At 42.5% G+C, this 72,089-nt stretch overlaps 1 long non-coding RNA gene across 1 annotated transcript; it reads right to left on the minus strand.

Moving 5' to 3' along the window:
• Positions 1-656: 656 nt before the first annotated feature.
• LOC133388484 (uncharacterized) lies at positions 657-55,208 on the minus strand. The gene is made up of 2 exons (XR_009763826.1): positions 55,125-55,208; positions 657-1,068 (listed from the first exon to the last, which is right to left on the minus strand). It is a non-coding gene; the product is annotated as an uncharacterized LOC133388484 (long non-coding RNA).
• Between the last annotated feature and the right edge of the window lie 16,881 nt (positions 55,209-72,089).

The raw sequence follows: 72,089 nt of genomic DNA on the forward strand, positions 1-72,089 counted from the left end.
AGCTGCAAGCAACTTTTGAAGGCAGTTATGCATAAAAAGTGGCCTAAAAGCCTATAAATAATAAATACATTGGCCTATTTGCCTTTGAATTGCTACTGAATATGCAAGATCCAAAAACTGTGCTTAGGTGACTCCATTTTTGAGGTTATTTGGGTTTTAGACATGGGAAAGTATAGCATGAGTATCTCCTCATGAATTTAATCAGGCTGTTCTGAAGGCACACACTCCCAGTTAGGGTATACTGAACATGTGGAGGATGATGCTATGCCTTCTGGTACCACCCCTGACACTCATATGCTTCCCACTCTCTCCTAATGTTCCACCCTCCAATGTCCTTATACTGAGCTGAATATCAGCAAGTGGGGTGGACAGCCCATGCATACATTTATATCAGGCTAATTCAGACTAAGGGTCAATCCACAACAGCTGATTTCATGCAATGTGTATGAAGATTCAAACAAAAAATTCTTTTTCAGTCTTCTCTCCTGGTTGCTGGGAACGCTACAAGATTTCTCTACAGGCAGAATTTGGGGATGTTTCTGTAGAAGCAACTGTAGAAAATAAATGGGCCAGAAACCTTCTGGAATACAGTGCGTTTTGATCTCTATTCCCAACTCATCTTCAATGCATTGCCTCACATGCCAGAGCCAGATGTCTTTTCTTTTGAAAATTAAATTTATTGATGTTTTTAAACAACAGAAACAAATGATTCATTCAGTGAAGTCTGCAATTGATGTCCGCATCAGTTTAAGGCAGCCACAGCAGAAGCCAGTGCCTGGACCTTTCTGGGAAAGGGCTGTGGCTCAGTGGTTGAATGTCCCAGGTTCAGTTCCTGGCATCTCCAGGTGGGGCTGGCAAAGACTCCTGGCCTAGATCCCTGGAGAGCTGTTGTCAGTCATTGCAGACAACACTGCGTTAGGTGGACCAATCATCTGACTCAGTATAAGGCAGAGTCTTATATTTCCCTTTGATTTATATTTCAGATCCTTTTTCCCACGTCTTTTTCTTTCTCCTACTGACTTCAAAGGGTTAAACCAGAAGCACCTGGGCTATAATATATTCCATCATCTAGAAAACAAAATCAATTTTGTTTTTGTTAATAGCACTGAAATATGCACTGAACTATTTTAATTAAAGCAGTCTATTACACACACCATTCAGCTCTTTCTTGCCTATTCCCTTAGGGCAATAGGCATGTACTGTGATAAAACATAATGAAAATAATTTATAGAGGAAACAATACAATAAATCAATCTAATGCCTAATGAACCTATATTACAAGAGTAGATACTTTCTCTTTTTAAAAAATAATGTTCAGTGCTTTTTATGATTGGAAAAATGCCCTACAACATTTAAAATATCACTGTTCACTATCTTATTATTGTATTATTACAATTCTGCAACTGAAGGCAGGAGAAAACTGCAGTTGAATCACAACCAAAAATCTCTTTGAGCCACGCATTGAGGTTAGGTTTGTCTCTAACCAGGCAATGGTTTTGTAGCAAGTACAGCCTCCAGCTGTTAGGTGCCCCAACTCTTGGCAACCATCAGCAGTGCAAAATGGGCAGAGGTAGCTGGGGGTAAAAAAAAACAGGGAAGGGAGAAGTAAGGCCAAAATAGAGCGGGGAAAAGGGATGTTGGGACTGTGAAGAACCCGAGGCCAGCCACACAGCTCAGAGTAGCTGATCCTAGCCAGGCACATCCCAGCCACCCTTGCCAGGTCTGATTTGAAGGCAAACGTTGACCTTACAAGGTAAATAGACTGCCACCACCCCTTTAACCTGTCTCTCACTTTGGGTTAAGGTGAAACCGAAAGTGCCAGAAACAGACCAGCCAGAGATTCCATCAGACATGAGCCAATCTGCACACACTGTCCTGGAGCCTCAGGCCAGAGTCCCAGTTACACAGTAGCTTATGGTTTCCTAGCCAATGTACTGCTTCAGAGCCAAAATTCCCTTTGCAGTGAACACACACTGAAGGAATATAAGGTAGATTTATTAAAATAAGAATAAGTGCAAACACATAGCAGCATATGAATTCCTTAAACCAAACAACCAGAAGATTAGGTATAATAACACTTACAGAGAGTTCAAGTCACAGGCTAAAATAACAAAGTCTGTCTAGCATAGCCTAATACTTACACACACAGGAAGACAGGCAAATTGACCCCATGGTTCCACATCTAACCAGAGATGTACACCTTGGATAGCATCAGGCAAAACTGGGCACTTAGCAAAAGCACCCAAATCCCTTTTATAGGAGAAAAACCCGGCAACAGCTAGAATTTAATTAGCCACTCAGAGGGCTTCCTGGTGATGGAATATGCCAGAGTTTTCACTCCCTAACGGACATGCAGTTTCTCAAATCAGTGGCCTGGAGGCACTAGCCTCACGACTGATAACACAGGTACTTTCATTCTACTCCCAATTAACTCTGTTCAGCCGTGAGAGCTTGCTATTTCACAGGGCTGAGCTTTAGCCCTTAATCCAAGCAAGATGTTTCCCTACAATGCATTGGCACAGAACCATTTTGTTCATACAAGCAGACATTCTTCCCAGGGTCATCCAGAGAGGCAGTAATAGCAGCGGAGACTGATGACTCCAATGTCAGTGGGGCAGTGAATCCACTCTGGGTTTTTGTCTGAGCTTTCAAGGAGCTGTCCAAGGTACTTTCAGCATACCAACATGCATATTAGAAGAAATTTGCACCAAAGTGCTGATGAGTTTTCAAACTAATGTGGAAAGGTAAAGAGTAGAATGAGAAACCAAAAGTGGAATATGAACCTAATCCCCTAGTGCAAGCTCACTTCCCAGTTTCTGCTGATTTGACTTTCAGAAGCAGCATATCATCTTCCAGAATCCTCATAGTCAACCTCATAGTATATTGTGATAGTCCAGGTGTTCCCAACACACTTTCAGTGGTTGCAAACCCTAAATTTTGGGAGGACCTCGGGCAAGATTTATTAATTTAAAATATTTATAAGCCAGCCTTCCTCCAAAGGAGCTCAAGGCAATGTTCAACAAACATATAGACATCATAACACAAGTAGTAAAAGCATAACACTAAAAAGAAATATTGATGACACATTAACGCACCAATTTAAATATTGCTGTCAAGGATTAACCATCCCATTATCAAACTACAAAAGCCTGGGTAAATAAAAACATCTTCAGTTTGCACATGAAGACTAACAAAAAGGGTGAGAGAGATACCTCTTGGGTGAGATAATTTCAGAATTGGGGCCTCACCATGGAGAAGTCCCTTGTATGCATCCCTTGCCCCCCCCCAATCCTAATGGGAACCATGAGAAGGACTGCCCTCTCTGGTCTGATCTTAAGGATTGTGTGGGCTGGCAATGGAGGAGGTACTCCTGCAGATATTTCAGCCCTGAGTTATTAAGGACTTTATAACTAATACTATTTACCATGACTACCTTGAATCAGACCTGTAGCACACAGGCAGTCAGCACAGAGTTTTTAGGATACATGATCCATCTGGCTGCTGCAGATCCAGACATGGAACATGCCCTCAGTAGATGCATCACCCTACCACTATCACATCTCCTCTCTCATTTTCCTTCTGGCGTCAATCTGCATTGCCACAGGGAGGGAAAGGGTAGGTGAATGAACAGACAATTCAGCTGTTTCTCCTTCTCCTCACTCCTGTTGCTTGCTTGCCTTGCCCACAGGGATAGATGGTGTGAGCAGGTAGCAACGGCAATGAAGAGGAGGAGAAGCAGGACTAGGAGCATCTGGAGGCTAGTAGTGGCTCCCAAATGCAGCATGAGCCTTGGCAAGTACTCAATGATGGCAGTCCTGCTTTTAGGCAACCTGGTTGCTCTTCTTAAATGAGCCTATGTTGATTCTGATAGTTGCTGGTAGCCACCAGTGGAGAATCCTGTTCTAGCCCTGTTTCAGAGCTCCTGCCCATTCATCCACAGAGAATCCCCCTCCAAGAAGGTGCTGTTGGGGGGAGAATCAAAAAGTGAGTGAGAAGTCGTTGTGCTGGAATTTCTGGAATAGAGTCTGGAAGAGAGTTCTTTATAGGTGGCTGTAGAAGTGTCAGAATAGACAGCTGCTACAGTCATCTGGAGGCTCCTCAACACATAGAGGCCCTTTCCTCTGTGTCCTGGGCCATGATTCAGTCACTGACTACGTGCAACTTGTAAGCTTTGTGGGAAGGTGGTGAATCATGTTTGTGTGTGGTATAATGCTCTACACACTGTGTACTAAATAAAAGTACACAGGGAGTGATCAATGCCTCCTTACAACAAGGCAGAGTTCCAGTGTGCCTAAACGAGGCAGTTGTAAGGCCTTTGTTGAAAAAGCCCTCCCTGGATCCCTCCATAACGGATAATTATCGGCCAGCGTCCAATATCACATTTCTGGGCAAGGTAATAGAGCATGTGGTGGCCTCCCAGCTCCAGGGATTCCTGGATGAAATGGAGTATCTAGATCCATTTCAGTCTAGTTTCAGGACTGGTTATGCAACGCAGACGGCTTTGGTCACCTTAGTGGACGACCTACGCAGAGAACTGGATAGGGGGAGTGTGTCACTGTTGGTTCTGCTGGACCTCTCAGCGGCTTTCGACACCATCGACCATGGTATCCTTCTGGGCCACCTTGCTGGGATGGGACTTGGGGGCACTATTTTACGGTGGCTCTGTTCCTTCCTGGAGGGACGAACCCAGAAAGTGGTGCTGGGGGATTCCTGTTTGACTCCTTGGCCGTTGGCCTCTGGGGTCCCTCAGGGCTCAGTTTTGTCCCCCATGCTATTTAACATCTACATGAAACCACTGGGAGAGGTTGTCCGGGGGTTCGGGTTCAGTGTCATCAGTGTGCTGGTGACACGCAACTCTACTTCTCCTTTCCACCTAACTCCAAGGAAGCTGTCTTGGTTTTAAACTGGTGTCTGTCATCAGTGGTGGACTGGATGAGGCCGAACAAATTGAAGCTTAATCCAGACAAGACAGAGGTGCTCCTGGTCAGTTGAAAGGCAAATCAGGGAATAGGGATTCAGCCTGTGCTGGATGGGGTTACACTCCCCCTGAAGACGCAGGTTCGCAGTTTGGGTGTGCTCCTGGACTCAGCTTTAAATTTGGAGGCCCAGGTTTCTGCGGTGCCAGGAGTGCTTTTGCACAATTAAGATTAGTGCGCCAACTGCGCCTGTTCCTTGAGCCATCTGATCTGGCCACGGTGACACATGCCTTAGTTACATCCCGTTTAGATTACTGTAATGCGCTCTACGTGGGGCTGCCTCTGAAGACTGTTCGGAAACTTCAGTTGGTGCAACGTGCTGCAGCCAGAATGTTAACTGGGGCTGGTTACAGGGACCATACGACTCCCCTGTTACAAAAGCTCCACTGGTTGCCACTCTGTTTGCGGACACAATTCAAAGTGCTGGTGATGACCTATAAAGTCCTATATGGCTTAGGTCCAGGCTATCTGTCAGACCGTATCTCCCTATATGAGCCTGCCCAGGCCCTGAGATCCTCAGGAGAGGCCCTTCTCTCAATACCTACATCCTCACAAGCACGACTAGTGGGGACGCGAGATAAGGCCTTTTCGGTGGCTGCCCCGAGGCTTTGGAACTCCCTTTGTAGGGAAGCAAGAATGGCCCCCTCCTTGCAGTCCTTCCATTGGCAAGCAAATACTTTTTTATTTCAACAAGCCTTTGGAACTGAAAGCTGTTAAGGACAGGTCTTGAAGGGTGCTGCATTGCTGTTGCCTAACTGTATTATCTTAAACTGAGTTTGAATTATTTTAACTGTATGTATGAATGGTTTTAATACTGTAAATTGTTTAATTTGATTTTAATCTAGACTTTTGTCTGTTTTTAATTATATGTGTGCTTTTATCTGGAAGCAGCCGTGAGTTCCAGTTTTGGGAAAAGGGCGGGGTAAAAATAATGATAATAAATAAATAAAAATAAATAAATAAACATAAAAAACAAGTTACATTAAAAATAGAGGGCAGAATTTCTTCCTTGTTCTTCCAAATGTTTTACAATGAACTTTATTTCACTCACTACTTCATAACTGGGAGAGAGTGTGTTTTTATTATAATGCTTGAGTGTGCGTTTTTTGCTCTATTATCCACATAGGTCTTAAAAGAGGATCACCAGAAATAAGAAATTCTTCTGAGAGGCTTTTGACAGTGATACAGTTAGGGCTATAAAAGAACACTTAAAATCTTTTCAGGTACCCTGCTGTCACTCCTCCAAATCCACGGGTTTATAATTTTGTCACAATTAATGTCCTGGGTCTGAAACTTGACAGACAGGTTACTAGCCTGGAAGGGCTTTTTGGTAACAGTTTCCTATGGTCTATCACACATTTTTTTAAAAAGTTACACAAAAGAGATTTTTGTGATTATGAAACATTTTATTTCAAACCACACAAACAGATCTTTACAAGGCTTCTGTGGCCTGCCAGAGTGCTGAGGTTGGGTGTATTTTGTGATGAATCAGGTTCTTTGTCTAATTAGGTCTGTGATACACAGAATCTGATTCAGAGTTCTCTGCATGCCTGCTGGCTATGATATGTAATAGAAAATCTACAGAAACATTGGATACATGAACTAATTTCCCCTCTTAATTGAGTAAACAATAGCTTTAAATTTTTATTTATGCTTCTCTCTCCCTCCCTCCCTGTACCTTGTATTGTTAGTGTCTTCTCTAACTGGGGATGAGGGAAATTGCTGGCTTCTCCCCCATCAAGAATTTTCTGAATGGTTTTTATCCCAGTAAACATGGTTGAAACATTTAACCAACTGTGGGTGCATCCACACTGTCACTATTTTGTGGGAGAGATTCATACACATACTAAAACTTTAGGGGACCCTTCAGATGTCTTTTTAACTGGACATTCAGGATTATTGGTGTTCATGATGGTTGTAAGGAGAGTAATAGTCCCACTTTCAATGCTGTTTGTGCGAGCAAAAGTTTCAGGGCAGACATACTGCTTCAGTTCCACTCAGTGCATGTTCCTTAACTTCCTGTTGAAATCCTGTACACTTTTTACATCACAAATGCTCCAGTTTATTTTTGTCTTGCTTCTGTTGCACCGTAGTGCAAGAGTGCCCCTTCAGATGGCAATAATACAACAATATTGGGGAAGCATCACAGAACAACTAATAAAGTGAAATGATATGTGCATATAAAATGTAAATGTACTGCCTTCAAGTCGATTCTGACTTATGGCGACCCTATGAATAGGGTTTGCATGAGGCTGTGAGGCAGTGACAGGCCCAAGGTCACCCAGTGAGCTTCATGACTATGTGGGGATTCGAACCCTGGTCTCCCAGGTTGTAGCCCAACACCTTAACCACTATGCCACACTGGCTCTCGATATGTGCATGGCTCAGCATAAATCCACCATAAATCATTGCATCACTCACACCCTTCAGAATACACCTATAAATAAAACCAATCTGGCGGGGTCCTAGAGTTCCACATTTAAAGTGAATAAACGTGTCTGTCGCCCCAGCACAACAAATCCACTGACCACTCTGGGAACAGGATGCTAGACCAGATGGGTTTTGGGTCTGATCAAGCAGAGCTCTTATGTTGGTGCCAGAGCTGCTTTTGGTGTACAAAACTCTATAGACTTAGGGACCAGGATACTTGATAGATCATCTCACCCTTTATATATCCAGTCAATCACTGTGCTGTGCAGGTGAGGGCCTCCTGCAGACACCTTCTCATCTGGAGGTCCGTTCTGAGCAACATAGGAAATGGACCTTTAGTGCTGTGGCACCTACCCTTTAGAATACACTTCCCTTACTTATTAGACAGGCGTCATCTGTTGTCTTTTCAGCACATATTGAAGACCTTCCTCTTTCAATAAGCCTTTTTCATAGAGACCTTATCCCAGTCTGCATCTCTGTTGAAACTGTTTTTACTTTAGTTTTTTTTATATAAAAAAATGTTTTAAGATGTTTTTAAAGATGTTGTCTTTATTTTTGTTTGCCACTCTGGGCTCCTTGTGGGAGGAGTGGTGGGATATAAATTTAATAAATGATTATGGTGATGATGATAAAGAAGATGATGATATGTGGAGTGTTGGGGTGATATGAGAGGGCTACAGGCGGAAGGAGGAACTGGAGAATTTGCATCCTCCACTGGATTTCAGTCCCATCCATACACAGAAGGGGGCTTCCATACTTGGACACCGAGTTAGGATCCAAGCCACTGTGTTTTTTGTTTTTATTTCTGAAAGGCTGTGTTGCCTAGCACTTTTTTTAAAAAAGAAAACATTTCTATCCCACTTTTAAGAACATAAGAACATAAGAAGAGCCTGCTGGATCAGGCCAGTGGCCCATCTAGTCCAGCATCCTGTTCTCACAGTGGCCAACCAGGTGCCTGGGGGAAGCCCGCAAGCAGGACCCGAGTGCAAGAACACTCTCCCCTCCTGAGGCTTCCGGCAACTGGTTTTCAGAAGCATGCTGCCTCTGACTAGGGTGGCAGAGCACAGCCATCATGGCTAGTAGCCATTGATAGCCCTGTCCTCCATGAATTTGTCTAATCTTCTTTTAAAGCCATCCAAGCTGGTGGCCATTACTGCATCTTGTGGGAGCAAATTCCATAGTTTAACTATGCGCTGAGTAAAGAAGTACTTCCTTTTGTCTGTCCTGAATCTTCCAACATTCAGCTTCTTTGAATGTCCACGAGTTCTAGTATTATGAGAGAGGGAGAAGAACTTTTCTCTATCCACTTTCTCAATGCCATGCATAATTTTATACACTTCTATCATGTCTCCTCTGACCCGCCTTTTCTCTAAACTAAAAAGCCCCAAATGCTGCAACCTTTCCTCGTAAGGGAGTCGCTCCATCCCCTTGATCATTCTGGTTGCCCTCTTCTGAACCTTTTCCAACTCTATAATATCCTTTTTGAGATGAGGCGACCAGAACTGTACACAGTATTCCAAATGCGGCCGCACCATAGATTTATACAACGGCATTATGATATCGGCTGTTTTATTTTCAATACCTTTCCTAATTATCGCTAGCATGGAATTTGCCTTTTTCACAGCTGCCGCACACTGGGTCGACATTTTCATCGTGCTGTCCACTACAACCCCGAGGTCTCTGTCCTGGTCGGTCACCGCCAGTTCAGACCCCATGAGCGTATATGTGAAATTAAGATTTTTTGCTCCAATATGCATAATTTTACACTTGTTTATATTGAATTGCATTTGCCATTTTTCTGCCCATTCACTCAGTTTGGAGAGGTCCTTTTGGAGCTCTTCGCAATCCCTTTTTGTTTTAACAACCCTGAACAATTTAGTGTCATCAGCAAACTTGGCCACTTCACTGCTCACTCCTAATTCTAGGTCATTAATGAACAAGTTGAAAAGTACAGGTCCCAATACCGATCCTTGAGGGACTCCACTTTCTACAGCCCTCCATTGGGAGAACTGTCCGTTTATTCCTACTCTCTCCTTTCTGCTTCTTAACCAATTCCTTATCCACAAGAGGACCTCTCCTCTTATTCCATGACTGCTAAGCTTCCTCAGAAGCCTTTGGTGAGGTACCTTGTCAAACACTTTTTGAAAGTCTAAGTACACTATGTCCACTGGATCACCTCTATCTATATGCTTGTTGACACTCTCAAAGAATTCTAATAGGTTACTGAGACAGGACTTTCCCTTGCAGAAGCCATGCTGGCTCTGCTTCAGCAAGGCTTGTTCTTCTATGTGCTTAGTTAATCTAGCTTTAATAATACTTTCTACCAGTTTTCCAGGGACAGAAGTTAAGCTAACTGGCCTGTAATTTCCGGGATCCCCTTTGGATCCCTTTTTGAAGATTGGTGTTACATTTGCCACTTTCCAGTCCTCAGGCACAGAGGAGGACCCGAGGGACAAGTTACATATTTTAGTTAGCAGATCAGCAATTTCACCTTTGAGTTCTTTGAGAACTCTCGGGTGGATGCCACCCGGGCCCGGTGATTTGTCAGTTTTTATATTGTCCATTAAGCTTAGAACTTCCTCTCTCGTTACCACTATTTGTCTCAGTTCCTCAGAATCCCTTCCTGCAAATGTTAGTTCAGGTTCAGGGATCTGCCCTATATCTTCCACTGTGAAGACAGATGCAAAGAATTCATTTAGCTTCTCTGCAATCTCCTTATCGTTCTTTAGTACACCTTTGACTCCCTTATCATCCAAGGGTCCAATTGTCTCCCTAGATGGTCTCCTGCTTTGAATGTATTTATAGAATTTTTTGTTGTTGGTTTTTATGTTCTTAGCAATGTGCTCCTCAAATTCTTTTTTAGCATCCCTTATTGTCTTCTTGCATTTCTTTTGCCAGAGTTTGTGTTCTTTTTTATTTTCTTCATTTGGACAAGTCTTCCATTTTTTTTTTTTTTTTCAATAATTTTTATTCAGATTTTCATAAAACATACAAGACAAAATCATAAAACATTCAAAGACAAAAAACATAATCAAAAATAGTTAAACAAAAAGAAAAAAAGAAAAAAAAAACAAAAATAAAAAATAAAGAGTAAAATATTGACTTCCCATTTGTCAAAGATCAAATCAGTTATAAGTCTATAATATATAACAATCCTGTCTCTTAAGTCATATTATAAAATCACTTTCCTCCAGTAGTTATCTTACTTAATCATCAAATCTCATAAACATTACTTTATTCTTTCCACAAAAAGTCAAAGAGAGGTTTCAATTCTTTAAGAAATATATCTATCAATTTTTTTTTTCCAGATAAGCATATCGATTAATCCATCTCATTACTAATTATGATAATCTTATTGTCATAACCATAGTCAAAATAAACATTTCAATTAATCCATCACATCAGAATCTGTTAGGTTCAGTAATTTCAGTAGCCATTGTTCTATTATCTCTAGTAATTCCATTTTCCATCTTCCATCTTCAGTAGTCTTGTTAAGTCCAGTAATTTCAATATCCAATCTTCCATTATCAGTATTCCATAATAATCTTGCTGTCAAAGCCATAGTCATATAGTAAGAGTCTGATGGGAATTACCTCTATCCCAAATATTTTCTTGCCATCCATTCTGAATAGGTTGCTGAAATACTGCTGTAAAATCATATCTCTGTTCTTTTTTTCAAAATACACTGGGTCATCTCTTAAAAGTTTTTCCATTGTCACATGGCTGCAGTTAAGTCCATAGATTTTCTCTATATTGGGCTCCATCACATCATTCCAGTCCAGAAGATAGTCCATGCCATTAATAACTTTATCTCTAGAATCTTCATTAATTTCTTCAGAGATAACATTGAGTTCCAAACAATAGATTTTATTTCTAAAGTCCATAGACTCCAAATCTTGTTCCTGTTCCACGTTTGTTCCAATCTCCGGGATCTCCTCTCTCACAGGGACCCCTATTCCAGTCTCCAGGGTCTCCTCTCTCACAGGGACCCCTGTTCCAATCTCCGGGGTCTCCTCTCTCACAGGGACCCCTTCCAGGGTCACCTCTCTCACAGGGACCCTTATATCTTTAATCTCCTGCTTCATTTTACTCAATTCAATTTTCATTATCTCAATCTCATCCATTATTTTCTGAAACATAGTTATTTCCAGATTCTCAGCCACTTTCTTAATTGCCATTTTAAAAGAAAAATATAGGAAAACCACTTCTTATTTCAGCAACAATTGGGTTAATACTCCAAACTTGGTGACATCACAGTATAAACAGAGCAGACAGCCTTATCTCTCCAATAGTTAAGTAAACAAAATGCAGTTCCCAGGATCGAAACAATTAATGGCAATCGTCAAGAAACAGATTCGTCAAAATAAAATAGACCAAAAAGAGAGTAGTCTCAAAACAGTATAATATTTTTCAAAATAAAAATCTGGAATAGAAATCCCTCTTCTGTGTATATCTTTAGAATGCAAATCCAGGACAGCTTTTTGCAACAAAAACAGAGATAAGCTATTAATTAGTGCGTAGCAGAGAGAAGTTACGGCTCCCCAGTGAGATGTCAAAAACCGATCAATCTGGCAAATCTCTTTTAAACAGCAACAATTTAAGTCAAGTAAAAGAAAAATATAGAAAGAAGGGTGCTTGCCTGTTAGTGCGTTCTCTCTTAGAAGATAAGATGAACGTTCGCTTTAACAGATAGAGCTTGCTGTTGAAAATCCGTCCCACCTTCGTCGGCTGGACCTCGTCCCATAAATTAATGAGATCTGGTCGTCCCAACAAAAATAGGCTTTGAGGTTAATCTCTTCGTTTCTCCCTACCCGGGAGAAGTTTAATCAGTCAAAAAAAAAAGAAAAAACTGACTGATATATCTGAATAAGCTTCTTTTGAGGCAGGAGCCCGTCTCAAAAGCAGGCACAGGCTAAGTCACCCTTCCCGGAAGTCTAAGTCTTCCATTTTTTGAAGGAAGACTTTTTGCCTCTAAGAGCTTCCTTGACTTTGCTCGTTAACCATGCTGGCATCTTCTTGGCCCTGGCGGTACCTTTTCTGATCTGCGGTATGCACTCCAGTTGAGCTTCTAATATAGTGTTTTTAAACAACTTCCAAGCATTTTCGAGTGATGTGACCCTCTGGACTTTGTTTTTCAGCTTTCTTTTTACCAATCCCCTCATTTTTGTGAAGTTTCCTCTTTTGAAGTCAAATGTGACCGTGTTGGATTTTCTTGGCAATTGGCCAGTTACATGTATGTTTAATTTAATAGCACTGTGGTCACTGCTCCCAATCGGTTCAACAACACTTACATCTCGCACCAGGTCCCGGTCCCCACTGAGGATTAAGTCCAGGGTTGCCGTCCCTCTGGTCGGTTCCATGACCAACTGGTCTAGGGAATAGTCATTTAGAATATCTAGAAACTTTGCTTCTTTGTCATGACTGGAACACATATGCAGCCAGTCTATGTCCGGGTAGTTGAAGTCACCCATTACTACCACATTTCCTAGTTTGGATGCTTCCTCAATTTCATATCTCATCTCAAGGTCTCCCTGAGCATTTTGATCAGGGGGACGATAGATCGTTCCCAATATTAAGTCCCTCCTGGGGCATGGTATCACCACCCACAATGATTCTGTGGAGGAGTCTGCCTCTTTTGGGGTTTCGAGCTTGCTGGATTCAATGCCTTCTTTCACGTATAGAGCGACTCCGCCACCACTACGTCCTTCCCTGTCCTTCTGATATTTTCTTTTTAAAAGCTCAATGCAGCTAACCACAATGTTAAAAATAAACCAAGATTACCAAAAGCAGTGGAAGATCTAAAGAATCAAGGCATCTATTAAAACAATGAGACACCCACCAGCAATGCAAACAGGAAAAAAAAATTCAGTTCAGCAAGCTAAAACACAAATCACTGCAGGAGCTTAACACCATTCATGGTCCAAAAGCTCACCAGGAAGGCTTTAGTCATTAAAGGAATGTAAAGTCAAGCCATTAAAGAGGGGGACAAGATGAGCCTGCCTCTGGAGGCAAATCCAGATCCTGTGTTTGCCAGGTCTGTTGGAATAGTGAGCATACCCAGTACTGAGATGGGACTCCCAATATCTGCCTGTGGATATAAAACAGAGCCTCCTTCTGAAAGCCGTCCCATACTCATTCAAGCTGACATCACCCAGTGGATGATAGAATTTGTAATTCAACATCCATGATTGCAGAAGAGAGAAAAAATATACTGGGCAGTTAATTTAGTGCAAGTATCTTCTCCACTTTGTGAAGAAGCATAAGAGAAGGAGCTGTCCCAGAGCTGCTGCCACGGCTGCCACTTCCTGCTACTCCATCTGGTGCCCAAAGTCAGCTGCTCCTCCATGGGACTAGGATGGGTAGGTGAAGAGATCAGGCCTCTCTGAGTCTCCGCCTCAAGGAATTTTGATTTTCAGTTGAGCTACTCAAGGAGTCTCAACTCATTTGGGGGACTGCTCACCCATCCCTAATTCACAAATAAATGTATTTGTGAATACTGCAGTCACATGAATGGCTGATGGGGCTGCAACCAGATAGGATCAGCAAATGCACCTGGAGCATTGATAAACACCATCTAAGCATTTGTAAAAACAAAATAAGTTTTTTAACTTTCAACATTTCCATTTAAAGAATGACAGGTTGTTATTAGAATAGGGAAAATTTCTGATTAAAACAAAACAATCAGTGGAACCTAGTGTCCTTCCCCCCCACCCCCAAAAAGTGGCAGATTCCCTTTGGTGGAATTGTCAAGATCACTATCAACCTTATTTTCCTATATAATATTTTTGTAAGCATCACACTATCATGCTTCTGAGCAGGCACTTAGAGTGACATTGCAAGGCAAGGCAAGGCAAGGCAGAGTGGCTGTGGTGCCGCCATGCACTTGAGGTACCTGGCAGCAGCAGGAGTTGAGTTGTGCAGGTCACCCAGTAGTGACGGAGACACCTACAACAAGCAGGTAAGTGAGCAAGTGGGGCAGTAGTGGAGGCAAGCAAGGCACCTGGTAGCAGCTGGCCCTGGCCCTTAGTGGGTCAGTCAGTGGGTGGGGGGAGACCTGTGGGGGACAGAGGGGGCCCTTGGGGGAGAGGGAGGGAGGGAGGGGGAGGGAGACAGGGCTGGTGACCCATGGAGGAGGGGAAGTACTGGTGACTCCTGGGGGGAGGGAAAGAGAAAGCTTTGATGACCTGTGGAGGGGAGGGAGGGGAGTGCTGGTGACCCATGGGGAATAGGGGGAATGTTGGCAACCCAGGGGGATGAGCTGGTAAGAGTAGGTGGGGTCAGCAAGCGAAGCGAGCAGGGGCAGAGCCCCTAGTGCTTCAATAATATTGAAATGAGTCCCCATTTAGCCCCTATGACTGCGAGCATGGAAGGGTGACCAAAGCCTACAGATGATTAACTGCCCTTGTGAATAAAGCTTCAGTCATGTAGTACACAAGTAGGTGCATATCAAAATGTCCACATGAACTTTCCCAACCGTTGAGAGACCCACATAAGAGACCTTTCTCTGTGTACTCCAGTCTTCTAAGGATGCATGGATGGCCTGCTTTGTGGTGGTATCCAATTTCTCTCCTTAGAATTCATCTGGTGCCATCTCTGTTATCTTTTAGGTGCTAGGAGGTCATTCCTCCCCTACTTCTAATGGTGTTTCAGGTCTATTTCATTATTTTTAGCTGATGTTTCTACTGGCTTCTGATTCTATCTTTGTGGTTCTATTGTTGCTGTTTTTATTTATTTATGCTACAATTTGTTTCCTGGTCCTCTCATGCTTATGAACCACTCAGGGCAGCTAACAACAAATAAAACAAGTATAAAATACAATAATATTTGGGCAGGGGGGAACTAAGACAGTTGCAGCAGAGATAAAACACAGGCATCAGATTAAAAAGAATCTATCCAATAATACAAAAGCCTACCTGAATGGAAAGGGTTTTGCCATGTAGAGAAATGGTGAGAGAGTGAGCAAGCCAAGCCTCAGAGGGTGGAGAGTTCCAAAGATTTGGTCTGACTACTGACAATCCTGCTCCGCTCTCTGGAATTTACTAGATCATGGAGTGAGTTTGGTGGCTGGGGCTGAATCCCGTGTTGCCATTTTGAGGTTGAGTGTGCATGAACATGCAGCATTAATGTGCTGGGGTGGCATGCTGCAGGGCGAGGCAGCTGAGCTCATTTAAGTCCACATCACCTTCTCACTGCCGTCATTGATTCTTCGGCAGCAAGGGACAAAGGGCAAGGATCTGGAGCTGGCAAACGCTCCCGGTTGTGGCTTGGGGCCTGCCTTGGTTGATCAGCGGCACAGGCCATCCTTCTCTCTCCCTCTCTAGGTTTTTCCTCATTGGGCCAAGTAAGTGCGGCTGCCATGTCTGTGGCCTAGCTCTCCACTGTCCTCCTGCCCTTATTAGGCCACGTGTGTGCAGCTGCCATGGCTGCGGCCTAGCTTGGCTGGTCTCCTGCCCTTGCCAGGGTTTCCTGTCCAGCTGCACATGGAGCCTGTGGCGTGGCTTCATTTGGCTAGTTTCTGATCATTCACCTTAGGGGTAATGACCTTAGTTTGCTGAAGGCTTGCGTTGGTTATCTTCCAGGCTTGCAGTGACTTCCTGGCCATCAAACAGCACTGGCTGGGGGTGCACGTGATATGGAACACATTCCAACACATTGGAAATGTATAGCAAGAAAGTTAATAGGCAAATCTGGCTGGCTCTGTTGGACTCTGGTTGCTGTTATTCATCATCCAGAGATAAGACAAGATAGGATCGAGCTGTATTGGCCAGATGGTGTTCACCTCACTGACACAGGTAATGACATCTTTCTAGCAGACCTGCAGAGAGGCTTGTGCAAGATTCTTCTCAGCAATGGGGCAAAGGGAGACTAAACTGAAGTTTGTCCCCTTTTTGGGGCTAGGAAGTGCAGGAAAGGTTAAAATGGGACAGTCGTTTAGGTGGCACCTTTAGGCACCTTCAGCGGTTCCAAAGGCCTGCAGTTCAGGACCATAGGACCCAAAGGCACGGTATGAGCCGCCTTTGGGGAAAACATACCTCATGTGCTCATCTGCTGAGTTTTAGGTCCCCAGGGGGTGGTGATGTAGGTGAGCCTCCCTACACACCTTCAGGGTGTGGTTGGGGCAGAGGTAGGCAGAATGGCCTGCCCTTGCCCCAGCAGGGGGTTGGTCACCTTAATAGCTGCAAGCAGGCTTTGCCTGTTGTCATCATGCTGCTCCTGCACTTAAGTTCCCCTCTGCAGGTTCATTCTTCTAATCTTAATTTGGTTTAATAAAGTGGTACATTAGTTTAATCTAACAGTTGTTTGTGTCTTATTTCAGCCCTTGACCGTAATCAGATTAGTTTTGGATTTTGCATTTTGTTGTATTGTATTAGAGTTGCCAGGTCTCCAGTTTTCACCTGGAGATTCCAATTTTGGGGGTACCCTTTGGGTCTCTGCATGAAGCATCCCAATCTCCGGACTCTCAGCTGCCCCCCCAACTTCTGTTAAATGAACTAATAGCCAGCTGCTCAAATCCCCACCCTTTCAGATTTTTAGCCAATAAGTGAAGTCAGGGTTATTATTGACAAAGGATTTGTTGACCTCCAAGAAGATCACAGCAGGATCCTGGTAGGCATGCACAGTAAACAATTTAAGTTATGATTATGGTAAAAGTGTACGTGCAGATTTTTTCAAATTACTTGCAAAATAGTGTATTATACATTTTATTTTTCAAATAATTTTGAACAGATTTTTTAAAAAGTGTGCACGCAGTTTATAATACCATTACAATGTGTTATACTGTTCTAATTATAAGGAGTCAAACAAGTTTAAATTTTCCTGGGCTGTTGAAGAGGGCACTTTCTTTCTCTAATTCATAACCTGTTTTGAAAACCTACCCCATATGAAGTTTTACTCCTATACTCGCTTTTCTGGGAGTAAAGCTGCAATGCTAATCTGACATACCTAGGAATAAACCCTATTGAATTCAATAGGACTTACTTTTGAGTAGACATGGTTAGAATGTGCTGTAAATGAATGGGACTTTTGAGTGAACATAGCAAAGGACTGTGTTGTAAATTTTTCTCTCCCCCTAAAATCCTATTTTTTAAGCAATTAGGTGGGACTTACTTGCTGTCATTGCTTTTGATAGGAAACTAATACTGATTTTTTTTAAAAAAAATCTGCAATGACCACCTGTTTGGACAATAAACTATTATATTGGGGGGTTAATGTATTTCCACATCATCAGTGTGTACTAGGGTTGCCCGGTTCCTGACCTGAGACTGATTCTGTACCTTTAGGAGAAGAGAAAGTCAGCCAAGTGCAGGTGTTCTTGCAACCCTGTAATGGGAAAAAGCACAAGGTGGAATTCTCCCTTCCCCCTGCACAACTTTTAAAGATACAGAAGACCTCTTGGTTGCAAGGCCCGGCCTCCAAGAGATCTTCTGTATCTTTAAAAGTTGCGCAGGGGGAAGGGAGAATTCCATCTTGTGGTTTTTTCCATTACAGGGTTGCATGAACACCTGCACTTGGCTGACTTTCTCTTCTCCTAAAGATACAGGATCAGTCTCAGGCCAGGAACCTGGCAACCCTAGTGTGTACATATATGAAGTCTTTCCAACAACCCTGTGAGGTAGGGTTGCCGATTGGAAACCAAGGCAGCTCACAACAAGAAATAAATCCATTTGAAATGCAACTATAAAAACAAGTATAAAACAGTAGCGAAACAGCTTAAAGTACCATGATTCTGAATTTTGGGTTGAGTGAGTGAAGTTCCTTATCACTTTAAGTTGTAGTCCTGTGCACACTTCCCTGTTTTGAGTAAGGCCCACTGAATACATTAGGACTTGCTTCTGAGTAAACATGCATAGGATTGCACTATAAATATATTTATGGACTGTGTTAATTATAAACGTCTTTGATACTCATGTTTATATAAATATTTTTTCATACTATTTCTCACTAAGTATCTGATTTCACACTATGATTGTACATTACTATTTCCTCTACATTTTAAGTGTGCCTTTCTTTCTTGGGATGATCATGGTCCCCCTCTGTTGTTTTCACCCTGAGAGGAAGATTAGGATGGTGAGTAGCTCATAGTCACCCAGGAAATGCCAAAGCGTAGGTGCTGCCACACTGAAGAATTGATTTCTTACCAGAGCAGAACAAGAACTATATTTCCCATAATGTGGAAAGTACACCTTGAACTAGTAAATCAGCAACTAGTGCAGATTTCAGAGCAGAGGCATTATGTGCTGATAGGGTCTCACCAGGGCCGGCCCCAGGCATGCCGGGGCCCTTGGGTATCAGCCTGCCCTGGGCCCCTCCTCTCCCCCTCCATGATCCACGGAACTTAAGCATCCACAGACCGCAAGACAGGAGCTTCTGCGCCGCCCGCCATCCCCCCGCTAGCCCCATGCTTCACCTACCTTTCCGTTGTTTTCTGCGGCACACACAGCTTTGCCATCAATCAAGATGGCGGCCGAGGTTTCTCTAAGGGGCTGAAGCCTCTGCCGCCATCTTTGTTGATGGCAGCAACGCGTGCGTGTAGCACACATGTGTGCCATCAGCCAAGATGGTGGCAGAGGCTTGAGCCCCTTAAGGAAACCTTAATTGATGGCAAATCTGCATGTCACAAAAAACAATGGAAAGGTAAGTAAAGCGGGGAGATGGCGGGGGGATGGCGGTCTGTGGATTCTTCCGCGAATCGTAGAAGGAGAGCGGAGGGCCTCCTGTAGCTCCAGGTACCCTCGGGCCAGTGCCCCACCTGGCCGCCCTTTAGAACCGGCCCTGGGTCTCACTCATGTCAGCAATCATGCCACAGCATTCTGCACTAACTGCAGGCCCTGGATCAGGTTGTGCTACATGTGGGTTTCTTGGCTGACTTGCTGCCAGGATATTTTACTTTTGGTTGTTAGGAATCCTGACTGGTTGTGAGATGCTGAGTTTTCTGCCTTACTCATAGGAATCTTGTTGTGGTTGGTATGGTATTGCATCACTGTGTTTTCTTTTCTTTTTCTGTATGCATTTCATGCACATTTAACCTCACTCCCTTACATCTATAGAAGCAACAACAGTGATTCCATGTGCTCAGCTCAAGTCCTGTAAACCCACTGATGATCACCTTGTTGGTTGCATGACTGTTTGTTTCTTGCCCAATAATGGTAAAAGAGAATTCATATAATGGGAAGGTAGACTAAACCATGTGTGTTTTCTCTCTGTCAATTATTACCCACTGGAATTGGGTTGGCTGTCAAAGTGAGTTTATAGCAGCTCCCAGGGTAAGCAGAAAATGGGAGATAATCTTCTTAACTCTTACTTATTTCTCAAACCACTTTCTAAAGTGAAGGGTCAAGTCTGTAAACAAGTTTGAAACTGCCATGTTAAAAGGCAGGGGCAGGGCATTCCAGGCAGGGGGTTGCCCACCCTGCTTGGATATGAATATCTTTGCAGAGGATCCCTAGTCAAGCTTTACCAACAGCACAATCCTAACCATAGCTACTTAGAAGTAAGCATTATTGAGTTCTATGGAGCTAGTCCTTAGTAAATGTATTTAGAATTGCAGCCTTCCGGGGCATCCATCTTTACTCCTGAGTGATCCCATCTAACATCTCCACAACACGAGGCTGCCTTCTACCTACAATAGCATTCTGGCAACTGGCCTGGCCTGTGGGCACTTCAGCTCTTCTTGCCAGAAGCATATAGACCGTTGTCCATGCACTGGTAACCTCTAGGCTGGATTACTGTAATGCGCTCTATGTGGGGCTGCCCTTGAGGTTGGTCCGGAAGCTGCAGCTAGTGCAAAATGCAGCAGCGAGACTGCTCACTGGGGCAGAGTATCGCCAACATATCACCTGCTGCTGAAATAACTGCACTGGCTGCCCATTTGCTACCAGGCCAAGTTCAAGGTTCTTGTTTTGGTGTACAAAGCCCTATACAGCTCGGGACCAGGATACCTGAAAGACCGTCTTACCTCTTATATACCCAGCCGATCACTGCGCTCTGCAGGTGAGGGCCTCCTGCAGATACCATCTTATCAGGAGGTTCGTTCTGTACAATATAGGAAATGGACCTTTAGTGTGGCGGCACCTACCCTGTGGAATTCCCTCCCCTTAAATATTAGGCAGGCACCATCTCTGCTATCTTTTTGGCGCCTTTTGAAGACTTTCCTCTTCCAACAAGCCTTTTAAGCTGAGACCTATCCCAGTCTGCGTCTGTGTTAGAATTGCTTTTAACATGTCTTTTAATATTTTTAATCCTTTTTTTAAAAAAGATGTTTTTAAAGTTATTCTTTAATGTTTCTAATGTTGTTTTATTTTAATGTATTTTAAGGTCTTTTTATGATGCTTTAAAGTGTTTTTAGTGTTTCTGTTTGCTGCCCTGGGCTCCTGCTGGAAGGAAGGGTGGGGTATAAATAAAATAATAAATAAATAAAATGTTACCTGTCCAGGTTCCCTAAGCAGGTTATGAGTGATCCCATCACTTCACCTGGACCTGGGAGCATCTTCTTTTTAGCAAGGATTTCTATCTTAATTTCCAGTCAGATAATTTCTTTTTGTTTGAGTGGTATACTCCAAGTAACTGTGGTTGATGCTTAATGTATCATGCTTAATGACATCACTATGCCCCACCCCATGACATCACTAGGGCCTGCCCCTGAAATCTCAGGGTTTGAGATGCTTCTGACCAGGCAGTCCTATATTGTATTGTTGGTTGTGCACACCATATTGAGAAGGGTGAGGAACATTTTTCAACCCGAGCTCCACATTCCCTTCTGGTCAACCTCTCAGGGGCCACATGCCAATGGTGGGTGTGGTCAGATGCAACAGTGGGTGGAGCAACAGATGTAAATTTTACTTTTGTACAGTAGGCTAGTTTGTACACACACAGAGAGAGAGAGAGAGAGAGAGAGGGAGAGAGAGAGAGGGAGAGAGAGAGCGCTATAAGGCAGGCAAACAAAAGGCATTATCAGTGTTCAAGGACACGTTCCAGCCAGACAAAAACACTAAAGGAAGGTGTGAAGAGGGGCCACTAAGGATGGTGGCTAGGTAGGGGTGTGGTCTCACATAAGTCCTGAGGGCCAGGTGGAGACGCTTGGAGGGCTGCATTCAGCCTCCAGGGCTGAGATTCCCCACTTCTGATTTTGTCCACACTAAAAGGCAGGTATAAAATTCATAAACATATAAAAGAGATAGACGGACTGATGATATAAATAATAATAATAATAAAGTGTGTTTCCACTTTCTTCTGAGTCTGATGCTAGATGAAAGAGCAGACTCTTTATCTCCTGCATAACAATTTGGGTATAGCAAATCAAGTTTCTATTTTTGTCCACAATGTTTTCTAGCCATGGGATGGTGAGTCATACAGCTTCTCAGTGCCACACCAGGGATTCATCAAAGCAATAGCAAGACATTTCTGATGAATATCTCCTCACATACATGATTATAGAGCCACATAAGATTTACTGTAAATTACTTTAAATTATCCTGCTGCTGTTTTCCTGTTGTGCCCCTAGGTTAGTGGCTATGAACTTCCCTACTTTAAAGATGATGAAACAAAAGTCTGGCCCTGCCCAGATCTATAAAATAATTTAATGATAAAGCTTAGATAAGAAATCACAAGTAAGAAGGGAGGAAGATGTTCAGCGTAATAAATTAATCAGTTCAATAAGCAAACTTGTACACTTTTTTGTTATTCAAATACCAAATATCTCCAGATTAATCTGAAAAATTTTTTTACAGATGGGTAGCCCAGCTTATTTTTAATCATAAAATAGCTCAACTTATTTTTAAGTAGAGATATGTATAATAAATATTAACAGGGAAGGCAGAGTAGAAATGTGTCAAGTGGACCCAAAAGCTCTGGTTCCCTTTGTTTGGATTTTGCAGGACTGAACTGGATATGCTTTCCACATAGTGCCCAGTTCCTTTCAAGATCATGTTCAACACCTATCACACACTATTGACAGTAGGAATGTAACAAGTCATTGTTTTCCACCCTGCATTCATTGCATGTAGCAATGTTTTTGTTCTTCTGTAGTTTATACTCCACCAAAACCTATGTTATTTGCCTCACTGTGCACTGTTACAAAATTACATAACTTGTATAATTACTACTACTACTACTACTACTTCAATTTATTATTTGACCTTTACCCCAAGGTCCCAGGGTGGGTCACACAATTTAAAATACATTTAGAACAAGTCACAATTTATGTGATTGAATATATAAATTCTGTGATTTACCTGATTAATTTCATAAATTATGTTGTCATCACATTATTCCACCCCATTCAGTTCACCTTCTTGAGAACTGCTATGCCCAGGAAGCTGAGACAAATCCCCACATAGCTTCCTATCTTCTCCATATATGAATTAGCAAATGTGAAGACAGTAAAATAACCAGCCTACCAAGTGGTAGCAAGAACAGTTGCATACATATGTTGCTGAAAACTTACTGAAATCCACAGTATATTATTAGACTAAGTCAAACTTTTTTTATTTTGGGGGGGCAGAGAAAATCTATTCAATTTGTGAGGCAGTCTTGCCTGTGGGCTTCCAATAGGCACATAGTTTGCCATTGTGAGAACAGGATGCTGGACTAGATGGGCCTTTGATCTGATGCTAAGTGGGTCTGAAGCCCACTCTTCTTATGTTCTTAAACAATCTTGTACAAGAATTGAAAACTTGTATATAACATACACCTAGTTGGTACAGCACCTGCTCCCAGGTTCAATACCTGGCACCTCCAAGTATGGCTGGGAAAGACTGAAGAGCTACTGTCATTCTGTGTAAACAATACTGAACTACATGGAGCAATGGTCTCATTCAGTATAAGGTTTCCTGTGTTTATTTTCACTATATAAATGTGTCATCCACTACGAACTGGATATTGAATAATGAATTTCTTAAATAACAACATAAGGGGCATGGAGCATAATTAATATGTTAGTTGTCTATTTCTTCGTAATTCATTTCCTATTTCTGACAAATGAATACATGGAAAAGCAGCTCTGATTGGTGAATTCTCGATCAGCCCCTCTCATCCTTCCCAGATTTACCACCATTTTAGTGAGTCATTCTTCACATCAATTTAGTGTGAAATCTGAGATGAAGTGAGGATTCTAGCTAATGATAAATATACTTACTTTAGAGGAATTGAAACTATCATCATAAAAGAAAACCATCTGACTCTGCAACTTGAAACTGATGTGCTGAACACTGCATGAAAGAAGGAAATGTACATTCAGGCTTGAGTGGCACTGCTGCAACACACATGGGGAAATTAGGTGACAGCGATTTAAAATAGAATAAAATCATCAAGCTTTTTTTAAAAAAAAAATCAGTTTACATTCAAGCTTTTCACAAGACAAATAAACTTTAAACAGTCCAAAATGCTTGGGGTGCTTTGGAATGAGGGTTCTTTGATGTTCTTAGACAAATTGAATCCAGGATGAATCCACCAGGGTAGTAAGAAGAAATAAAGCTGCTGACTGCTTACAACTGCTAAATGTTTAGTCTATGAGCTCAACAACGTTCCCAGTAACCAAAGCGAGACAGAATTTTTATTGCAGATGGCCATGATGGTTTCAGTTAAACTGGGGTCAGCTGTATCTTACATAAAACTGAACGTCTGGATCCTTTACTATATGAATGAAATATAGATATCAACCACAAATAATTGGAGCTGACGCTTTGGTTCCTTGTAAAGTTTCTTTTTTGGATTCTGAACATTCTTTGGCGGGAACACTCTCCCTACCCCTCCAAATGACAGCTTTCATTTATTTAAAGTATGAACTTCTCAAAACATCTTCACTGAAATGATATAAGATCCTGATAAAAGATTAAGTCTAAATTATTATACAAGTAGTTTCATAGCGAACACTTATAGCGGAGACACAACTTAAATAATGACATTGTCACCCATTTCCTTTGAGATTAAAACTTTCCAGAGGAAAATTAGGTGTTCTGAAGAACTACATGGCCACTGCAAAATCAGTTAGTTTAGATGTGAGAAGGATAGTAACAAATACCTGGAATAATACCCTAATGAATTGGAAGCAGACTTTGAATAATCAAGTGGAATAATGTGTGTGTGTATACCAGTGTATCAGTGGCTACAGTAGTCACAAAGGATATTACATGCAGCATCTGGACACAAAAAAGAAAGTACTTCTTCATGCAGTGCATAGTTAAACTATGGAATTTGCTTCCACAAGAGGCAGTGATGGCCACCAATGTGGATGGCTTTAAAAGAGAATTGGACAAATTCATGGAGGAAAAGGCTATCAGTGGCCACTAGCCATAGTTGGAGGCAGTATGCTTCTGAATAACAGTCGCTGGAAACCACAGGAGAGAAGAGTCCTCTTGCACTCAGGTCCTGCTTGTAGGCTTCCCACAGGCACCTAGTTGGTGCCTGTGTGAACAGTTTTGCATTCCAGAATGCTCTAATATTGTTGTAGGGATCATTTAGGAGCCTTTTTACATTTATTCCATAATTATCCCACTGTAAACAGTCATGGCTTCCCCCAAAGAATTCTGGGAAATGTAGTTTGTGAAGGGTGTTAAGAGTTGTGAGAAGACACTTATTGCTCTCATAGAGCTACAGGTCTCATAGTTGTCTGGGAAGAGGAACTGACTGTTAAACTACTCTGACAATTTTAGGTCTATAGGGGACTAGAGATCTCCCAACTCTCAACATCTTTCTCAAAGTACACTTCCCAGGATTTTTTAGGGGAGGCCATGACTGTTTAATGTGGAATAAGTGTATGGTGTGAGTGTGGCTAATGTCAAGGCACTCTTGGAAAAAGCAAAATGGTTGCCAGCAGCAGCAGCTACTGATGACTGTTCTACTGTTGCTGATTCAGCTCCTGCCACTACTGGAGACACATAGGCTCCCCCTGATTCCCAAATGAATGGGATTCCCACTCATGCATATATATTCTTCTGCATTCACTGTAGAATAAACACAAACTGGGCGAATTGATTGGACCACCTTCAGTTCAATGGTCCAAAACAAATCCATACCCTAATATTTGCCTTGCTTATGGAGAAACCAATTGGTTCCCCATCAGAAAGGGTGTGAGACAGGGATGTATTTTATCACCCTATTTGTTTAATCTATATGCAGAATGTATCATATAGAAAGCGGAATTGGACCAAGATGAAGGAGGTATGAAAACTGCAGGGAGGAATATCAATAATTTAAGATACGCAGATGATACCATACTACTAGTAGAAACCAGTAATTATTTGAAATGAATGCTGACGAAAGTTAAAGAGGAAAGCACAAATGTAGGACTCCAGCCAAGAAGACTGAAGTAATGACAACAGAAGATTTATATAACTTTAAAGTTGACAGCGAGGACATTGAACTTATCAATACCTTGGCACAGTCATTAACTAAAATGGTGACAATAGTCAAGAAACCAGAAGAGGGCTAGGGCAGCTATGAGAAAACTAGAAAAGGTCCTCAAATGCAAAGATGTATCACTGAACACTAAAGTCAGGATCATTCAGACCATGGTATTCCCAATCTCTATGTATGGATGTGAAAGTTGGACAGTGAGAAAAGCGGATAAGAGAAAAATCAACTCATTTGAAATGCGGTGTTGGAGGAGAGCTTTGCACATATCATGGACTGATAATTGGGTGTTAGAACAAATTAAATCAGAACTATCACTACAAGCTAAAATGATGAAACTGAGGTTATCATACTTTGGACACATAATGAAAAGACATGATTCACTAGTAAAGACAATAATGCTGGGAAAAACAGAAGGGAGTAGAAAAAGAGGAAGGCCAAACAAGAGATGGATTGATTCCATAAAGGAAGCCACAGACCTGAACTTACAAGATCTGAATAAGGTGGTTTATGACAGATGCTATTGGAGGTCGCTAATTCATAGGGTTGCCATAAATCGTAATCGATTTGAAGGCACATAACAACAAAAATCCTTCACCATCACTTTTCCCTGAGTGTCTCTTGTTTCAAATCACCCTGTTCAGTAGGAAATGGGCAATTTGACACTATGTGCAAATATTTGGTTTGTACACTGTTTTTCTGGGTCTCAATCCAGAATAGTATCCCCATCCATATAACAGAATGGATGTGAAGGTGCATCCCTCTGCACACAGTAAGTGTTGTGATATGATACTCTTGTATATAATCCTTGCATCTTCTTGTGGTCACCATGTGTCAGCCACTGTGTACAGCAGGAGTGGTGAACTCACAGAGCATAGGCCAGATCAAGCCCACCAAGCTGTTGCCTACAGCCCCCTGAACCAATATAATGGAAATCCTTTTGAATTCTGTTTCATTTATTTCAGCCTTTTAAAGCTTCCTGGAACTGAAGGGGGGGGAAATCAGAGCCCCCCATCCCACTTATGTTGGGAGCAGTATTATTTTGAATTATTATTTTTTCCACATGGGGAGTGAGCAATCTGCATCCCATGTGTGTGTTCCCTGGTGCTTATGTAATATATGTGTGCACATTCTAGTGTGTATGTGATGTAGAGATGTGCTAGAATTCTACCCAATTCAGATTTGGTACCCAGTTTTCCATTAATTTATTTATTATTTATCGTTGCAAATCAGATTTTTTTTTATGTAGTAGTCTTCTGTGGCTATTTTCAAAAACAGTTTTTTTTTAAAAAAAGTGTCTAAAATATCGACATTAAGAACAATGAAATATTGATAAATTCTCTCATTTATTGATATTTCCTTTTGAAATATTTATATCTATATCAATTTTTGCAAGGGAAAAATGGATCAGTAAAAGTAGCAGCTAGTGGACAAAGAACAAACTCAAATCGATACTGGTCTGTTAGGTCAACGGAATGCTTTTGAACCGACACCAGTCAATGGATCCCATCCTTAATGTGATATGTGCTCTGATGTATATGTAATGTACATGTAATGTGTCCATATGAATATCAGCTGTTGGATGACCACACCTGATTTTTGGCCGCACCCACTTTGTATCCATGCCCACCTCTTTTGGCCACATCCCTTTGTGTACCCCCCCACCTGAGGGGTTGGAAGGTGGCAATGTGGCCCTCAAGTCTGAAAAAGTTAACCACCCCAGAATGGATGTGTAAAGTTTATGAGTCAGTGTCAGAAAATGTACAGGCTGCTCTGACTGCTAGATTTCATTTGTTTGTTATATTTGAATACTGCCTTTCCTCCAAGGAACTCAGGGTCAAATTATAAGGTATGCTAACCACATTTTTAAAGGACACCGCATATCTTTTTTGTAACAAAAAGAAGCTCAGGAAGAAGGGACCTTGCCTTTGCTGGCCAGGATGTGACCAGGATGTGCAAGTCACATTTACATCCTGCCTTCCCTCCGGGACAGTATCTATGCCAACACAGCCTGACACATCTGCTTCGGTCGTTGCGGGAAAAGAACAGGTGCTGGGAACATTCACAATGCAATAACATCACTTCAAATTTTAACCTTAGAGGGGGCATATGGACACTGCTTTCTACACGTCAGCCTTAAAGACTGCCTCCTTCCCTATAGACCCTTCCAGGTGTTCAGATCAGCTGAGGGAGTACAGGGCAGGGCTTGCTCTGTAGTAGCTCCTAAGCTGTGGAATTCCCACATACACACAAGCACTATAGAGTTTTTCTTCATATGCTGAAGACACACCTCTTTGCCCTGGCCTTTGACGCTTGAGTTGTATACTTGTATGACCCACCCTATTCTTGTGATTGTAATTTGTTTTTCATGTTGCATTTTAAAATTGTTCTAACCCATCCTGATACCTTAGGGTGAAGGACAGGTAATGAATCATCATATTTTGATTATTATAATCAACATGTAGCTCTGGGTTTTGATGAGACTGTTTTTTGTATATAGCTTTGTTTATAGCAGTGTTCTCTTTCATGTTGGGATATAAACAAGGAGTTTGCTTTATGGTTTTCTGAATAAATGATTCCTTTTTTTGCATATAAGGAATATGTTTCTAGTTTCCTGTTGATATAGAACTGGCACCTCATCAAATGTAGAATCCAGCCATTTACAGCACTATGATACTTTCCTTTTCATATAGGGTAATACTGATGCCCAGGCCTTGGTAAGCAGATATGAGTCAAAATCTCCAAAGGACACCAGGTTAGCATGCTACTGTTACCTTTCTTCCCAACATAACCAAGATCTTTATTTGCTCTGCTTTTTATTAAATAGTGGCCATGCAACATTGTCTTTCTGATCACATGGCCACTTATTCTCAGAACTATTTCCTTCTGTGGTGGTATCGGCTCTTTCACTTAGATAAATGTGGCTGCTACTTGTGCCTCCCTCCCCTTGTCCTGCCCAATTGTTAGGGATTGCATGGGCTTACCAGATTTCATTGGAAAGTGAGAGGTTCAAGAAGTTCTTTTGTTCCATTTTTGAAGTACTCTGTTATGACAAAGCTATAGCAAAAACATTGACAATATGCTATAGGGTGCATTACGTGCTCAGATCAGAAATATATGGTTCAGCATCATCTAAAGCAGATGGCTCTGGGAAGCATGAACAGCACTGATGTGATCCTCTACAACTGACAACACAACTCTAACAAGTTAAAAGGCTTCCTCTGTAAAAACAAAAGGATAAGAAGAAAAGGAAAAAGGAAAAAGCTTCATGTACCAGCAAAGAACGGGAATCAAGATATAATTCCAAACCTAGATCATATGAGTGACCCAAGCAAGCAAAGGCCAAAGACTAGACTTAATAGCTATCCTTAATATTAAAAATAAAAAGAATGCTCAATCTAGTTAGTTTTTATCAAAATAATATCCTTCCCACTTTTCCCCTTGAAATAACAATCATTACATCTGTCTTTGAACCAGACAATGTGGTGTTGTCCAATTGTTGTTGGACTCCAACTCCCATCAGCCCAGCAAGCATTGCCAATAATCAGGGATGATGAGAGTTTAGTCCAACAACATCTAGAAGCCATTACATTGGTTACCTCTATGTATGCAGTGGAAATGTGATCACCATGTTTGGCTACCCCAGCTCTGTATTAGGATTACAGTGGCAAATTCTTGATTGTCCCTACTTTTTTCTACAAATGTGAGAACATTTACAAAACTAAAGTTTGATATTGCAGCACTGGCCAAATGGCTCTGCTGAAATCAAAGGCAGATATGACTAGTCACCCTGGAATGGCAGGGGCTCACACACATACCAAGGAAACATGTCATATTTTGCTTCTAGAAGACAATGCACATGGAAGAATACATGGGAACAAAATGTCGCACTGGAATTTGAAACCGAAGTGGGCCACAGTCCAGAGAAGAGTGCATACCACACTATGCAGATATCTTTGTAAATGCCCAACCACCTCTTCAACAGTACATATACTCTTCCCAACCCCATTTCAGGAATTTTTTACACAGGCCTAAATGCTAGGGATAGAAATTCCCGTTTGGTAACCATGAATTCAGCAGAGCTTGGAAGTAACTAGTTACAAGTAACAAATTACTTGTAATTTATTACTTTTTTGAGTAATGAGTGGGTAACTTTATTACATTTTGCTGGTAATAGAATGAGTAGTAACTTCATTACTTTTGAGGAGTAATTGTAATGTTTCCAGCATTACTTTTGTGCATTACTTGGGGGGGGAGCAGGGGAAGTCTTCTGCTCCTCTGATTTGTGAATAAAAATAATGTGCTTCAAACTGGGCTTCTGTGCAATATATGTGTTGGGGTTTCATCATTGCTGGGGGTGGGGTGGGGGATGTGAGATTCTGTTATGCCATTCTGTTAATCTTACGGATAATAAACTTTATTCTACTACCGTCTGTGTGTGTGCTTATTTTTAATGTTGTTTTAGGCTACTTAGATGTGCAGCCAAGGACAGCACCTTGTACGTTTTTTTTTAAAGTAACTGAAATGTAACTGTGATTACTTTTGAGAAAAAGTAAAGTAATCGGTTACTTTCAGAGCAATTGTAATTGTAATGGCAATTACTACTTTTGGGGGCCATGTAACTGTAACTGTAATTTATTACTTTTTAAAAGTAATCTTCCAAGCTCTGGAATTCAGTGTCTGTCTATCTCCCCTCAGAGAGAGCAAAAGGTATCAAAAAGTGCACCTATATTCAATTGTATTAGATATTTATAGAGATATCATAGGCAACACTGACTTCTTGGAAGAGCTGTAGCTTAGTGGTAGAGCATATGCTTTGCAAGAAAAAGATCCCAAGTTTAATGTCTGGGATCTCTAGTTAGCTCTTACTTGCAAGCAGAAATCACACAAAACAGCAGCAGATACCTTACTGGCTGAGAGATCAGGCCAGACAGGGACCAGGATGGTGCCAGCCAGCTCCTCTCTATTAGTCCCTCTGCTGGATGGGACCTTTGGTGCCAATCGAGCAGCACATGAGCTTGAAACTAGTCCCCCCCATTTATCATATTTCCTTCACCTCTGTACCCAACCTTCTGAAATGTTGCAGGTTACTTGCCATGAGGAATTCTATGATGTCTGCAATTGATATAATAAAGATAATTGCCCACAAAACCACAGGGAGGGAGGTCAATCCTTTTTAGTTCTTTCCCCACGCCCTAAAAATAAAATTTAAGGATATCTTGCACCCACACACACAAAAACCCTGTCTGTATTAGTTTATTTAGCTAACTGGCCAAGTTCAAGATTCTGGTTTTGGTGTACAAAGCCCTATGCAGCTTGGGACCACGATACCTGAAAGATCATCTTACCCCTTATACCAATTGATCACTGCGCTCTGCAGGTGAGGGCCTTCTGCAGATACCATCTTCTGAGGAGTTCTGTTCCACACAACATAGGAAGTGGACCTTTAGTGTTGAGGCACCAACACTTTGGAATTCCCTGCCCTTAAATATTACACAGGCACCATATCTGTTATTTTTTTGGTGCCTGCTAAAGACCTTCCTCTTTCAACAAGCCTTGTAAGTAGAGACCTTATCCCAGCTGCACCTGTGTTGGAATTACTTTTTTAGATGTTTGTAAAGATGCTTTGTTTTAATATGTTTTAAAGTCTCTTGTTTTTAATATGTTTTAGAGTGGTTTTTAGGGGTTTTGTTTGACACCATGGCTCGTTCTAGGAGGAAGGGCAGGATATATATTTAATAAATAAAATTATTAATAGAAAAGGTCTATAACTAAGTTGTGTAGGTTACATAGGTAAAACCTCATTGATGATGCATTGCTTTCTTGTTTTATGCATTGCTGTCGTATGGAGGAAAAATGCCTTGCTCTTTAAAGTCTTAAAAATGGCACTGCTGTGCTATGAAGTAGTTTCTCTTAACACTACTGCTGCTGGCCACATTCTGATTTCTCTGGTACTGGTGATCACTGGAGCACTTAAAGAAATGTTATGAAACCCAGGGGCTGTTGACCCATAGGGATGACTATCACTTGTGTTTCCATCAAGCCTGAAGCAAGACAGAGCAAAGCAGGGGTTAAGCTGCCTGCAGAGCCCTTGCAGAGCCTTGGCAGGGCTCAAGGCCAGCACCTGCTGGTGCCAAGGCAACCAAGGGAGATAAAGGCTGGGCAGTTCTGCCAGCGAAGTGTGGGGGAAGTTCCAGTGGGGAAGCAGCTTTGTGGAAGAAAACGTTCTTGTTAGGAGGTGTCTTGTTCGTGCGGGAAAGTGAAACTGCTTGTATGCTTGTATGCCTTAATGTCCAAAGTAAAGGACTCTTAAACCTAGTGAATCTGACTGTGCTTGGATTATTGGCCGACTTGCTCTCACCTGTAACGCACCGGTCACGCAATTTCCACACACGCCAACAGGGTTATGGGCCCAGATCCGGTGCACGTTACAGCAGAGTAAAGAGGCTGATCGGATCCAAGGCAGTGCTCCGGGAAAGCAGCTTGATCGTGCCTTGAAGAGGTGAGCGGAGATGGCAGTTAATATGTCTGCAGGCATGCCAATGAAACGTCTTACAGAAACTAATTACGCTAGCTGGAAGCTACGGATGAGAGCTTTTCTGATCAAAGAAGACCTGTTTGAAGTAATCGACACCACCCCACCGGCGGTTCCTCAGGCGGCCTGGATGCGCAACGATGAGAAGGCACAGGCGTTTATCACTTTAGCACTCTCTGATTCTCAACTTCTGTACGTGAGAGATGAACCCTCAGCCTGAAGGATGTGGGATGTGTTGCAAGCCCTACATGTGCAGCAGACAGCGGGGTCCAAACTGTGTTTGGCGAGAAGGCTGTACCAGATGCGTTTAACCGAGGACAGCAGCATGAGTGAGCATCTCACTGAATTCAGACGTTTATTTGCTGAATTGGAAGATAGAGGCATTGAACATAGCATTCTTCAGAAAGTCTACATTGTTTTGGCTTCACTGGATGAGTCTTGGAACAATCTTGTGATGTCCATGGAGGCAATGCCCGACGGAGGTTTAAATTTGGACTTTGTTGAGGAAAAACTGAACCAAGAGTGGCAGAGACGACAGGAAAAGAAAAGAGCTGAGTCAAAGGAAGCTGTCAGAAGCAAACAGTCAAACTACCAGGAGCAGCAGAGGCTGAAATCATGTTATTTCTGTGGAGCACGTGGGCATATCCAAAGGAACTGTGCAGTCAGGCGAAAAAACAGAGACGGAGGCTGGAAGCAAGCAAGTGTGAACTGTATCAGCGCAGTAAAGCCTCGAACTATTGATACGCAATGGGTGTGTGACAGTGGAGCATCCCATTGTCTCGTAAAAGATCCCAGTTTATTTCACACATCAAAAGCAGTGACGGACTCTGTTTTGTTAGCGGATGGATCCCGGAGAAATGTGCTGGCGAGAGGTACTGTGAAAATTCATGAGCTGGGAATTCTCACTGATGTTCTGTATGTACCTGAATTAGCAAGTAATATTCTTTCTGTTAAAAAGCTTGTGGATATTGGCTGTACTGTATATTTTGACAAAAAGAAATGTATCATTCAGAAAGGGGGTGAGGTCTGCATGCAGGGGTGTCTTGTAGATTCACAATTCATTATTCAGAGCGATTATGCAGGGTGTGCTGTGTTGAATGCTGAGAGACAAACACATCACGGATGTGTGCATGATTGGCACCGGAGATTAGGGCATGCAAACTATGAAACAATTAAGAAAACCCCTACATATTGCGAATAATTGAAACTGACAGATTGTGGGCAACTGATGGATTGCGATGCCTGTTGTAAAGCGAAAGCAACGGTTGCACCCATTAAGAAAGCACTACAACTGCTCCATACCAACTGATTCATGTTGATCTGTCAGGGCCAATACAGAGTTCACGTGGAGGTGCGAGGTACTTTATGGTCGTAGTTGATGATTTTACGAGGTTCTGTCATGTTTATTTGCTTAAGAGAAAGGATGAGGCACAACAGAAGCTGCGTCTGTTCATCAAAAGAATTGAAACACAGCATAACGTTACTGTGAAAGCTATACGCTCAGACCAGGGTGGGGAATTCACGGGCAAAGCATTGCATGAATTCCTGGAAAGAGTAGAACAAAACTTCACGGCTCCATTTTCTCCGTTTAGTAACGGAATTGCGGAGAGACAAAATAGGACACTTCTGGAGTCTATGAGAGCCATGTTGGGGGATTCCAGCCTAGCAAGCTCTTTCTGGAGAGAGCGCATCTTGTATGCGAATTACATACACAACAGGGTGTTGCACAGTGCGATTGGGATGTCTCCATATGAAAAACTCATGGGAAGAAAGCCTAAGGTGCAACACATTGAGCGGTTCAGAGCTCGATGCTGGGTTCACATTCCACAGGGAAAAAGATGTGGTAAACTGGCTCCCAGAGCACAGGAAGGGTTTGTGCTGGGTTTTCAAAATGCGTATTACAGGGTGTGGGTTCCTCAGACACAGCAGGTTGTACTGAGCAGAAGCATTAAAGTCTCAGACAAGCCTTGGGACCAAAACCAAACAGTTATACTCAATGGGTCAGACAATGCACCAACACAAGGGGTGAAAACAGAAGAAACACAAATTCCACTAAAAGATGCTTTAAATGAATTAATATGGGGCAAACATAAAACAAAGAAAAGAAAGGCTGATGATCTGACATCATATGAGCAAGCCATGCCAGGTACGAGCGCACGAAGCGGTGGTACTGTGGGAGCCGATGCTCCAGTTCCCTTGAGGCGCTCTGAGAGGGCTAACATTGGGAAGCCGCCTGACAGGTTTACAGTGGGAATAGTCAGCGGCCCGGGTGTTTACAAAGAACTTGACGTGGATGCAGAGACATTATATCTGACCTGCGTACAACCAAAGTTCGGTGATTAAAGTGTAAAGGAATTTCTTTGTAAACTGAAACATGTAATGTATGTAATGCTGTAAAAACTGTAACTGGAAACTGAAATGTAAAAGTTGAAATGTATTGAACTGAAACATATGTGGTCTTGATGGAAAGGTGGGGCCTGTTGACCCACAGGCATGACTATCACTTGTGTTTCCATCAAGCCTGAAGCAAGGCAGAGCAAAGCAGGGGTTAAGCTGCCTGCAGAGCCCTTGCAGAGCCTTGGCAGGGCTCAAGGCCAGCACCTGCTGGTGCCAAGGCAACCAAGGGAGATAAAGGCTGGGCAGTTCTGCCAGCGAAGTGTGGGGGAAGTTCCAGTGGGGAAGCAGCTTTGTGGAAGAAAACGTTCTTGTTAGGAGGTGTCTTGTTCGTGCGGGAAAGTGAAACTGCTTGTATGCTTGTATGCCTTAATGTCCAAAGTAAAGGACTCTTAAACCTAGTGAATCTGACTGTGCTTGGATTATTGGCCGACTTGCTCTCACCTGTAACGCACCGGTCACGCAATTTCCACACACACCAACAGGGGCTTTGTACTACGCTTCAGCAAATGACAGCTGCTTTTGTTGTTAACCATTCTCAAGACAATATGCTTGTAATGTTTCTAATTTATCCAAGAGACAACCTTGCACCTAATGAATTCATGCAAGTTCTATGAGCACCAATTAAAGTGTAGCGAAATTCTGTTTTACAGGAGGAGGAACCTATGTCCTCCAGATGTTATTGGACTCCATCTCCTGTTGTCCAGCATGGTCAATTGTCAGGGATGATGGGAGTTGTAGTCCAGCAGCATCTGGAAAGCCATAGATTCCTCATCCTTACACAAGGATATCAGCTACATAAGCACTGCAGACGGCTACTTGCTTTCTAGGCTGAGCAATTCAAAAGACCCACCTTATGCTGTGCTGCAGGTGGTAGATCAGGCGGAAATGTCCCTCTGCCCAGCTCTACTAGATCACAGTTTACTGAATGTGAGGGCATGTGGGAAGCTGGCAGGAGCTAATGGAAAGCCATGACACAGGGTATTCCGAGGGCAGGGAGGGGGCAGACCTGAGTCAGCCTGGGATCACAAGCCACTACTATCATGCAATGGCATTGGCCCCACATATGGCTCAATCTTCTGCTGCATCAAGCAGCAAGGCTGTAGATGTGGAGGTGGGACTGCTGCTCCTCAAAGTCTTGCCAACAGTCTTGCCAACAGGACAGGGGAGTTTGGATTTTGCCCTTAATTTATATATGTTGGATCAGAAATGAGTTCAAAGGTATTTACTTAAAGGTTAGTGTTAATAGAATTGAAGTGCACACTTTGTATCAGTCCTTCCTTATTATGTATCAGTCCTTCCTTATATAGATAAGACAGTTTTGAAAACAACAAACAGAACTTCACTCAAGTTTGCTCTGGATCCCTATAAGGATTCCGTTAATCACCTAAAAATATATATGAACGTAATTGTGATTAACCAAACAGAGGTTTTTATTATATTAACAAAACGTTTCAGCTTCTGCCTTCATCTGCCTTCATCAGGTTCCTTTCTGGACTGCTGCCGTAAAGCGGAAATCACCGTAAAGTGGAACACATTTAGTATAATGGGGCGCATCATGCAAAAATGCTGCAAAAATGCCGCAAAATGCTGCAAAAGCGCAAAACTGGCTTTAAAACAGGGAATTTCCTGCTGTCTCATTCGCAGAACGCCGGAAAGGGTAAGCGGGGCCCTATTGTATGCCATAAGTACTTCCTTATATCTATATCTATATCTATCTATCTATATAGGGACTAAATAGCTTTTGCCTCATAGGTATTATAATATGTGAGTTAAATAAATCAAATACAGTTGACTCTGTTCACAACAAATGCTGACCAAGTTCCCCTGATGCCAGCAAGAAAAATGAGTGCAAAAAAATGGAGCAGTGAATAAGGCAAATTCAATAGTCTCTATTTTGTTTTCATTTCACTAAGAGGAAGTGATAGGACCAGCCCTACTGTTAGGTAATGTGAAGCAGCCCCCTCATACAATTTGGCATATGCCTGTCAATTGTTACACAGCAGAAACAAATTGATCATTGCTGCTCTTTTCTTCACTAAGTGCCTCTGTCTTGGATGTTTGTTACCTAGAAACTACCATAATTTGAATTCTGCTGGGGTTAAGCTAGCATTTCAATATTTAGGGCTTTGCTGCAAAGAAATAATTATGTAGAGATTTTATTTGCCACCAAAACTGTGGCAAATACAATCAGTGGTTATATTTCAATGTGTCTTCTATTTTAAATCTGAAGAGTGTAAGTTGAGCTGTTGATACTTAAAATGGCAGACATGTTGAAATGCAACAGCCTGCCACTTGCCATGGTTAAAAAGGGTTCAAGAAAGATCTAAGATTTTCATCTAGTAATAAGGATGGATCACTGTTTCTGTTTGGGGGACTCTTTGGAACAGAGTGGTCAGTTGTGCAGAGAGATGCAGAAGAAAGGAGGAATTTGCAAAAATCACTCCTTTTCACTTCACAGAAATCATCACTGGCTCAAAAAGCTTCCCAACCAAGCTGGGACAAAATTGGATACAACCCTAAATGTTGGGTGCAATATGGCCTCATATTGCAATGCCAGAACGTAAAGTACAGCTGAAACATAAACAGCAAAGCAAGGCTGAAAGCATGACTTGCTGCTGAACTACAGTGTGTCAGATGGAGAGGAAATGAAATTTTACTTTTAAATTTCCACACTGTTTTTTTTTTTAAAGAAAAGGGATTTGTTGGTGGTAGGAGGCACTAAATTATATAAAACACAGTAGTGTGTAACTTTATAAATGACAGACTTTTCTGGCCTGTGTTTTATGTCCTGGAATGGTCCAGTATATCAGAGGTCCATGCTATGAAGTGTGTGTTCATAGAGGTATAATCCTATAGTCACAAGCCCTTTAAACCATGGACAAATTAGCAATAGTATATAAAAAAGTACTTGCTATAGACTGAAATAGTTTGTCTCTCAGCAGACAGAAAAAAAGTTAAATGCTTTCCAGACAGATTATGAATTAATTAAGAGCCATAACCTCTCCTATAATTTCACCTCAAGCTCCAGAAACTTTCATTTATTGAGATTTTCTAACTCATCCTGTCTCTGGGGGCATGGGGCAAGTTTATAAATATGAAAAGAAATCTTAAATGCAGGCTGCTCAAAATAGAGTCACTATTAAGAAAAGGGCCAGTTCACATACTCACATAGTTAGCAATCCTTTCTGCATCGTGGAAGAGTGGAATACACATCCCTCTTTGCACCACCTAAGGCAAGTAAAGGGGAACATGGGTCCCTCCAGATTTGCCAGATGTTAATTTCCATCATCCTTGACCATTGGCCATGCTGGCTGGGGTTGATGGGAGTTGTAGTTCAACAACTTCTGGAGGGCCACCAGTTCCCCATCTCTGTCCTAAGGCAATATGTAAGATAAGCAGTTTACAAGGATGCCCACGTGTTAGAAATCCTGATCAGGTGATGCTTGACCTTGAAAAGGAGTATCAACATCATATTATTTATTTATTGTTTATTTATTATTTGATTTATATCCCACCCTTCCTCCCAGCAGGAGCCCAGGACGGCAAACAGAAATGCTAAAAACACTTTAAAAACATCATAAAAAGACCTTAAAATACATTAAAACAAAACAACGTTAAAAACATTTTAAAAAAAAGCTTTAAAAACATCTTTTTTAAACAAGGGTTAAAAACATATTATTAAAGAAAACATATTAAAAGCAATTCTAACATAGACGCAGACTGGGCAAGGTCTCAACTTAAAAGGCTTGTTGAAAGAGGAAAGTCTTCAAAAGGCGCCGAAAAGATAGCAGAGATGGCGCCTGCCTAATATTTAAGGTTTATGTGCAGAAGCAGCTCATGGGGGTGGGGAGGCAATCTGCTGCACTACCTTCCCAGCAGGTGGGTCACTGTTGCTTATGGGGAAAGGCAAGGGCAAGGGCAAGGCGGCAGGGAGGCCACATGATCCTTTCTGTTCCTCTCATGCTCTCAGGCATTCCATTCTTTTGCCAAATGGCCTCCCCTGTGCCCCTCTGATAATTTAGTTATTTAAAGATATATATCCCACTTTTTACTGAACATCCTCCACAAAGCAGTTTGCAATCTCCAATAAAAATCAACTCCACTTGGCACTGAAACATTAAAAAAAAATGAAAAACAACATTGGTGCTTGCTTCACCTGTAAGGGAAGAGAATTCCAGATAACTGCTGCCATACAAGTCTAAAAGCATATGCTTGAGTCAGAGCATGCTTTATCACATGCTTTATCTTCATCCACAGATTTAAGTGAGTGGGATGAGATGAAGGGGAGCAGGCAGCGTCTCAGACACCCTGGTCCAGAACCATATGGGGCTTCATACACCAATAGTAAAACCTAGCTCTGTATTGGCAGCTAGTGCAACAATTTCAGCAGAGTTCTCACATGTTGTTGATAGGTTACCCTAGAGAGCAACTGTGCAGCAATGTTTTGCATTAACTGCGGCTTCTGGACCAAATTCAGGGGTAGACCCATGTAAGATGCATGACATTAATCAAGTCTAGAGGTTACCATTGTTGCCAAGCTATCCCTTGTCATTGTTGGCATATCAGCTGAATCACACCTAGACACCGAAGACACTTGAGTCTCCAGTAGCAAGGCTAGATCAAATAATACCGCCAAAATATGCACTGCTTTTTTCAGAGGGAACACAACCCCAAGCAGAACAGGCAACTGAGTAATTTCCTGGACCCAGAATCCATGCACTGATAGTGCCTCAGGTGTGGTGGAGGATGCTAGCCCTTCACCAGCATTGAAGTAAGATTCTACTTGTTATCTAGAGGGTTTTTTTAACCACCAAAGGTTTCTGAATGAGATCCTTGAAAACTCTAGTTACAGTTAATCCACTATAAAAGAATCTGTGCTCATTACCAAGAAACATGTTAGAAATCCTATTGCTGTTAGAAGAATGAATATACGTTTTTGCGTTTTCCACATGTCCAAGATCAGTTTCACCATAGTAGGGATTCAAAAATAAGGTAACTGGCAATCAAAACTACCCTTGAACTCTATTGCCATATTTTATCATACGGCCTGTCCATACCTAACTGCAAACTCCACGTTTTCCATATTTAGTTGGTGGCCTCAAGATCCATACATGTCCTGTTCGTAGTCGGATTATTGTGAAAACCCGATTATCAAGCATCTGTACATGTTGACTTTTTATGTCTAAATTACTTTTGTATTGGCCACTCCCCTAAGTCCACCCCTTTTCAGTGATTGGTCCATAACGGGAGAGAGAGGGAGGGAGAGGGAGAGAGGGGGAGAGGGAGAGGGAGAGGGGGAGGGGGAGAGGGAGAGGGAGAGGGGGAGAGGGAGGGGGAGAGGGAGGGAGGGAGGGAGGGAGAGGGAGAGGGAGAGGGAGAGGGAGAGAGGGAGAGGGAGAGGGGGAGAGGGGGAGAGGGAGAGAGGGAGAGAGGGGGAGAGAGGGGGAGAGAGGGGGAGGGAGAGAGAGAGAGAGAGAGAGAGAGAGAGAGAGAGAGAGAGAGAGAGAGCGTGCGTGCGTGCGTGCGTGCGTGCGTGCGCTGCCTGGCTTTTTTTGGCTCTCCCTCCCATCCCCATCAGCTGTTGGGCAGGAACAGAGAGGCTTCACCTGCTGCTGGATCGGCTGCGAGATTAATGCCACATTAAAGTACTAGAGCTTGCTCCTCCCCCCCTTTACCCCTATCAGCCCAAGGAAGCTCAGTTAAAAAACTCCTCCTTTAAACTCTGTGTTTTCAATTAATTGTTTGCGTAATATTGCAAAATAGCTTTTAAGTCTGTGTTAGAATTGCTTAATATGTTTTTAATTATGTTTTAACCCTTTTTAAAAGTTGTTTTATAAAAAAATGTTTTTAACACTGTTTTAATGTATTTTTCAAATCTGTTTTTATGATGTTTTAAAGTGTTTTTAGTGCTTTGTTTGCCGCCCTGGGCTCCTGCAATACAGGCTCATCCCAATGCAATACAGTTACAGAAGCCAGAAGAAGGAAGTACCCCAAGTACCCCAGTTCAGTACCACAAGCAGGAATGAACTCTAAGTAACAAGGAGGCATGGACAGAGGGTGGATCCAACCTCAGTAGTGAAAACGCATCTGGCTATTGGTGGGAAGGAGACACGGGGCTTGGAATCTGACAGAGGAACACCCATGGGCCACCTATTGCAGGAAGGTCCATGGCATTTCCTCTGAGCTCATGGACATTAATGAGATTGATTATTGATACAGGAAAGTATATTGGGTTTTTTTGGTGTATTTCTAATGCAGATTTGTGAATGTGAAAATCTAGCTTGCAATGTCATATGGATGACGGTGAATTAATGACACAAAGCAATAACATTGCAGGTTATACAGTTGTATGGACGGGCCCATAATGTGAACTAACCACAAGAGCTATATTACTAGCTTGTAGGGATACAATATTTTGCTGAAGAAACAATTCTGGTATCAAGAACTGTGAAGTAAAAGATCTACTTCTGTCCTGCAGTTGAGTTGATGACATATTGCTGTTCTTGTTTTGCAATCTTTGAGGAAGCTAACCAGGAAGTAAACTGTTCTAGTTCTTTTTTTCACCTTCCTTACAAGGATATGAATTGATGACACTGTCCTAGCTACTAAAGAACATGAATCCAACAAAATGTTCCCATCTTCCCCATAAGAAACAGGGTTAGAGCTGATTTAGATGCCTGAGGTGGGTGTGTAAGAACATGATATGATTCAGAGGTAAGTTTTGATGCCTCAGGTAAGCATGTAGCAACTTGATTTGAGGACACTGTCAATGCTGTAGCATCTGAATCAAGTACTGCAAAGTGACTGCTGACAAGAACATTAATCTCAATAGGGAGTCAATTCTGCTGTTTAGATTTAAGCACAGAGGAACCAAGTATAGTGCTACCTGTGCCATACCCTTTAAATGAAATAAAACTACTGCACCTTAAAAAAAAGTAAAAGCAGTATCACAAATCCACTATTAAAATTCTATAAAATAGAAATGAAACATTAATATTGTATTTAAAAAAAGATCATGAAAATGTGGATCCAGACCCTCTGCCAAGACACTCTTTTATATTACAGAGTCTCAGGCTTCATAAGGAATGGCATTAGCAAAGAATTCTATTCATATTGTTTCCCCTTCTTAGACCTGCAGTTCTTGGTGGCTACAGGCTGCATTCCATGGACAATGAGCCAAAGGACAAATTATTTTTGGCTCTTGCCTTTTAGCTTGCACAAAGACTTGTGCCTTAGGTGAAGCACTGAATTCTTATTATCTGAGGGAGACAAGAAAAAACAATGCAGGGTGACTCTACTCGGCCTTCTCTTGCTCAGCTCCACCACAAGATTCAGCTTCCAGTCCAGTCAGGTTCTGTACACGGAACTGGGACAGGCATTTTCTTGTTCTTCACCACACGCAGCAAAATGTCCTGGGCCAGCCCTGATGCTTCTTAAAAGACAAGTCATGACTAGACTAACACGCAAGAGAGTACCTTCCCCACACAGTATCACCAGTTATGGGTTACCACCAGTTAGCTCTTCCTTGTTTATGTAACAGTTCAATAACCTAGTTTTATCTGCCGCTGCCTCTGCCATTTTATCAAATTGATTAGCACTAAAATCATTGCGGTCAATGGGCGAAATAATACGCAGACAACAGCAGCTATGGTTGAATAAAGGGCCACTTTATTAAATTACAAACAAAAACTTTTAAAGTGACCTGCAGAGGTGAAACCTAAGTGCAGGAACTAACTATAGGCAAGCAGCTTGCCCTACAGCTCTCGGGCGACCAGCCCCTACTGGGGCTAAGGGCAAGCCCCTTCTGCTTACCCCCTGCCCTGGCCACACCTTGTAGATGAGTAGGGAGGCCTTCCCACATCACCAACCCCCCCGGGGCCGTAGAACCCTCAGGTGGATGAGGTAAGTTGGCCCCAAAAGCAGCCCATATCCTGTCCTTGGGCCGTAAAACCCTGAGAGATAGGCCTCCAGAACCACTAATCACCTCCAAAGGTGCCTAAGGGGGCCACCTAGCTGTCATTACCTATTTCCCCTCCCGCACTTTATTGGGTCTGGGTCCCAAACATGCCCACATTAATATTTTGATTTGAACCAAATTAGTCATATTAGCCAAAATAAACCTATTAATCACGAAACCCCCTAACCCAGTTCCCTCCATCCCCCAAAGTGTGGAGTAGGCAAAAAACCTGCCCGCCAACAAGGGTGGGCAGGATAAAAATTCCTACTCGGCCCCGAAGCGACCATGGGCACACCTTAAAAGAGGGAGGGTAGGGCGGGCATCACAGCCAAGAGGAAAATGGAGGGGGCGGTGCGGGCTTAAATAAGTTCTTGGCTCCGCCTCCTCCGTGCGGCACGTCACGCGTCATCTCAGCGCACGTGCGACGTTGCCCTTCCTAAAAATGGCTTCTGCGGCTTCGTCCATGGCCGCAATTTACGCTGCCACTCCCCAGCTTCACTCAGGTAAGTGGAGCTGCGTATATATGTCTACTCATAACTTTCACTAAGTTCAATTGGGCTTACTCCCAGGTAAGTGAATACAGATTGCACCCTGAATATATTTTTTTAGTTACTTGGAAGCTTTGCATGTTCAAAGTGTGGAATATAAAATGTAACAAATATATGTGGTTAATACTGAGAGAAGTTATTGGACGTCTATGGGCAGGGGCCCATCAAAGGAATCCACCCCTACCCTTCTCTTTCTTTATACAAACTAGGGTTGCCAGGCTCAGGCCCTGAGACTGATCCTGTATCTTTAGGAGAAGAGAAAGTCAGCCAAGTGCAGGTGTTCTTGCAACACTGTAATGGGAAAAACCACAAGGTGGAATTCTCCCATCATCCTGCACAACTTTTAAAGATACAGAAGTCCTCTTGGTTGCCAGCCTCCAAGAGGTCTTCTGTATCTTTAAAAGTTGTGCAGGATGACGGGAGAATTCCACTTTGTGGTTTTCCCATTACAGTGTTGCAAGAACACCTGCACTTGGCTGACTGTCTCTTCTCCTAAAGATACAGGATCAGTCTCAGGCCATGAACCTGGTCCTTCTCCTGAAGTTTTCTGTCTAGCCTGATAAAGACCCCAGCCCACCCCTCCACCACTACTCATCACCCATCTGCCAAAGCTCATTTTATAGAAGGATCTGAGGCACGTTCAAGGCCAGTTCCCACAGTTATGTAACTCCAGCTGTTTTTATTGAGTCCCTACCAGCAACCCCTGAAATGGGGCCCTGATTCTGTATCTAAGTAGGTAGGAAACAGGACACAGCAAGGCAGTCACGAATAGTCCTTCACAGTGGTAGATGTGGGGAAGCCCTACTATTTGATAAGACCCCCAACTTTATCACACATTATAAGGTAGGAGTTGATTATTGTACTGATTGCTTGTACTGAGCCCTAGTCACAGCTCAAGACATTCTCTGAATATGCATCACTATCTATTAGAGAGGGTGTCTGAATAATACTGCATTAGAGAGAGTGCCTTAATAATGCTGATAATACATGCCTTAAAAATAAATACAGACACTATGTGCTTGTTCTGATTTAGACATGGATCATTTCTTTAAGTAATTAATTACTAATTAAGGAATTATTGCATTGCAGCATGTGGTGCTAATAAAATTACTGGAGGGTTTGAGCAAATTCTTTAAGAAAGTAATTCTTATTAGTTATAGTCAAAATTATTTGTTACTTTAATTAATCCTTGGCAAGACATCAATTAGACACAAAGTAGTTTTATAGCTGTACATTCTAACCTAATTGTGCAATTAATAACAAATGAGTCACTCTTTATAAGGGTGATATTACTTTAATAAAATTAATCCCAAACTATTCTATCTGCAATAGTTGTGAAACTGGACAAAACAAGAACCTATATGTCCTTGAAATATTATACAACAGGTGCCAAAATTTATCAGTTTTTCTGGAAGTACTAAAAATTTCACCAAAGACTCTATAGCTTTAGATTATTACTTCATTTAATATTTATTATTATTATTATTAATAGTTTCTTGAATAAATAATACCCCCTTTTGGAATAGGGTTGCCAGGTACAGGGCCTGAGACTGATCCTGTATCTTTAGGAGAAGAGAAAGTCAGCCAAGTGCAGGTGTTCTTGCAACACTGTAATGGGAAAAAACACAAGGTGGAATTCTCCCTTCCCCCTGTGCAACTTTTAAAGATACAGAAGACCTCTTAGAAGCCAGGCCTGGCAACCAAGAGGTCTTCTGTATCTTTAGAAGTTGTGCAGGGAGAAGGGAGAAATCCACCTTGTGGTTTTTCCCATTACAGTGTTGCAAGAACACCTGCACTTGGCTGACTTTCTCTTCTCCTAAAGATACAGGATCAGTCTCATGCCCTAAGCCTGGCAACCCTATTTTGGAGGGATGTTCACACTTGCATATTCATTTCTTTATGGCTGCAATGAATCACTTTTAAGACAGATCAGGAACCATAGACAGAGCTTTTGCATGATCACTGACATTATTTCAACCAAAGTACCTTTCAATAGACCCAGTTTGCACATTCACCTGAAAAGTCATCAAGTGGTATCATTCAGTTTATGAGTCATCAAATAATATACATGAATGTGTGAATTAGGCCTTTGTGTCCATTCAAGGGAATATTGTCCTGAAAATCGTCCTAATTTTTTTTTTTAAAAAAAGAACTGTTTGGGGTAATTTATTACCAAGTGTCCATGCTGATAGCCTGACAAATCACCCACAGCAATCCTGGGCTTTACTTCCTAATCTTTGGAAATAAATTAAGAATTAGCTACTCTATAAAGCCAATTTAGGAATCTAAATTTTAAAAATAGTCCCAATTAGACAATATTCATCCTTCTTTCTTACAAACTGTCCTTTATTATATTCATGAATCAGCTTTGTTTGGAACCTCAAGATATATTTAGGCCATGTTCCAGGTAATAGAAAATATTTAAAGATAAAATTTCATTGCAATTTCAGTTCAAGCCTACCAATATCTAAACAGAAATAAGTCCCACTGAGTTCAGTGGAACTTACTCCATGGATTGCAAAAGCTTCCCTACCCCCCTGGGTCACCATTTATCCCCCCACCCCACAGACTAGTTGCTAAAGCTCCCCCTGCCCCTCACATGGGTAACCAAAACTTGCTGTTCCTTCCCTTCCAGCAAAGTCATGCTGCAGTTCACAACACCACTTTTGGTGGCACTGTGAATGCACTGTGACACATACATATATGAAGATAAGAATCTGTATAAACCAGAAACTCATGAAAATATGCCATGGCAATAATTTTGTTGCTTATTAGATTAAAAGACTTACTATAACATACAGAAAAATGATAGTTAATAGTGCAATCCTAGTGCAAATTAATAGTGCAATCCTATATATATCTTCTCAGAAGTAAGTCCTATTGCGTTCAACGAGGCTTACTCCCAAGACTGGGAACAGAATTGTAGCCCAGTACTCCTCCCCCCAAAAAAACTTCAAGTTTTGCGTACTAAGATAATAGTAACAAATAATAAGGCAAATAATATGGATGGTAGAGACATTTCATTTCTATGTGTTTTACACATGTGGACCTGTGACAGGGCCTTTTCAGTGGTAACTCTGTTTGTGCAATGCCCTCCCCAGTGAGGTGCATCTGTCTGACATTATTGACTTTTAGGAGGAAATTGAAAACATTTGTGTAGGGATGGAAGGATCTGACAATTTTAGTTCTTAGTTTCTAATTTTTCTGATCTTAAATTCAGTTCTCCACATTTCTGCAGCAATTTGCAGTTTTTAAAAAACTCTTCATGAAAATTCTTCATCATTTTAATGTGAATTTTTGTATGCAGTTTTTTTGCAAGCACATTTTTGCAAGCAATTTCTCCTAATATAATGCATTATGTATGTTACTTTCACAAATATATTTATTTTTATGCACACTTTCTCCTGATATATGCATTTTTGTCAATGTTCTTTGGCTGGAGAATTGCATTGCAAAAGTCAGGTGCATGTGCATTTCAAAGGATGGCTGTGTTTTGGTTCTCATATTGTTTTGGAAAGTGTGAATTTGATAGATTTGGCAGTAAATGTAAACTGAATCCAATTTCTCCTTTATCCTTACATTTCTGCTTACCCAGGCATCTGATGACTGAAGGAGACTGTTCCTGGCAACCTGGAGATCACTGGATTAAAGAATGTTTTTATGCATAACAGATTTTTTAGAATGTTTTAACTTTTTAGAATGCTTTTAAAAAATTGTTTCATTGATGTCTTTGCTGCCCTGGGCTCCTGCCAGAAGAAGGGTGGGATATAAATTCTATTATGATTATTATTTTGATTAATAACAACACCAATAATAACAACAACAATAATAATTTTGTTGTTATGTGCCTTCAAGTCAATTACGACTTATGGCAACCCTATGAATCAGCGAACTCCAAGAGCATGAACCACTCTGTTCAGATCTGGCAAGTTCAGGTCTGTGGCTTCATTTATGGAATCCATCTCTTGTTTGGCCTTCCTCTTTTTCTACTCCCTTCTTTTTTTCCCTAGCATTATGGTCTTTTCTAGTGAATCATGTCTTCTCATGATGTGTCCAAAGTATGACAACCTCAGTTTCATCATTTTAGCTTCTAGTGGTAGTTCTGGTTTAATTTGCTCTAACACCCAATTATTTGTCTTTTTTACAGTCCATGGTATGCACAAAGTTCTCCTCCAACACCACATTTCAAGTGAGTTTATTTTTCTCTTATCTACTTTTTTCACTGTCCAACTTTCACATCCATACATAGAGATCGTGAATACCATGGTCTGAATGATCCTGACTTTAGCGTTTAGTGATATGTCTTTGCATTTGAGGACCTTTTCTAGTTCTCTCACAGCTGCCCTCACGCCAGCCCCAGCCCTGCTTCTGATTTCTTGACTATTGTTTCCATTTTGGTTAATGACTGTGCCAAGGTATTGATAATCCTTGACAAGTTCAATGTTCTCATTGTCAACTGTAAAGTTGCATAAATCTTCTGTTGTCATTACTTTAGTCTTTTTGACGTTCAGCTGTAGTCCTGCTTTTGTGCTTTCCTCTTTAACTTTCATCAGCATCGTTTCAAATCATTACTTGTTTCTACTAGTAGTATGGTATTGTCTGCATATCTTAAATTATTGATATTTCTCCCTCCAATTTTCACACCTTCATCTTGGTCCAATCCCGCCTTCCGTATGATATGTTCTGTGTATAGATTAAACAAATAGGGTGATAAAATACACCCCTGTCTCAAACACTTTCTGATGGGGAACCAATCGGTTTCTCCATATTCTGTCCTTACAGTAGCCTCTTGTGCAGAGTATAGGTTGCGCATCAGGAGAATCAGATCCTGTGGCACCCCCATTTCTTTTAAAGCATTCCATAGTTTTTCATGATCTACACAGTCAAAGGCTTTGCTGTAATCTATAAAGCACAGAGCGATTTTCTTATGAAATTCCTTGGTCCGTTCCATTATCCAATGTATATTTGCAATACGATCTTTAGTGCCTCTTCCCTTTCTAAATCCAACTTGGACGTGCTTTTAAAGTGCTTTTAGTGTTTTTGTTTGCCACCCTGAGCTCCTACTGGGAGGAAGGGTGAGATGTGAATTTAAAAATAAATAAATAGATAGATAGATAAAATATAGTGAGAGATATTGGCTATGTCCAACACTTTTTAAAAAATGTATTTGTAAGTCCTATAAGAACCAATTATTAATCACAATATATGCTTAGACCTTGAAAGAGTGATGTATGAAGAAGTAAGTTTTTGCATATATAGCTGCTGCTGGGACAGGAATCACATGTGCGAAAAGATGCCCTTTGTGTGTGTTTCGAATGAATGAATGAATTAAATCTTTTGCATTCAATACCTACATCTGTCTTGCCACCTAGTTCTGTATAGAATATAGTAGAGATAAGATACATGTTTTGCAAAATTCATTCTTTACCCAGTTGAAATCTATGAATGCCAGTAGTTACTGAATGTTCTCTGGAATGCCACTTCATTGTGATGAGTTAAATATTCCAGTATTTCAGAGCATCTGGCTCTTAGAGCGAAAAGTATTTAAGGCCTCTGCTATGCAGCCTTTGAATGCTGCTGTAATTCTGAGACATGTTCCAAAGCACAAGCAATTGATCATAAAAAGAAGAAAACCCTGCACTAATGATATTAATTGACAAAAACCAGGATGTCTGTCGAAGGAGAGAAACCTTGAAAGGAAACTACATGTTTTGAAGGTCAAGGCTCGGTGTAGTATGATCCCTACCATCTGAGTTCAGGGTGGTGTGATTCTTAGACTGTCATATGCACTCTCTCTTTGGAAAATAATAGGCAGGAGAAAAGCTTACCCAACAGGGAGCCAAAATGTAGTTAGCTTTATAGAAAATGAAAAGGCACCACTGTATAAACTTAAGATGACCCTTAATTTTCCTTCCCCTTGACCCACACATGTTCAAAGTCAGCATCAGAAGTTTAGTGGTTCTGGGAATGAAAGTAATGCAGCAACCAATAAACTTTAATGGTCTAAGAGTAAACTGGAGAGTACAGCCACCGTGCCCAATGCCATTGCTCAAGCATGGTATTGCCCAACTTTTAACTTTTTCAAACAGAAGTGACTCTGGCTGTTTATTTTAGCCACAAGAGTGGAAATTCTGAAAAGTATATTTGTAAACTGTGAAATGAGAAAGAAGAGAGGGGAGAGGGACAGAGAGAGATTGAGGGAAATATTAAAAGTATGTTTTTGAATGAAATACAAAATGGCATAGGTGTCAGGTACACTTGCTTTGTAGTCATGCTTACTTTAGGGATGTCTGAGACAACTGAATGGTTTTTCCTGCAAAGGATTTGTTGATCTGGATCTTTATTTCCCAGTGTTAGGGCTTATAAAACATAAGCATCAGAACTGATAGTACACATGTGCAGCCTAAAATAGGGCAGCAAAGCATGCATTTTGAAACTGAGTCCAAATATGAACCTCATAGCTATAATAGCCAGCCTGGGTTTTCTGTACTGTTTTGCTTTCCCCTGCCTGTGTTTTGTGTATCATCTAGGCTATGTTCACCCCATACATTTATTCCACTATTATTCCACTTTAATCAGTCACAGCTTCCCCTCAAAGAATCCTGTGAAGTGTAGTTTAAGAAGGGTGGTAAGAGTTGTTAGGAGCAGTGGTGTAGTAGTCCAGGTCTTGTGGGGTCTAAGACCCCTTACTTTTTTGGAAGCAGCGTTCCTATATCTCCAGCATTCTATGAGCCAATCAGCATGAAAGGGGAGTTTGTTAGCCACTGAGAAGAATCTTCTAACACTGCTTCCTTGTCCTTTCCTGCTGATTAGATCCAGTCAGAGTAAAAGAAGATGAGTCAGCCACTGAGAAGGCTCTTCTTAATAGCTAACACACTTTTATTTCATGCTTATTGGCTCCTAGTGACTTCTGTTGCAGGAGAAGGCATTAACAAGGATTACATTCTCAACCCAGCAGCAAAAAAGGGACCCTGCATTTCTGAATTTGCCACTACAGTACTGGTTAGGAGACTCCTATTCTCCTTACAGTGCTAGAATTGCCAGAGAGTTTAACAGCAGTAATATAGTGGCAAATGCAGAAGTGCAAGGTCCTTTCATGATAGTCATGTCATGCCCCCTCCCAGCTACACCCCTCACTCACTTGCTTGCTTGCTCTCACTTGTCATCTCAACACTCCTCAGTTTTTCCCACATGTGCTTTTTCCCACAACAGTACACTTTCCTAGAAGCCAATCAGCATGAAAGGGGAATGTGTTAGGTACTGAGGAGAGTCTTCTCAGTGACTCTCTTACCTCCTTTCACTCCGATTGGCTTCAATCAGCAGGAAAGGACAAAGAAGCATGTTAGACAATTCTCCTCAATGGCTAACACACTCCCCTTTCATGCTGACTAGCTTATAGGACAATAGAGACATAGGGACCCTACTGGGACCCTGCTCCCAAAAAAGTAAGGGGTCTAAGATCCCCCAAGACCCTGGATGACTACACCACTGTTTAACAGTCAGTCCCTCTTCCCAGGGAACTCTGAGAATTGTAGCTGAATGAGGACAATAGGGGTCTTCACAAAACTCTCAGAGCCCTTCACAAACTACACTTTCCAGGATTATTTGGGGAAAGCTATGATTGTTTAAAATGGAATCATACTGGAATAAATGTATGATGTAAATGTGGTCTATGTCTGATGAAGAACTCCAGAGTTTGCTCGCTGTTTTGTGAATTTTGGTTCGTCAACATTCGTAAAGTTATTGCATGATCGTAGATTGCCTAACCTTGGATTTCAGTTTTTTTTTTAATGGACCAACAGTGTAGGCCTTTTGCTTTGAAAATGCATGTAAAAATATATTCTTTTATATCAACATCAGTGTAACTAGAACAATAATATCCAAAAGGCTGTCATGTAGGTCTTTCTCTTTCTTTCTTTCTTTCTTTCTTTCTTTCTTTCTTTCTTTCTTTCTTTCTTTCTTTCTTTCTTTCTTTCTTTCTTTCTTTCTTTCTTTCTTTCTTTCTTTCTTTCATTCATTCATTCATTCATTCATTATTTTCACTGATTCAAATACAGATTCTGGGGTGTGTGGGTAGGTGGAACAGGACAACCACCATAAAAATGAGTTATAACAAAATAATAGCACTCTACAGATATCTAATTAAAAGAGGTTCTCTGCCTTTATGGAAGAAACCATTTTGTTTCCCCTCATTAAAGTGACCTAACCACTTACTTGGGGGATTTACTCCACCCCTCCCTGCTGAATGATGTAACCATCCTAAATCACACCATGAGGAAATGAGTTGTCTTCTACCTTTCTCTCCTGCCAAGTCAGTCACAAAGGTCATGAAATCCGAGATTTCATTATTTCCATGAAACAACATATTTCATAGCACTTTGTCAATTCACACCCATGAAATCATGTGAAACATGTTGTGAACATTTCCACTGTGATAAATTTTTTTGCAATTATAGCAAATGCTAGGAATGAGCAACAAGGAATGGCAATGACCCTTTTGCCTGCTTTTGAGCAGATATCCTTTAAATATCTGGGTGGCCATTGATGGAGACTCTGGGGACCGACTGTGAGTTATAATGATAATGGACCTTTGGCTTGATCTAGTAAGGAAATCATTGTCTTCTTATATATACAAATTGCAAAAATATGAGCCCAGGAGACAAGTGACATCCTGAGTTTTGAAATGCCCAATAAAATAAAAGAGAGCCTTTTCAGCCATGGCCCCCAAGCTCTGGAATGCCTTACCCCAAGAAGCCCACTCTGCTCCCTCCCTAATGGTTTTCTGGAGACTTCTGAAAACCATCTTGTTCTGGAAAGCCCTTGGGAGGGGCTGAAGGTAGAGTCTCTCTCTGTGTTTGCGTGTGTTATGTGCCTTCAAGTCGATTACAACTTATGGCGACCCTATGAATCAGTGACCTCCAAGAGCATCTGTCATGAACCACTCTGTTCAGATCTTGTAACTTCAGGTCTGTGGCTTCCTTTATGGAATCAATCCATCTCTTCTTTGGTTTTCTTCTTTTTCTACTCCCTTCTGTTTTTCCCAGCATTCTCATCTTTTCTAGTGAATCATGTTTTCTCATTATGTGTCCAAATGATAGCCTCAGTTTCATCATTTTAGCTTCTAGTGATAGTTCTGGTTTAGTTTGATCTAACACCCAATTATTTGTCTTTTTCGCAGTCCATGGTATCCGCAAAGCTCTCCTCCATCACCACATTGCAAATGAGTTGATTTTCCTCTTATCCACTTTTTTCACTGTCTAACTTTCACATCCATACATAGTGATCAGGAATACCATGGTCTGAATGATCCTGACTTTAGTGTTCAGTGATACTTCTTTGCATTTGAGGACCTTTTCTAGTTCTCTCACAGCTGCCCTTCCCAATCCTAGCCTTCTTCTGATTTCTTGACTATTGTTTTCATTTTGGTTAATGAGTGTGCCAAGGTATTGATAATCCTTGACAAGTTCAATATCCTCATTGTCAACTGTAAAGTTACATACGTCTTCTGTTGTTGTGACTTTAGTCTTTTTGACATAACTGATTTGATTCTCCCACCCTTTTAGTTTTTGCCTCTTTAGTCCCTTTCAATATCACTACCCTAAATATTTTTAAAAGTTTTTTATGTAGTTTATCTGTTTTAATGTTTTTGTGATTTTATTGGGCATGATTTTATTATGAGCTCCCCTGACTGCCCTATTGTAGGGTAGAAGGGCAGGATACAAATGTTTAAAATAAATAAATAAATAAATAAATAAAATGATATGGCACTGCAAGAGCTACTGGAATTTAGTGATCAAGATTATAATCCTAAACGTACAGCAGGGGTAGCCAATGTGGCACCCTCCAGATGTTGCTGGAGTCTGTCTCTAGTCAGCACCCCCTGAAGGGCCAGTGGTGGGAAGGGATTATGGGAACTATATTCCACAGCAAATGGAGTACAGCATGTTGACTCCCCTGACTTATGAGAAGTTAGCTAGAGTGCAATCTTACGCCAGGCTGAGGAGAGTTAGTATATGGCAGATCTCTAGCTGAGCTGGCAGGGTCCTGGCTTAGCCGGGCTATTCTAATGTAAGTCCCTCATGCCATCTCAGGGAATGTGTAGCCACATGGCTTGTTCTGAGTCTGCTAAACCATAGCTTATTGACCTGAGATTGTTACATCTGAACCAGGTTACTGAGCGGAGCTGGACCCAACAGGCAACTAGCAGAATGGGAGAATTGAGCATGCTCCCTACGACTCCAGTGCCAACCTCAGTGGTTTTATAGCAGACACTCAAGGACAGTCAGACAAGTGCTGTCCTGGAAACCCTAGAAGTTGAAGATGCAAGCGATACATATATTATTGTTATTGTTATTATTTTAAAAGGAGATGGTTCTCTGATGCTGCAAATGCTGAAAAACACTGAGCTGGCCTGAGTTTAGCCATATCTAAGGCTCAACATGATCAACTGGTGGGGCTGAAAATTGAGTGGTTGAATATGTCCTAAATTTCTCCCCATCTTGCTAGTTCTCTGCATGTAGGTAACCAGCGCCGCCACATGAATTCTGAAGTAGCACCAAGCATGAGACATTTTACCTGCTGACTGTATAAATTGGCCCTAACCTGCACACCCCATGACAGGTGATACAGCTGCCCTGCTAGACTAATGCCCTTCCCGTGTGCAGGATTTCATTCACATTTGTATCAATAATCCAGCCATAAAATACCAGAAACACTGCAGCTATCTGCAAATAGGTGTCATGTATCCATGGTAAACTGGGCTGGAGAGTCTGGTTCATTGTATTTATTAGTGTTTCACACAGAAACCTTCAAGGTAAGAGCGAACAAAGAACTGGCTGTGCATGGTGTATTTTCCCCCCCACCTCTGAAGCATCTGGGTGTAAGCCTTACTTTGTCAGCAACCATTGTGTTTATAGGCCTGTTTTACTGGGAACCTGCTGCTTCTCACAATGTTTCCTGAGTGACTGTCTTAGTAAAAACTGCATCTGGAAATGACGAGAGCACAGCTGTAAATCTGAAAAGCAGCTTGCAGTCCTAATAGCTAGCAGCCCCAGTATGACCAACCTGCTGAATGTTGAAAAGACTTAGAAAGACAATACTGAAGTGATGAATACATTTCTGAGAATCACAGTCATGTTTCCTTTTTTTGCCCATTTTGATAAAAGACTCCATGGAGTGTTTTTTACTATGTGTTTCTCCTGTCTCTGTCCCATCTGGAGACAATGGGCCAGACTAAACATGATGGCAGCAGCTCTGTGCATTTCAGCAGAAAACAAACCTAAGCACACAGAAAGAGGAGGTCGATTGTATTTTTAACAGAAATGGTGTTTGGGGAGGGAGCATTAATCATCGCCCTCTTACATGGCTTTCCTCCCCAAAGATTTTTCTCCATGTAAGTTTCTCCTCAGCTCTGCCTAGAGACTAGAAATAACCTTGTGTAATGAGTAGGGATGGAGGATAAAGTGTGCATATAAATACATTATAGTAGTGAAAATAACCCTAATTATTGCTATATATGAGGGGAAATTACTTACAAAAATGTCTATATTTGTCAAAACTGCATGGATTTATCAGGAGAAATTCACATTTAAAAGCTGAAGAATTTTCATAGGGATTTTGTTTTTAATTAAAAAATGGAAATTGCTGCAGAAATGCGGAGAAGTAAATTTAAGATAGGAAAAATGAGACATGTAGAGAAGCAAAAATTGACCGTTTTGTCCATCCCTAGTAATGAAAAACCACCCCACACTCTCCAGAACTACACAACTCAGGCTAATGATCCTCCTCAGTCATAATCCTCAAAAGAATAAATGCATAAGCCCTGAATTGTTTTGCTTTGCCGCAGCATCTGGGAAGCAGGGCTGTCCCAAGACATTTTGATGCCTGCAGCAAAGGACAAGAATGCACCGACTTGTTCTGATGCAAGTACTGACCTCAGGCTTTGCCACCCTGGACAGCTGCATGCACGGCTCCAACTAAATACTGCAGGAGAGGAAAGCTCAGATGTTGCTTCGGCAACAGTTACTTTCAGGCCAAACCTTATGGAGGAGCTGCAGCTCTAGGTAGCTCTGCCTTCACTGGGAGGTGCCTCCTTATTTAAAGGGGCTGTGCTCTGCAGGTGAGGGCCTTCTGCAGATATCTTATCAGGATGTCCGTTCTGCACAACATAAGCAGACCTTTAGTGTTGTGGCACCTACTCTTTGGAATTCCCTCCCCTTAAGTATTAGACAGACACCATCTTGGTTATCTTTTCAGCACCTACTGAAATCCTTCTTCTTTCAACAAGGCTTTAAGTAGAGATCTTATCCCAGTCTGTGGAAAGTGCTTTTTAAGACGTTCTTAAAGCTTTTTTAAAATATGTTTTTAAAGGTGTTTTGTTTTGGTCGCTCTGGTAGATGATATGTGGAGGGCATTGGATAGGGGTGAATACACCTTCCTTGTCCTCCTGGACCTCTCAGCGGCTTTCGATACTGTTGACCACAGTATCCTTTTAAACCGCCTAGAGGGATTAGGAATAGGAGGCACTGTCTTGCAGTGGTTCCGTTCCTATCTCTCAGATAGGCAGCAACGGGTGGCATTGGGAGATGAGGTTTCAGACCCTTGGCCTCTTCATTGTGGAGTGCCACAGGGTTCTATCCTCTCTCCCATGCTATTCAACATCTATGTGAAACCGCTGGGAGCAATCATCAGGAGTTTTGGGTTGCAGTGCCATCAGTACGCAGATGACACTCAGCTCTATCTCTCCTTTAAGTCCTCACCGGAGTTGGCTGTGAATACCATGTCCAAGTGCCTAGAATCCGTAAGTGGATGGATGGGAGAGAATAGGCTGAAGCTGAACCCCGACAAGACTGAGGTATTACTTGTGGGAGATAAAAGGAAGTTAGGAATTACTGACCTGATGCTTGATGGGGTAAGTTTACCCCTGAAGGACCAGGTCTGCAGTCTTGGGGTCATACTTGACTCCCAGCTGTCCATGGAGGCTCAGATTACAGCAGTGAGCCGGGCAGCTTGGTATCAATTACATCTGATACGGAGACTGCGTCCCTATCTTCCTGTTCACCTGCTCCCTCAGGTGATACATGCCCTGGTCTCCTCTCACTTAGACTACTGCAATGCGCTCTACGTGGGGTTACCCTTGAAAACGCTCCGGAAATTACAGCTGGTACAGAACGCGGCGGCTCGCTTGATTAAGCATAGCCGTCGCTGGGATCATATCACCCCAGTGTTATTAGATCTTCACTGGCTACCAGTTGTCTACCGGGCCCAATTCAAGGTGTTAGTGTTGACCTTTAAAACCCTATACGGTTTTGGCCCAGTATATCTGAAGGAACGCCTCCAGAATCACCGATTGTGCCGCCTGACGAGATCAGCCTCGCAAGACCTTCTCTTGGTCCCACCGGTGAGAACAGCTAGGCTGGTACGGACCAGAGAGAGGGCATTCTCTGTTGTGGCCCCCACCCTCTGGAACTCTCTCCCTTTCAATCTCAGACATGCTCCCTCCCTGTCCAGCTATCGCCGAGCCTTGAAGACCTGGCTGTTCAGGCAGGCCTACAAGATTGGGACAGATTAATTTATGTTCTGAATTAATGAATGGTTTTTTAGCTTAAAATTTGATTATGTTGATCTATATGTATTGTTTTTATTCTTGTTGTTCATCGCCTAGAGTGTCCCTAACCCGGACAGATAGGCGGCTGAATTTTTTTTTTATTATTTATTTATTTAATATGTTTTTAAAGATGTATTGTTTTATTATGTTTTAAAATGTTTTGTTTTAATATATGTTAAAGTCTGTTTTTTAAATGTTTTAGAGTGTTCTTAATGTTTTGTTTGCTCCCCTAGGCTCCTTCTGGGAGGGACATCAAGATAGAAATTAAATAAATAAATAAATCCCCACTACAACCCTGTGAGGTAGGTTAGGCTGAGAGACAATGACTGGCCCAAGGTCACCCAGTGAGCTTCATGGCTGAGTGAGGATTCAAACTTTGATCACCCAGGGCCTTGTCCAACCACTACATCACACTGGCTCTCCTTCCTGGAGATGCTGAGGATATATATATATATAAGAAATATGAGGAGAGATTAAGTGAGACAGGTTCCTTAAGGGTCAGGCCCTGCACTGGGAGGTGGCAAAGAGGGATCAAAGGAAGCAAATATCAGGGAAGGCAAAATAGGTATTGGTGGCAGAGCATATAATTGTTTGGCATGGAGCCAGCCAGCCCCAGGTTAGCCTTAGGAGTGGCCAAATTACCTCACTTGGAAAGAAGAGCAAGGGCTTGGAGCAGGAGAAAAACAAACATCCCTTCTGGGAGGAAGGGCTAGTGGGCAAATTGTCTAAGCAATATCATGTAGGAAGATCTGGACTCCATTTAACTTTAATCCACCACTGAAATCAAGGCTATAGGAGCAACGTTATATTCATGTGAAGGGAGGAAAGTTGCCTTTCAGATTGCTGTTGAGGCAAACCTCACTCAGTCCTCTACTATTCCAAAAAGTCTTTGCCACCACACCAAAGAAAACTTGTGACACAGATATGGAATAATGTTATATTTATTAAAATATTACACACTAAATCAAATTCAATTCAGCCAATTAATCAAATATAAAATACTTCGGGCAGGTGAGGCTAAACCTAAGTGGGAGGGTATACTCCCTCCCATTCTGAAGGCAAGTAATTCTCCTCAAACTGTAACTCCCCAGTCAAGGATGTGGGAGAAATCCTCCCTCCTTGCTATTGGAGTCAGGTATGTGGTTCCAGCCTCTGCATCCTGGCCCCGCCGTACAGGCGTTCACCATGATGCGCAAGCCAGTCCCACGAGGACACTTCCCATATCCGCACCAGACATTAAGCCCTGATGTTTCCCTAGGGAGTGCCCTTTACCAGAATGCCTCGACCACCTCAATTTTAACCCCAATATACCTCACCTGCCTGAATTCCATGCCACAAGAGGGGATCAGCTGAAGCTTGGTCCCCTCAACCCAACAAAAATAAAGCCCCCAGACCCAACCTAAGATCCTCCAGTAACAAATCACACCCACGCTCTGAGAGATGAACCCCATCATCTCGAAACAAGTATGGAGAATGGAACTTAATCCTATCATGAGGAATGAAAGCCCCACCGAGAGACAAAACCAAATCTCTAACTTTTCTATCGACCCATTTTCTAGACCTGTCAATCCTACTGCGGTGGATCGCACCCCTCCATACCCTTCTCATAAGCATGTCAGACCATACTAAAATGAGATTGGGATAAGAACGGATGAGCCATGTGAGATCATGAGTGACCTTGAGCAGTAAATCCATACCCGGTTGCTGCAACAAGTCATTCTCCCCCAAATGAATCAATAAGACATGAGGCCGGCTAGCCGAAGACATGATTCGGCACACCAAAGGCATCAATGCATCCCACAACATGCCCCTCCGAGCCTCCCAACTAACTGTAGCTCTAGCAGAAAGCTGCAGCTGCGTCCCGGCAACAGACGAAGAGGCCTTCCAGTGGGCCCAAAATGAGATAGAATGGCCACACAGGACAATCCTCACCGGGGCTGGAAGGCTCTGCACACCTGAAGAAAACAGAAAAACAAAATTACTTGGAATTAATACCTGACATAAGACTTGAAAGCGGAAGAACACCACCTGCTGATTGCCTGGATATCACAAATGCTCATGCCCACGAGGGCCACGGCTGTGGCTGCCCCAGTCCGAAAAGAATGCAGCCCATAGACTCCCGCATCACGACCACTGGCCAACAAGGCCCGCCGAACAACGGCCCAAAATTGAAACTGAGTCAGGACAGAACCATCCGTATGTATGAACAGATAACGCTGGCCCACTGGCCTAAAAGACAGAAATTGACGCATTGCAGACACAGGGCATAATTCAGAGACCTGGCAGCTGCATAAAGAAACAATACTGCCACGGCCCTTCTGATCAGTCTTGGAGACTCTTAGGGAGAACCTCACTACATCAGCACCTAACGTGCAATCGCCAGAGCATAAGGCCTGGTAGGACACATCACACTTAGAGGGGACTAATACAGGAATACTCCGCTTTAATATTCGCAATGGGACCAGAGAGTATACTGTAAGCAAAAATAAACGTTAAGTGAAGCAATTGTCTTCACTTGTACTGCACGCAATAACCACTAGATGGCAGCAGCGTCATGCCGATAAAGTGTATGTTATTGTGAAGCGTGCAAACGTTAAGTGGGGTACGGGGACGTATGGAGCATGTACATTATAGCGAGGCGACGTTAAGTGAAGCGACGTTAAGTGGGGTATGCCTGTACTTCACTAGGGCGAAAGGCAGAATTACTGTGGTGAAAAGGTGCAACTCATACTGACATGAGCATAAAGAACGAAACAATGCCAGGATCTGGAGGAGGACATCGGGCGTGATTGGCCTCCTCCAGTCAGCGGGCCTGGGAGCAGAACGTGACCAATCCTCAAGGACCTTTCTGACCCTAAAATCTACAGAATGATCCGGCAATCCCCGTGCCTTAGAAATAAAGGCCAGCGCAGAGAAGTGTTCAGTGATAGTTGAGACGGAATTATTTTGCCCTTTTAAATACAACATAAACTGCAACAAATGAGATAAAGGAATAGGCCACTGAAGAGGCAGAGCACTACTGGTTTGGAAAGCCTGCAATTTTTCAAAGGCACACTGATACGCTTTCTGAGTGCTGGGAGCAAGGGCGGAAGCAATGGCAGCCCCAACTTCTAACTGCCAAGGGTCCACAGGAAAGGTGGGACCGGGACCGGGTCCAGAGCTGCTCCAGGTGCTAGCTCCTGGAAACGCGCCATCTATAAGTGGGAAAGAGCATCAGCAACACAATTCTGTAAGCCTGGGACATGCCAAGCAATGAATAATATATTAAAACGCAAGCATTGCAAGACAAAGGCATGCACTAGGTGCATAACACGAGATTTAGAAGTATGAGCATTTACAACGCACACTGTGGACAAATTGTCACACCAAAAACGTACAGTGCGATTTTGAAATGCCAACGGCCATATGTAAACCGCTACTACAATCAGAAAAAATTCTAAAAAAAGGTCATATCAGAAGTCAGCCCAGAGGCTTGCCACTTGGAAGGCCATCTCCCAGCACACCATTGAGATCTGAAAATTACCCCGAATCCAAGGCCCCCAGCAGCATCAGAATGTACCTGTAGTTCGGCTTCTAATAGTAATTCCTCGCGCCAAAAGGAGAGACCGTTAAAATCCTCCAAGAAAACTAGCCACATTTGCAAGTCTTCTCTCATTCCTGATGTGACCCTAATCAGATGGAAACGAGAGCGAACTCCCATCATGGCATCACAGAGACACCTAAGGAATGTGGGACCAGGGGAAATGACTTTAGAAGCAAAAACTAAATGGCCTACAAGTTCTTGCAACTGAGCAAGTGTGATCTTCCTCAAGACAATCACTGAACGAAGTCGTTGCCGCAGGGCAAGCAACTTGTCTTGGGGCAAACTGGAAGACTGAGTAATAGTATCTAAATGAATCCCCAAAAAGGTAAGGGAAGTAGAAGGGCCCTCAGATTTTTCTGGAGCTAAAGGGACACCCAATTCAGCAGTTAAAGCTTCAAAAGATTGTATCAAATGGAGACAATGAGAAGAACCGTCTGGCCCTACAAACAAAAAATCATCCAAATAGTGGGCCGAGAAGGAAGAAGAAGCCCTCCTTCGCAATGCCCACTCAAGGAAGGTGCTAAATGCTTCGAAAGCAACACAAGACACAGAGCAACCCATTGGCATGGCCCTATCAACGTAAAACTGGCCTTGAAATTTGAAACCTAGCAAATCAGCATCAGCTGGATGTACTGGGAGGAGACGAAAAGCGGACTTTATATCACACTTCGCCATTAAAGCATCCCTACTGGCCCTACAAACTACTCTAACAGCCTCATCCAAGGAGGTGTATGTGACTGATGCATATATTAGAGAAATGCCATCGTTAACAGAGGCACCTTTAGGAAATGACAAATTATGCAAAAGGCGATATTCCACCCGAGCCACCAAGGCATGAATAGTACCCATATCTTCATCTTCATCAGAAGACTGGTGCTGTTGAGATGGGGGGCGTTTTGTAGCCTGCTTCACCACACAACCCCCCTTTTTCTGTTGAACCTTCTTGGGCGGCATGTTAGCCTTTTATACTTGCCCGGAACAGAACAAAAAGAGAAACAATAATTGTAAAATTCTAACCGGGACAAGGGCCCTAGATTAACAAACCAGAACAAATAAGAATACTTTAAATAGTAAAAATTAGCAATAACAACAAGTCAAAACAACATTAAATACAAATGCAAAATGAAAAGACAAGGACCAACAAGCCGCCATAAAAGCTAAGGGGGGGGAAGGGGGGAAGAGGAAGAGGGATAAGGGGGAATAAAACACCAGTCCTTTTGATATATTTATATAATTAATTAAACAATTACTATATATAAATTAAATTTATAATTTATACCTTTCCAATTAATTAATTAATTAATTAATAACCAACAATTATTGAATTGAACCGCACAAACACACAGGCCAAACAGGAAAGCCCGCTATACAGCAGAACAAAGCAAACGGGGCGGGGAAGGGGCCCACATGGAATTGCGGCTTGCCTGTTAGGGCAATGCGTGTCCCCCTATGCCACAGTTTACACCAGCTGGAAAAAGAATAGAGACAGCACACTGGAAGTCTTTTAAGATGAATCCTTTTACTGATTCAATTGTATGCAGTAGTTACACAAGTTCCTCTCTCCTTCACTTTCGATAATGCACCCCCCACACTCTGAGACGTTGCCAAGGACTTTTATAGTTTTTTCAGTAGCCCTGCCAGCTGCAGTCTCTGCTTTGTGCCGCGGCCTTGAGCTCCAGAGTGTGCTTGTAACCCTTTCCATGTGTTTTTGGAATACGTGCACATCACAGCACCCAACAATAAGATCTCATAAAACTCCTGTGGGATAAGAACCAGCAACCAGTGTCTCTACCACCCACAGCTCTTCCCGACGAGGCTACCTTGGATACTGGGGGAATGCGGAATCGCGTGAAAGCACTGACTAAAGCCAAGGAAGAAACCAACTGCCGGTGAGCCGCCGGGCAGCTACCAAACCTGTGGGCGGACACCCGCCGCCCAGCTGATTAGCGGGAAACCCGACCCTGGAATATAACAAACCAACAATCAAAAGAATGGAGTGGGAAGCAGACTTCAAACAAACGGAGCAGAGCGCTGGAACGCAGGAGAACGCATGACGCGGAGGAAGCCTCTTGCCGGTGAGGATATCAGCTGCCGCAAGGCAAAAAAGGCAATTGCTAAGGGAGGAGCAGCCTTATATATTGCTGCTCGAGCCCTTTCCTGATTGGTAACGAGATCTCACGTGGCTCATTCAAGAAATTTCGAAAACCTTCACGAGTCCTCTAGGGAGTTAGGGTGGCGGCAAACACGACTCCGCAACGGCAGGAACGCCATACTGTAGTTTATCTAAATCCTGGAGGCTCTGGAGGGAAAATGATGGTGATCTCCCTCTATCTATTGCATGGTAACATTTCAATTGCAATTAATATAGTAATAAAAAAACACTTCACAGTTTATCTGTCTGTCCTTCCAGTAGATGTTTGCTTCTATGCAACCATCCTTCTTGAAAGGATCTGTGAAGAAATCAAAACATACGGGCTTTGCCCACAAATAACTGATTTATTACAGTTATTTATATCCCACCTTTCAGGACCCAAAGCCTTCCAAAGCAGCTTACAAGTAACATCAGACTACATTTAACAACACACAACAACAACAACAAACTGTATAATCATATAAGAAATGATCAGCATCTTTCTCACAGGGTGGCTCTATGCAGGGAGGAGATAGTTCAGCTGGATCAGGTCTTGACATCTTCTTTGCCTGGCTACCTCTCTCTGTTGGGATCCTTCCCACAGGGTAATTGGTAATACATGGTGTTGTGGGGCAAGGAAAGTCTAGATGGAGTATGTTCTGAGGTGGTCTTTGCCTGCATGCCTCCCTCCCTCTCTCTCCTGGAATGAAGCAAACAAAAAAGGGAACAGGAAGGGAAATGGAAGAAATGAAATGCCTCAAAAATAAAGGAATTACAAGGAAATAACAATATTAAGAACTAAACAGTTGTCCTTAACTCTGCCTACAATGTGTGAAAAGGGTTTTTTTTGGGGGGGGACTGCACATGTATCAAAGCAATGTCATATTTGTCTCCAAGGGGAGGCATTTTGATTGAGTCTTTATATTTCAAGAACCTATGCAGCTTGGCATAAGTTATTTTAGCACTGTTCAGACAACCAACCAAAATTTAGATACACATGGGAGAGAGAGTGTGGCAGCAAGCCCCAGTGTATAAATTAGCATGTCTGCAGTGCCCCTATAAAGAGAGAGACACACACGAAGCAAAGTTCCCAATCATGCATACAAGCCCATGCACTGTTAGATCTGGGCAGTGGTCAGCAGTCAGAACCAGGAGCTGGGAATCAGAACAACAACAACAAAAAGTCAGAACCAAAGAGCAAATGATGCTGCAGGATCGAGGGGCAAGCTAGAAGTCAGAACTGAAGGATGAACCATGAAGCAGTGCTGAGGAATGAGCCAGAAATTTCCTAAGAAGCAGAACCAGAGGACAGATTAGGAGACAAGACCAAGGAGCAAGCTAGAAGACATGACCTAAGTATAATTAGAAGGATACCAGTACTCACCATTGCTCAGTAAGACAATGTTGCCCAAGTAAAGCTCAGCTGGAACAGGGAGTGCTTTATATTCCTTCCTGCCCAGAAAGTTCCAGTGGTAAGTCTAGGGCCAGAAGCTTCTTCACTGAGAGGGTAGCCAACTACAGTTCAGTGGGTCACCACATGGGCCAGCAGCACATAGATCCAGAAGCCTCTGTCATGTATTTGCCCTTATTTGCAAACAAAAGTCCATAAAACAGTGGCTGGTGGCTTGCTACTATAAGCTTCTCTCTTTATTGAGCTTCTTTTGTACATGTGATTTGTTGTCCACCATTGTGGAAGGGCAGGAAATTCAACTTATAGAAACTGAATATAAAAGATTGCATTTGTTCAAATGGAATGTGGCCCATAGAAATTAAATATCTTAATAACAATGTCTGCACAGAGTGTCCGATGAAAACTGTAATGTGTGTGACAAATATTTTGCATTCCTGTCTGAACATCTCTGATTATTCACAAGCTAGAAAGTTACTTGTCTCCAAACCTCTCTCTCTCGCTCTGTGTGTGTGTGTGTGTGTGTGTGTGTAGCACTTTCTAGGGAAACAATATGGCAGGCAGCTCTAAGGTAAATGCACGTACTCATTTAATAACAGTGTGGCAAAAAATAAAACTTTTCCCTACATTGTAATTTCAGATATTTTAACACTGCAGTTGACATCATGCTTTCCTTTGGGCTCCTTTCTTCTATTTCTTCTCCAAAGGAATGCAACCCAATTGCCTAGCAGAATATAACTGTCAAATTTATAGGTCTAAATCTAAAGCTTCTAAGTGTTTCTTCTGTGTTTCATATTCTACATGTAGAGTATTTCTTGAGTGGCTGACCTGAATAGAAGGTGCATGTGACAAGTCAGAACAGAAAAACTTGTGGCCATCCAGATATTATTGGACTCCAACTCCCATCAGGTCCAGCCAGCTCAGCCAATGGTCAGGGATTATGGATATTTTAGTGCAGCAACATCAGGATCATCACAGGTTCCCTCCCTGCTATAACTTATTATAGAACTACATGGAAATATAGAGACAAATAAGACAAAAATTCTAAACAAATTCTAAACTTTAAAGGTGGGAAAAATAGGAATTGTATTCCAAAATTAATTATTTTGCACAAACATTTGTCTAAAAACTATTCCCACAAGACTTTCTATCCATGCTGATTTCAATAGCTCTTCTAAAGAAAGAGCTCTCAAGGGTTTGATTAATTGAATAATAATTGTGCTAAATAGAGCATCATCAGAGTTTAATAGCTTCTAAATAACTGTCCACTCATCCCTGCTGATTCATAGATTAAAGGTCTATACCTTGAAGCTTAATAGCCTTATTCTTTAAGAAGTGCATCTGATAGCTCATTGCTTTTGCCATGTCTAAAACGCATGGCAGCCCTCTCTAATGCTTCTCAAGAGCAGTCATTGTTCTGAGAGAGAAAAGGAATTATTCTAAATCTAAAGCTTCTGAGTGCTTCTTCTGTGTTTCATCTTCTACATGTAGAGTATTTCTTGAGTGGCTGACCTGAATAGCAGGTGCATGTGACAAGTCCTTATCTTAACAAAGTATCTTCAGAGTGTGACTTGAATTATTATACACATCTGAGAGGCAATATTGGAGAGTCAAACACATCATTCCTTCTAATAGCAAACTTGGGTGGTTGAGTGCCTATCAGTTTGGAAGTGAAATGGGACACCTAAAATTAAGGTGGGGGGTTGACATACTTGGGGGACTCCCTTGGTATGTAAATTAAAAGAAAAATGGTTTCTTTTTGTTTCCTTTAAAAAATAACCCAAATGACCTGATGAGGCATGGAATTGAAATGTCGGTTGGGGGTGGTGGAAACTTGACGGGGGGGTGAAAGAAGAGGGATGCTACAGCTTCTGTAAATGTGATTTAGGGGGCATGCAATGAAGTTGTAAAACTCCCCTCCTTCACAGGGCTGTTTCAGGAGGAGAAAAAAACCTTAGTTTTTCCTTCCCCACTCTCCAGAATGCACCCCTTACTATGTGGCTATAAAATGTGTGAATTTAAGTTTGTCAGCTCCAAAACTGAATCATCTAGAACTACAGAAACATATCCCCATCCTTATTGCATGATAAGTACATGATAAGTGGGCCAGAATGGGCAGGATCCAGAATATGACAACATTGTGAGCAAAAGCTTGTGGTGAAACAGGCAATCTGCACTATACATTTAAAGCAGTATCATACCACTTTAAACAGTCATGGCTTTCACTAAAGTATAACGAACTGTAGTTCATTATGGGCACTGTGAGTTGTTAGAGACGCCCTATTCCTCCCACAGAGCTACAATTCTCAGAATGGTTTAACAATCATTCCCTCTTCCTAGGGAACTGTAGCTCTGTAAAGGGTATAGGGGATATCTTAACAGCTCTTAGCACCCTTAACAAACTACAGATCCCAGAGTTCTTTGGGGCATCCCCTGTCATCTTTTAGCACAGTAGGGAAGTCCCAAGTGAGATGGGGGAAGAAAAGCTATCCTCTTATCTTTCCCTTTGCCTACAATTTCACTTTCCTCACCCACTCAACCCCCACTCACACAAAGCCTGAAGAGAACTACAAGGCACAGGAACCCTGAACAGCAGTATTTGGGAATGATGGAACTATAACAGAGCTTGGAAAAGTTACTTTTTTGAACTACAATTCCCATCAGCCCCAGCCAGCATGGCCACTGGATTGGACTGATGGGAGCTGTAGTTCAAAAAAGTAACTTTTCCAAGCTCTGCTATAACCAATAGATTAACAAAACTCCACAAAAACCCATCCCTTGGAATTCATTGAAATAGCTGATGCCTGCCTTTTACCCATTTTGGCAGCAGAGATTCAAAAAGAGGGGAAGCCAGAAATATTGCTGGATTAGAGTTGCTGTAATTTCATCTGACCTTTGTTTCAGAACAGAATGATGTCAAAGAAAGCAAGCAAGAGCAGGACATGTTTGGATAGAAGGCCATATAGGTTTTATGTAATTGACAGGTTTTTTATGCTGCATTAGACATGTCACAGCTGGTCTTTTTTCAAATGTTTTTTGATGTCAGTCACAGAATTACAGAATCATGGACCTGTAGGCTTGTCAGATACATGAAGAGTTACCAGGACAAATCTCTTCATAAAACAATGAGCAGAGAGATTTATTATGATACATAATAAAGGAGAATTTTGGAAACACACCCATATTCGTGTTGCTTCAAAACATATAGAGAGCTAGGATTGCTAAAAAGAAATCCCCTTTTCCAACATCTGGACAGCCAAAAGTAATCAAAAGTCCAAAAGAACTTCCTGAACATACTTTAACTCTACTCCCCTCCTCTCAGATCAGCAGTGGCTGGTGGTTCCACATCAGTGGGACAGTGGAATCCACTCTGAGGTTTAGTCCAAATTTTCAAGGATCTCAAGCTCAGACTAAAACAGAGAGGATTCCACTGACACGGAGCCACCAGCCACCACTGCCTTAGATATTTATTTGTTTGTTTAAAGGTATTTGCAGTCTGCCCTTCACTCAAGAATCCCATCATGGCAAATTATAACTTTAAAATCTCAATTAACAATTTTAAAACAAAATAAATCAAACATCATTATAAAATTATATAAAATAAAAATTAATAAATAAAAATTAATAAGCAATCACAACTAAAACAGGACATATAAGCATAAATAAAAATATTACCCTGAACTTAATCTCTCCCCAAAAGTTTGGGCAAAGAGGAGCGTCTTTACCTCTTGTCTGAATGAAAATAACATAGAGGCAATATATACTAGAAAGGAAAGGCTTTGCCAAAGAGAAAGACCTCCCCTGGGCCCCAGAGCTGCAAGCTTCACTCCACCATGAGGGCTTCCTCTGCAAATATTAACAGATGGGCAGGCTGGTATTTGAGGAGCAGGTATGTTTTCCTGGGGGAACGCTCTGCAAGAAGCCCCATTACTTTTTTTGCAGCCAGACCCTGCTGGCCCCCTTCTGGGAGTCCCTCTGTCTGCCTCTAGAGCCAATCAAGCCACAGCAATTTCCAAAAGCCAAGCGTATGCTTGCATTCAAAAGCTATGCAGCCAGAGAATCCAGCAAGATCAGGAGTCACTACAGCTAATGAGCAGTCAGTATAAATCTCCTTGCATGCTAATTGGCTCCCACCATCTTTTGTTGTGGGGAAGAGAAAAACAAGAGGACAGAGAGAGTCAACAGGAGTTAAGAGAGGGACGTTTACTGCGAAGAGGAGGGGCAACCCAGCCTGGTTTAAGAGGGGGTTTGCATCAGAATCTTACAAAAATGAAGGGCTTTCAAACAGTCCCATGCAGACCCATAGCAGCCAACATGGAGGGTAGGTGAAGACAGCCACACTGGGGGGGGGAGGATGGGGCTAAGATTGAGGCAAAGCAGCATTTTTCTACAGAAAAGGGGGAGGAAGGGAGGAAGGCTAAAGAAGGAAGGCTGCTTGTAAAATACAAGGTGCATTGCTTGTAAAGCTTTTTTTCTCCCTCAATGGTGCTTTTTGCAGATTGTCTGGGAGAAAGTGTAGGGTGGGGGAAGAAAGATAAAGGGCTAGGAAGAGTGGAGGTATTTTACAGACACCAGTGCATGAGGCAGAACTCCTTCTCACAGCTGATTTACAAAAAGCAGATTTCTTCCCCTTGTAAAATACAGGCAGGCTCATTCTTCTTAACCCTTTGCTCTTTCTGTCTTATGTCACTCTCTGTGAGGCTCGCTCTCTCCCCCCCCCTCCACTTTCTCACAGACAAACTGAAAAAGCACAAGGGAAAAAGAACTGCTTTACAAGCAGTTCCCCTTTGTTCTGCCTTCCTTTGCTCCCTTCTTTGTGAGGAAATGCCACCTCACCTCACTCTCCACCCTCTCTTCTTACCCCCCCTCTCTCTCCATGTACCTTCCATTTTGGCTGAAGTAAATCTGTGCAAGGAGAAAGAAACACTTGTCAAGCAATGTCCCTTGTATTATATGTGTGAGTGAGAAGTCCTGCTTTTTTGAGAGAGAAGAAATCTGCTTTTTGTAGATCAGCTGTGAGAAGGACCTTTCTTGTAGGCAGCAATGCCTGTAAAATACCATCTTCTTTGTTCCCACCCACCCCCATGGACAGGGCTGGTGCCAGGCATGCTGAGGCCCTTGGGCACCAGCCTGCCCTGGGCTCCAGCACACACCCACATGCCCATCCCACCTCCCTCTCCTTGAAGCAGTAGTTTTCGCGATCCACGGTGCGGATCACAGAAGAGAGTTCTGAGTCATTGCCCCACTGTGGTGCAGAGCTGCAATGGCCGCCTACAACATGCTCCACCTACCTCTTGAAGTAAATGCTGGTTGCCAGGGCAGCGCCAGACATGCCCTACCATCAATCAAGATGGTAGTGGAGGCATCAGGCCCTTACAGAAAACTTGGCCGCCATCTTGGTTGATGGCAAACTTGCACCTGCAGCGCGATGGGCCCCAGCATTCCTGGCGCCGCCCTGGCAGCCAGCATTTACTTGGAGAGGTAGGCACAGCATGTTGTAGGTGGCTGTTGCGGGTCTGTGCGGCAGTGGGGGGATGCCTTGGAACTCCCACAATCTGCAGCATGGATCACGGCAGGGCCAGAGCTGGCGTGTTTGGCGCCCCCCCTGCAAATTATAATTCGGCGCCCTTACCTTTTATAATTTTTTTTGGTTCATTTTTCAATTCATATGTTATAAAAATGTAACAAGGCAAATAAGGACAAATAAGAAAATCATTATGGAGTAGGAAAATGTTTTGTGTGAATACTAAAATAAAGTAAGAAGAAAACAACCTTTTTGTATTGCCTTTATTTAGCAAAAAGATACATAGTTACATGTAGCCTTACGTGCTTTGAAGTTTGTGAACTTATGAATTAGTTCACTAATGTTTAATTGGGAACACACATCATGCCTGGGCAGCCATTTGTGTCCCCTGCCCGGCCCTCAAGCAGCACTGACCAAGCTATCCCTCTGGCTTCTATTCTTAGTCACAGCTGGCCAACCAGAGAGATCCCTCCCTTCAGTCCAAGCAGGAGGCAGCTTCCTTCCAGCTGCCACTGGAGGAAGATGAGGGTGGATATGCCTCCCCCCCTCAGCTTTGGACACTCAGAACAAAGGCATATGCGATAGACCTCTTGACTTGGAGAAGAGAACTGCTAGCAGTGGCTGTGTGTGGGTCGCTAAATGCTCAGTGTGTGTGTGTGTGTGTGTCCATGTGTGTGAGAGAGAGATATATGACAGGGGTGGTACATGCAAAACATTAACATCTGCATGTAAAACATTAAGCTGCCAGGCAGAAAAAGTCAGCTGAGCCTTCACCCTGATAGGCTAGTTTTTAACATGCAGGATTCCTCTCGCCCCATTGTGAATAAATCCATGCAGGGATGGCCTTCCAGATATGGTGTCAGACTCCAATCCCCATCATCCCTGACCATTGGCCATGGTGTCTGGAGCTGATGTGTGCTAGAGTCCAACAACATTAGGAAGGCCACAGGTGTAACACACACACACACACACACCGGTTGAACACATGCTGCCACCTGGAGAGTTGGAATCCAGGAAAAAGATTTCCCCTACGGTTGGCTTAGTTACCAGAAGCTACAACAGAAGCATATTAAGCTACCTTATAGGGTCATCAAGGCTAGTACTGCCAACACTGACTGGCAGTGGTTGTCCAGAGCTTCAGGCAGAGAATCTTTTCCAGGCCTTGCTACCGATGCAGGGGATTGGCCCTGCGACCCTCTGCTGCTCTGCTGCTGAGACGCTGGTAAAGAAGGCCCCAGCCTGTAGTGTCCCCCCAATAAAACTAGGAGTGGGGGAACCTATGGCCCTTCCTGAGCTCCACAGCAGGTCCCTTGCTGGGGGAGGGCAACTGTCTTTCTCCCCCCTAATTTCCCATCCCCCCAAATAAATAAATTTACTACAGAAAAAAAGACCTGAACTTACAAGATCTGAACAGGGTGGTTTATAACAGATGCTCTTGGAGGTCACTGATTCATAGGGTCATCATAAGTCGTAATCGACTTGAAGGCACATAACAAGAAGCGGGCCAAGTGGTGGTTTTACCATTGCCTTCCTCTGAGGCTGAGAGGCAGTGACTGGCCCAAGGTCACCCAGTAAGCTTCATGGCTGTGTGGGGATTCGAACTCTGGTCTCCCAGGTCATAGTCCAACACCTTTAGAGAACATTTAATCTAACCTACTTGCTTCTGGCAAGAAGGGTTTAGGTGCCCCCAGGCCAGGCAAGTCACCAGAAGGCCATTGTAGGAAGAAAGGAGCCTAGTGTTGTGGAGATGTTAGATGTAAACACTCAGGACTAAAGATGGATGCCCCCGAAGGCTGCAATTCTAAACACACTTACTAAGGGACTAAGCACCATAGACTTACTTCTGAGTAGATATAGTATGGATTGTGCTGTTGGTAAACCTTGACTAGGGATCCTCTGCAAAGACATCCATATCCAAGCAGGGTTGGCAACCCCCTGCCTGCAGTGCCCTGCCCCTATCTTTTAACATGGCTGCTCCTAAATTCTTAACAGTTTTGGCCCTTCAGAAAGAGGTCTGAGAAATGAGTAAGAGTAAGAAGATTCTCTACCCTTTTCTGTCTACCCTGTGTGCTGCTATAAACTCACTTTGACAGCCAACCCAATTCCAGTGAGCAATAATGGACAGGGAGAGAAAACACACATGGTTTGGTCTATACAGGACAGATTTGTTAAAAAAAAGATTAAAAGTCCGGGGGGGGCTGACATTTTGATGTATATCTCGAGAACCGGACCACCTAGAAATTTTTTTTTTTTAAAGCTGAGAATCCAGGCCATCTCATGGGTTAAGCGGGCACCGGGTGGCATGAAAGGAATCCGGGTAAAACCCAGCTAACCAGGCAATATGGCAACCCTACCAGCCAGGGATGACTGGGTTGCCCTCCAACAACTCCTGGAGGGTATCGCACACGCCCTGCTGGTGAACATCCTCCTCAATGGCACCATCCTCTTGCAGTGGGGCTGGCCTCCCTTGGAGCACCTCTGGCGCCCCTCCAGTGTTGCACCCTCCTGCCATGCTTACCTTGCTTACCGTGTTATGCCGGCCCTGCCGAGGAGCGCCTCCAGCTCCCCTCCAGCATTGCGCCTCCTGCCGTGCTTACCTTGCTTAACGTGTTACGCCAGCCCTGGATCACGGAAGCTACTGCTACA

The sequence above is a fragment of the Rhineura floridana genome, chromosome 7, assembly GCF_030035675.1.
Source record: "Rhineura floridana isolate rRhiFlo1 chromosome 7, rRhiFlo1.hap2, whole genome shotgun sequence".
In the NCBI taxonomy this organism is placed as follows: Eukaryota; Metazoa; Chordata; class Lepidosauria; order Squamata; family Rhineuridae; genus Rhineura; species Rhineura floridana.